The sequence below is a fragment of the Nelumbo nucifera genome, chromosome 2 (genome assembly GCF_055504915.1).
Source record: "Nelumbo nucifera cultivar China Antique chromosome 2, China Antique-T2T, whole genome shotgun sequence".
Lineage (NCBI taxonomy): Eukaryota > Viridiplantae > Streptophyta > Magnoliopsida > Proteales > Nelumbonaceae > Nelumbo > Nelumbo nucifera.
In genome coordinates, this window is record NC_142650.1 from 40,594,730 (window position 1) to 40,666,818 (window position 72,089).

Sequence of the window (72,089 nt, forward strand, 5' to 3'; positions counted from 1 at the left end):
CAGTGGTTCTGTAGTGTTGGTTGGGCTCCCTTTCCACGTGGAGGGCCCACTAAAAAAAAAAAAAGAAGTCAAAGAGGCTCATAAAAGCAGCCTCACGTGTCTTTGCATTAGCGAGACAGTTATGAGCAAATAACTTGCTCAGTAAGTGGGGGAATTCAAACAGTTCGGTGTGAAGCCTTCCACCGAAAACAGAAGAGAGAGAGAGAAAAGAAGAAGAGAGGTTTTTGGGTTTTCATGGGTGAAGAAGACAAAACTGTGTGGTGACCCTTTCTCCCATCGTCTTGGGATTTTAGTATGCAGTCGATGGTGCTTCAAACTGCATATATATTGGTTTGATTTGCTATTCCTCTTCTCTATTATCATTTTAGAGAGATTTAATTTTTTTCTGAGTTATTTGTGATATATAATGAAATTCACCTTTGGGTGAATAGTTGATGCTGATAGCCTCTAGATTTACTGTTAGAGAAGAACTTTAATGTATCCCATTGATTTATTAGTGGAAGTTTTTAAGTAATTAGTTGTTCGTGGTTTTTCCCTTCATTTTGGAGGGTTTTCCACGTTAAAATCCTATCTTCTATTTGTGGATTGTGTTCTTATTATTACATATAATTTTTCTACTTGATTGATATTGTTGACTTGCATGCCCTTTTAATTGCACAAAGAGGAAAACAAAATTATTTTGTTTCGTTCGGATATATATTTTATTATTTGGCTATTGTGAGATAGAAGGTTTTTTCTCAACATGTAGTTGGCTAAGGAATTCCAGAACTCAGAAAATCCTATTCATTGTTTTTCTACTTACTAATATATCAGCTCCTCGGAGAACACACCCTTTTTTATTTGACAAAGAGGAAGAAGAAACCCCTTAACCCTGCTTTTTATTTGTTTTAAAATTTAGTATAAATTTCAGTATATTAAAATTGGGATAGGAGGAGTGGAGAACGTTTGAAACATCTGTTAATCCCACTCGCACATGTGAAATTCATGCATGAGAGGGTGCTGACATGGCACCCTCTGTGTTGATGTACAAGAAGATCTGCAGAGATGAATGTGCAGGAGATTTAGACTCGATTTTTCACATTGCAGCAATGTGCCACATCATATTGCAGTTTAGTATATAGATACATATTTGGTGAAAAATGCGAAGAGCCCAAATCGGTTGTCAACCGGTCATTTTTTGGGTTGTCCGCTTCAGATAACTTATTCGGAGGCCTCGAAGTAGTATCATCTAAACCAGCTTTAGACTAGATTACGTTAGAATCTCAGGGGAGGGCTCTAGCTTAGACCTATTCATGGATTGGGTAGTCTGTTGGGTTGGACCGGTTTAATTCGTTCTAAATCAGGTTTGGACAATGTTTCAAGTCCATGGGCTCGGGCTCTAAACATCAGGCCTGGCTATTTTTCGTCTGAGCATGGGCTTTTTCAAATAAGCCTGACTGAGTCCGAGAGCCCGATAATATAATACATAATAAAAAAGGTAAATTACATGAACCCCCTGGGTTTGTAACAAAATCTCCCCTGTACTTTTTTTGCGACAAAGACCCCATGAACTTTGGTCGTTAGACAAAGACCCCTCCCCCAGTGTTATCTCAGCAGAAGAATCTGTTTTCGCTGTTGACGCCAAAGTATAACCTAAAACTACCCTTCCAATTTTTTTCGGACAATTATACCCTTATTTCCATTGTTCACCTGACGGCCAAAGGCCCATTTCAATTTCTACCGCAGTGGTTCTCTTGATGAATAAGGGAGCTTCTTCTTGGCACATTGGAACTTGAGTGGCAACCTGGGCAAGGGAGCGGCTATATCTACAACATCTCCTGCTATTTCAGTGAATGCTCCTCCATCTTCTCTTTAGTTTATGTTTAATAGGGTTTATTTAGGGCTTTCTAAGGGTTCTCTTATTTGGTGTTTGAGATGTGCATGTAAACAATAGTTGCATGAAATGTCTGAGCACTGAACGTTAAAAGGTGTCTTGTTTTTGGTGTTTAGTATTAATTTTCCAATAGTTGCATGAAAGTTTGCATTAACTTCCTAATTTATTCATGGATGTGTCTATTCATTTTTCAATATCTTCATTTTATGTTGTAGAAATGTTTGAGCACTTGACATTCACACTTCAATCACTAAGCAATCTTAAGTTGAAAACAAAGGTCTGAGACTATGGGAAGTGATGTAATCGTTTATGGTCACATATCAATTTTTTCCGTGATGTATCAATTTTTTGGCTAAGTACCTTGTCATTTGACCTGCTCCCAGGTGGCCTGTGACTCAGAGGATGGTGGAACTCCCTGGTGGCGAACTGCCTGGTGGTGAGCTACTTGGTGGCAAACTCCCTGGTGGTGAGCTACTTGGCGAGCTCCCTGGTAGTGAGCCACCTTGATGAGCTGCTAAGTGCGCTGCCTTGGTGGCGAGCTCCCTGGTGTAGTGCAACCCGATTGCCCTTTGCATGAGATGATCTGCTCCTCTTTGTAGACGGCGGGAGCCGAGTAACCTGCGAGAACTGAATCAGAGGACCCGGGGGTGTTTACTCGGCGGGCCCACTCTAATGGCTAAGTTAGCACTCTGATAGTAGAGAGCTTGAAGATGATATTAGAGAAATGAGAGAGCTAGAGATGTCCTAACAGATTTGGCATAACCGCCTCTGATTCTCTGCCGCAACCGTTATTTGCCAGGGCTGAGCTAGTGGGCATAGGTAACCATTACAGAGTACGGCTCTGCCAAACAAGGGACACATCTCAGGGCTGACAGGCACGACGCCGCTTGGCGAGAGACGTGGGCGCAGGTCTCCAGATTTGGCAGGTACGGTTGTTAGGTAGGAAATCTTCCTGCGATACGCCAATCTGCTCTGCAACGAGCTACCTTGCACCGAGCTACTTTTCATTGAGCTGCCGGTGATGTGCCGAGGTGCTTCTACTCGAGGCAGGTCTTCATAGCCTACTAGGAGGCAAGTTGTTTGTAAGACGCCAGGCTGCGTGTGGCGAGCTGCCTATGCCGAGATGCCTGTAAGTGGCGAGCTGCCTATAAGTGGCGAGCTGTCTGTAAGTGGCGAGCTGCCTATAAGTGGCAAGCTACCCATAGTGACGAGCTACCTGTAAGTGGCAAGCTGCCTGTAGGTGGCGAGCTACCTGTAGGTGGCAAGCTACCTGTAGATGGCGAGCTGCCTGTAGGTGGCAATCTGCCTGTAGGTGACGAGTTGCCTGTAGTTAGCTCGAGTTGTCTACTTGGCAAGAGGCCGCACTTAGTTGGCATGAGGTATCAGGTGTCATAATTTCACTGGAGGGCCAAATCTGCCATCATTAGGAAGAAATGTGTCATTAGGGTGTCCAAGACAATCTCCAACCCTCAAAAGTTCCTTTATACCTTCCCTCGAAAAGTTGTGTGCTTTGTTGGGATGATTGCAAATTGTTGGTAACTGTTTTGACGGTTATTGTATGCAAGGAAAACAACCAAATGTGAAACCATGTGATTTCTTCAAATGGATCATTCCAATCAATCATCCGTATGAAGTCACCTTACACATGTTCCACGACGATGGTCAAGGAGTTCGTTTAAGGGAGGTGGAGAGGTTTGTACCAATCTTTCTTCTTCAAAATTGAAAATAGAAAACAAAACATTCAAAAAACCAATCCTCTCAATCTCACTCACTCTATTTTGCCTATAGCCAAACTCACTTCGATGAGTTTCTGTGGCAAAATCAGAACCCAACCATGTTCGACAGTGAGGGGAATAATGGGCAACAAATCACAAACATCACCAAATGTAATTACACCTTACTGAAATTGAGTCTTCAAGTGAGAAGAAGAAGAAGAATCAATGTGTATCGAACTCCCTGTTTCAAAATTTAAGTTTTCTTTGCTATATTTTTCACAAAGATGATTGTTTTTCCTATCGACTTGATAGTTCAAACTATCTCCATTTATTTTTTTAGGTTTTTATTTTAAAATATAAAAAATAAGACAATCTCGACCCTTACACGCAGTTGACGTGTTATCAAATGAATGGAAGTGTATATACACCATTCCGAGTGCAGGGATATCTAGCCTCAGATTATTTAGGCTTTCTAGAGGAAATTTTATACTAATCAATGCTGACGCGGAAGGTCACACGCTAAGTGAATATAATGAAGATTTCTGAAAGTCATTATAACAAGAATGACGGTTCAGCATTAGGAGAATCAATGCTAATTCATGAGTGGGTATTGATGTATAAGGTGGAGGTATTTGATATTTTAAATTACACTTTTCCCTTATTTAATGTTCCCTGAATCATTGGAAAAGGCAATGATATCCTTTCATCTTCAACCTTGGTCACCTTCCACGGATAGGTAGCCACCTCCCGTGTGAATGGTGTTTTGGCACTATAGCTCAGGGAAATCCCAAGCTCTCTTCTCAACAACGAGACAAGGTAACATTCTAGTATCAAGTTGTTCCTTTGAAAGTCGGCATGAAAAGTTTAGAGGAGAGAGAATTAGTGAGATAGAAAAAAATTAACCAATAGAAAGTGAATGCCAAGCTATCGGAGATCCTCGATAGATTGAACACAACTACTCTGGCGGAGGAGGGTGTTCCGACATCTCTTATGGGCAGCGGTAGCTAGCCAGACGGGATCAAGCAGGCTTATCAGATGGCTCACAGACCAACTTCTAGAGGCGGCTTAAACTGCACCTACCCAGGTTCAGCGGGATGAATCCCAATGGATGGTTGATACTGGTCTGACAATATTTCCAACTGTGGGACATATCAGAAGAGCAATGAATTGATATAACCAGCCTTGGATTTTGAAGGAAAGGCTCAAGAGAGGTATTTTTTGAGTTTTCCCCCTAAATTCCTCGTGTGTTCTACCAAAATGGTGGAACTCCAAATCCCAAGAATTGGGACCTATAATACACCTTTTTTTCCCATCCCATAAATAAAAAATGGGAAGGGAGGAGTATTCCATACTTTTCCTTCCCATCCCACAAACCATTCACAGAGCCTGAATAAATAAATATAACAGACAAAAACTAGCTAGCCTAGATAAAAGGAAAAACAGGAAACAATAATGGAAAAAGTGGAAGAAATGTTTGGTTAGACGGAATTAGAATCTCATTCCCATTCCTATTGGAATGGCATTCCCCCATTTGAGGGAATGGCCATTCCCTGCCCCTCTCTTGAGAATGAAATTCCATTTCTGATGGATTCGAATTTTCATTCTCATTCCTGTTTGAACCAAACAGACTATAAGAATGGGTCATTCCAATTCTGACTGCCAAGCAGACCCTAAAAAAACCTAAACTTAAAGCTAAGATGAATCCAATCAAAGCAGCCGAGGAATATGATAACGATTTGGAAAAATTGAGCTGCGTACTTCATGCTCTCCTTGAAGTCTTGAAATAGGACAACCTAGCAGAAGATTAAACAATTAGCTCTATCCAGATTAACCGAGCCCACAAATCAATTTCCACTAAATAACCTGAATCAAAACCGAAGCCTTACTGAGATGGCTGGCTTTCACAGGAAAAACACCAGCAATCATTCAAGCACCACTCACTAATAGAAATATATCTTCCACGATTAACCTCCTTGATCAAGATTATCGAAATATCAACTTAATGAGTTGCACGTTGGATAACCAAGGTCCAATCCATCTAGTCCTTGTGGTTTAGTTAATTGACTAATTTTACCCTTACTGTTTATATATTTTCTTAAAATACCCCTAAGTTTTCTGACAATTGACATTTTTGTTAAGTATTAACAGAAAAAATAAAATGCCAAATTTACCCTCCACTATTCTTCAAATTTTCAAAATAAAACCCAACCAATTAAATTTTCAAAAACTGTAATTTGTTCCACACTTGCTGAACGACTACGGGAAGTTGCATTCGATGGTTGGACAAGAGGATTTGACCTAATTAAAAAGATCGTTGGGCATGAGGAAGGGATTCTCCCATGCTGGGATGGGGGTTTGCCACTGAGAAGTTCCAGCAAGAGAATCCCAAATGAATAGACATCAGATTTCGGGGTTTGCAATTTGTGTTCATTTTTTTTTATTTTCTAATTTTCTTTTTGGGTTATTCTACCCTTGTTTTTATTCAGATGAAAATTACCTGAGACAGCAATGAGGAAAATTAGGGAGGTTTATGGTTTTCTGTGTTTTTCTTGGGTTTGGAATTGGAGTAGTGAGAAGATTAGGAATAGGAGGTATCACAAGGAGTGAGCGAGAGATGGAACTTCGTCTTCATACCCCCGCTGTATACTATTCTTTCCTATGGTCACCTTGCTGAACCATAAAGCCAATGGAAGAAGCCTCTGAGAATGAGAGAGGGAGAGCTGAGAGATTTGTGCCGAAATGGAGAGAGAGATAAGCCTTTGCAATCAGGGGCATAACAATGAAACATGAACGGAGATAATATACCAGACAATACCATAAGCACCTCTTCCGACAGACCGTATCGGCGGAACATACTTAGTAGGAAACTCGAAAAGATTCCCATAGATATTGTACTGAATATATCGACCTCCATGATATTATTTTCTTCAGCTGAAGCAGCATCTACCTCTGCAGACATGACCGCACAGAATGAAGACTCTCAGGCAGATCAAAGAAGACGACTTTCCCTGATTTCTTCTCAGCTGAGATTCCGCTAAATTTGATTGGAGCAAATTACTTCAGGAGTTTATGGGAGAGCTATCGGTACTCTTTTATATGACGAAGAAATTTCTTGTGTTTTATCTTTTGACTTCTGAGCTTAAATGGAGGAACTTTCCATCTCACACGCCCTTGAAAATCCGTGAAAACTCCAGTTCAAATGCCACCCTTTCAATTTATTTTGCTCCTCTCCGTAGTCCTACTCTCTTCTTTCTATCGAACTCTGCATCTCGAAATCCTTGTGAACAGAGAAAGCAAGAAAAACTCCAGAAGTAGAAAGGGTATTAGTGTCATTTTGTCAAAATATAACAGTCACGTGGACGTGGTGTTACATGTGAGCGGATTGTAACGGAACTCTAACAACAGAGGAGTAATTAGTCAATTGTTAAGAAACTTAGGGGTTCTTTAAGAATATGTAAAGAGTATTACTGAATTAGCTTTAACCAACCTACCAGAGACCCCTATACAACCTCGACCCCACCTCTCTCTCTCTCTCTCTCTCTCATCAGGACCCCACCCGCTAGTGTGTGCTTACTATTACTAGTTACGAAGGAAGCTTCTTATTTTTATTTTTTTTTATGGCAGCCAAAAAGAGGGGAAAATGAAATCCATTGATTAGAACGCATGATGCATGGAAATGAAATTGGGGTAATGGGAAATGACATTTATTATTTTTTTCATCTTTAAATAACGACATTCTACAGCAGATGGCACATACAAACGTGGGCTCCCACCCCCCACCCAAAAAAGAGGAAAAAAAAAAGAACACAAGAAACAAAAAGATGGGTGGAATACTAAACCCAGTAAAAGAAGCGGAACAGATAGCTTTTCCCTCTGTGGAAGATATTTCTTCTTTTTTTTTTTTTGACAAATTAGGACATCTATGGTACACCCGCCACCTATGTGAAGATGGTGTTGGAAATTAGGAATAAAGAAAGATCAATCAAAGAATCGCATCATCGGAGCCTCAGGATGTATCAATATTCTGACTCCAACTATCAGAGGTTGGAGGAAAATGGTTAGCGACGAGAGCGACTCTGCCAAGTGAACTCCAATCCAATGCACATGCTCAATATGAAGATATACCAACCTCATGACTGCTATCAAGCAACGCGCTTCAAACTTCTGATAATTCCTCCCAAGCCTTTCCAGAAGATCTGCAAGCTTCACCCATATGAAAATGTTCAATTGCTTTTATGTCCAAACAGATTTCTCAGGCCTCGAAGGCAATATATCATCTCATTTTCGCTCTCAGAAGTTCCCCCCGGATGCCTAGTCATATGTACAGATGATTATCCCGTGTTCCCTGCAACCTCAGCAGCTCGCTGTCTCATCATCTCCATTACTGCAGCTCTCCGCCGTGAATCAGACTGCTGCTGCAATCTCCTTAAATGCTCTTTGAGATCCCTGGACAGCAACAAATAGGTCGTTGACATTTTCAAAAAGATCACAAAAGAAATTAAGCATTATTCACACAATTTCAATAGGGAAAAATTTGTAATACGCACTTGCAACGTGGTACATGGCATTCAGATTCTTTGCAAGCTCGTGCATGCAGTTGGAGTAGATACCACATTTTCTTACAGAGCAAACAACCTCCAGAAGCACGGGTTTTGCATTGTATACCGTGGCGGAAGAGTCCTTTAACCTTGCGGCAATTAGGATACTGACAATGTGCAGATCGACATTGAGAAGCATGTACAAGAAGATCAAGCATTTTCCTTAGCTGCAATAGCATACAACCACAAACGTAAGACCCACATAGAAGACAATATTTGCATGCATAATAAAGTTTTATTATATGTAAATCATGTGGTCCAATTAGAAGAAAGCAAGATGGTATATCAGCACTAGTAGATAAACTTTATGGGGTAGGGTGGGGGGTGAGAGGGACAACAACCACTTTTCGAGCAAGGCCTTCTAGGATTTTTTTGCTAGCAATCCAACCCTATTGTAACCACAGAAAGATGACCTGCCGGATCCAAAATGTGCACTTGAGAGGAATTTGGATATGCCACGTCTACCATTGTCATCCTTATATCGACCAATAAGAATTTAATTTTCCGCATGAGAGCCAACGAAAACAAAATTTTCTACCAAAAGAGAAGGCAAACAATTGTCACATTGAATATGTTTGAAAGTTGTGGATCAGCAGGGCAACAATAACAAGAGCACCTCAAGATGAACCATCACATCTCATCATCATCCAACCTTGTCCCAACTATATGGGCTTGGCTATGTAAATCTTGTTCAGCCATTCTGTGCTGTCCGGTACCATACCTATTGTTAAATATTGGGCCTTTAAAATCATTTCCCATTACCCCCCTCCCCCTCAGCTTGTCCCTAGGCCTAACTTTGAGCTTTTGTTAAATTGATGGGAGTTATTGAGCAAATTCCAATGGTCAGAGACCGGCAAAGATTGGTAGCCTCATCACTATTTCAACTGGGGCAGTCTTATGGGCTTATTACAATGGACCGATTGGTACTGCGAGTGCTGCAAAAGCTGAGGTGAGGACTTTATTCGTTGGGTTAAAACTGGTTGTCTGCATTCAGGCTACCGCTTTAGTAGTTGAGGGTGACTTGAGATTCAAGACGAGAAACTTATTTGGTGGGCCTCAAACCTGGATGCAGGGCCTTGGAGAATGGCCCATCTGGTGAATGAAATTCGAGATCTCTCAGGCTTCCTCTCTTGCTTATACAGATGTAATTCCAGGGAACTGAATGTAAAGGCTTATTCCTTCGCTAAATCGGGGGTGGATAAGATTTTTCTGTATACACTAACGCCATGTCTTCGAAATTGAGATCCATTTAGATATTTTTTATTTGTATATCCTCTCATGCATGCCTCTCTCCCTGCTGCATATTAATGGATGTTACCTTCTCTCAAAGAATAAAAAAAAAAACCTTCCTGCCCTTTTAACTTGCAACTTATCACTTCTTACCAATGCAGTAAATGGTCTCTGCACATGCCCAAACCATCTTTGAAGTTATTTTATCACCTATTGGAGCTACTCCTAAATTCTTTCAAATAAGTTCATTTTTTTATCCATCCTATATGGTTTTCTAACTCATCCATCTCAACATTAACATCTCTACCCTACTCGTTTTTTCTGGACATGTTTCTTGATTGCCCAACACTCCATCTGGTATTGTTCACCTTATACCCATTTAATAAGTTTTTCCTTTTAGACAAAGTGTTGTTCTCCCATCACATAAAACTCCAGGCGCACCTCCTCCATTTTTCCCAGCCTGTTCTAATTCTAGGGCAGCATCTTCCTTAATCCCTCCCTTGTTATGGATTAGCAAACTAAGGTTATGGAAGATGAACTATCATATCTATAACACCATAAACATGTAATAGTCACAGTTATCCCATAGAGATCATGGCATACAAAACTTGATCAAGATCAAGCAAGAGCTATAAGCACCATATATAGAAGGGGATTTATGAATTGAAGGCAGCAAAATCTCCATTGCCAAAAAACCAAAACAAACAACCATCTTTTTGGTAAAAGTGTGAGGAACTAAACCAGACAAAAATTTTTAAGAAAAAGAAAAATACCTGTAAAACACGTTTCTGCCGAGCTTCTTTGTTTTGTGCATCACGATCAGCCATTGATGGATGATTAGTCAACTTATGAGGATGGCTAATACCTCCATCTTTTTGGTAACAAGCATTGCATACATCATAATCAGGGCAGATTTCACAGCGCCATCCTTGACCAGCCTCAATGTCATGATGGCAGATGTTGCATGTAGTAACAAAAGCAGGAGCAGTTGGATTGTGAAGATGATATAGGACCATCATAGAGGAATGCTTGGCTCGGCGTAGAGTATCATACTGATAATGGTTTCCTTGACAAAGACTCAGGAATGCCTGCCTGGTATCAAAGAATTCACTCTCAAGAATTTCATCTTTATCTTTCGTATCTGCAGGTACATCATTCACTTCCACCTGCATAAATTTCTCAAATCAGAGATAATTCTAGCCAATGCCACAAGTTTCACCTTGTTTTGAATTAGGAACGAAAAAAAAATATTAGGAGTTCCTTGTATATTATCAACTTCAACCAAAGTATGATATTAGAAGTCCAGTGCAACTGAAATAGTAGGGTAGATCTTAACAATAAAATAGAAGTATTTATAGATTTTTAACATTTATCCAAGAATAAATTTTTCATCTAGAAACTCACAGGGTAAAGTGTGTGTTTCTCCCTACTATTACTAGGATGTCTATCCCTCTCTTCAAGTTTTTGTTCTGCATCATGACACCTACAATGAAGCGTAAGAAAAAAAAAAAAAAACATTAGATCCCACATTTAATCCACATGAAAACAAATCCAGGTAAATATGGCATCTTTTTCTCAATCTCTATAAAGATGATGGCAGAATACGACCTTGATGATCAAAAGGTAAACCAATAAGCATTTATCAAGCAACAAAAATATGCTTTACCAGTTAGCTCTGATAAAAAAAAAAGGAGAGAAACAGTCATTATTACTAGTGCACATATAAAATTATAAACTTAACAGGACTACTTGAAATAAAATGCTGGATGTATCACTTCAGTTAAAATCATTCCTGGATTGCTATGAGATGAAATGTGAAGAAAAGAGAAAATGCCTCTACTGTGACATAGAAATAAACTAGACAAAAAAAAATAGTAGTATTTAATATTGTATATTATTTATAGCAACAGGTTTGACATAGTGTCACCAGTATGGGAGTGGTGTTGAGATTTGTCCAGCATTTCATCATCATCATCATCATCATCAAAGCATTGCTCTGCCATTCTATTCCACCCAGTGTCATATCCATTGTTAAACTATGTGCCCCCAAACCATTTCTCACTACTATTTGTCTAACATCTCTACACCAAATATTTCCTAATTCCATAGAAAATGCATTGCTTCATCTCAAACCATCTATGTTGTTATAATCTGTATCTCCTCTTTTTTAAGCATATTGATTCCAGTCAAGTGGAGGACCAAAAAGGTTTCTTCCTTTGAAGATGGTCGCAAGTGTTAATTCTTCCCAAGACTATTTCCCAGCACAGCGACCCAACACTTGGCAGAACCGGTTCCCCCATACTTCCTTAACCGGGAAAGAAGTTCCAGGACTAGTAGTAGGTTGTAGGAGGGCTTTGAAGGAGGCACATGTAAAGGAACTAGAGGAGAGGGCCCATATCCGAGAATCCAACTTGGTTGAATCCAAGACAACTTTTTGAAGAATTTGATTCAAAGTCAAAACATTGTCCACATCTGATCCTCTGACTCCCCTTCTAAAACCCAAGTCCCAATCAAGTTCAGGCCCAAGACCAGGGGAAGATAGGAAAGTGGATATAGGCTTTCTTTTATGAATAATTTAAGTTTTATTAATAGACTCTATGTAATCTTTACAAGCATCCCTTTGAGAGGCACGAGCTGCTACCTCTCATACAAAAAGAAAAAACACATTACAATTGTGCCCTGAATAACATGGATCTATTCACCCCTTGCTTAGACTCAAGATACTTTAGCCATTCTACCACCACTTTCGAGTTCCCTTCAATCACCACATTTGTCAAGTTTAGCTCACTGACTATCTACACCCCTTGAATTGCAGAAAGCAGTTCCACTTTGAGGGAGTCACCCATACCAGCAGGGCCAGAAAAAAGTGTTATGGGTTTACCTTCTCCATCTCTCAAAACCCCTCCAATTGCATAAGTGCCTGGATTACCTCGGCTACTCCCATAAAAATTCAGTTTAACAAAACCTTCAATTGGTGGTACCCAGACCATCTCCACTTTGCCCTTACTCTTAAGAGCTCTTAGCAACTACTTCCCAATTCCTCCAGATATCATCAAAGAAGAACTGGAAAAACAGCTCCAAAGTCTTAATCCAGTGGATCACCCTAACCATCACACAAGTCCTGATTCCTTCCTTGCTTCTCTCCTTCTCTGAGAACATTCAAGCATTCTTCTCTTCCCGGATAGGCTTATTTTTGTATCTGGAGAGGGAAAATAATGATGAAATTTGATTTTTAAGTGGTAAGTCCCCTACCCACACATGTTCCCAAAACCTTTACCAAGCTCCCAGAGCACACGGTATACCTAACAAAGGGTAGAAAAAAAACAAAAGGATAGCATGAATAGGTTTCCAAGGTACCACACTAGTTGCACAATTTGAGACTCCCGCATCCCAGCCATCAGCTGCCAACCCATGGATGCTTAAGATCACTTTTGTCCACAGTTTATCCTTACCCCTTGGCAATCTCCATAACCATTTTCCTAACAACACCATATTCCTCCTTTGGATGTTCCCAATCCCTAAGCCACCATATTTCTTGCTTCTACTAACCACTTCCCAATGATCTAACGCTATGGTCCTTCCTCTCCTCTCTGAGTTCCCACAAGAAGTCCCTCATTAACTCTATAGACTTCTACAAATCCTAACAGGAATCTTAAAAACTAACAAAAAATAGATGGGCAAATTAGCCAAAGTTGACTTGATCAATGTTATTCTTCCCCCTAGTGAGAGATAGTTCCTTTCCAAGAGACTAAATCTTTTTGTAAACCTGTCCACCACCGGGTTCCAAAAAGCCACATTTCTCGGGTTCCCTCCCCCAATGTAATCTCAGATAATTCATTGGCCATTGGAAAACATCACAGCCCAAAATATCTTTGGTTCTTGCATTGCTAGTTTGAAGTGGTTTCAGGTTTGGAAGTCAATTTCTCTACAATTGAGATAATAGCAATTGGGGAAATTCCTAATTTACAGGTCTTAGCAGAAATTTTGGGATGCAAAACAGGTAGCTTCCCTTCAAAATATTTGGGATTACCTTTAGGAGTAAAGTGCAACTGAAGAAGCATATGGAATCCTATTCGTGGAAAGCTAGATATCTTTCCAAAAGGTGGAAAGATGATTTTAGTTAAGAGTGTGTTGGCCAGTCTTCCATCTTTTTACATGCCCCTCTTCTTAATGCTTTCAGAGGTGGCAATGAAAATAGAAAAGAAGATGAGGGATTTTTTGTGGCTAAGATGGAAGGATTCCTCTAAATACCATATGGTGAATTGGGATGAGATCTCTAAACCTATTTCTCAAGGTGGGCTGGGATAAAAAAGGTGAAAATGTTCAACAGCTCTTCTAGGGAGGCTGGTTCTGGAGATTTTCTAATGAACCACAGGAGTTAAGGAGAAGAATAATTGCTGAAAAATAGGGTTTCAGAAACAATGGATGGGATGCAGTGGTTCACTTTTGTCTTATGGGTGCAGCATTTGGAAAGGCATTTACAGGGCATATCCCCATTTCATCAAGGGTATTTCTTATAAAATTGGAATTGGAAGCAGGTTGAGGTTTTGGTTCAACCCATGCTGTGGTGACATTTTTTTATCAGTAAGAGAAAGATTTTATTAATATCAATATCAAGTATTACAAAGGTGGAAGTTCCACCCTAGAGACACTCTAGAAATTATAATTTTGCCCAAAACATTTGGTGTCTCACTGTCCCTTGTTTGGCCAGTACATCTGCCATCCCATTTGCCGATCTTCTCACCAATTGAAGACAACATTTAGCTCCCGTGATATGCTTACTATCAGTGTTTTAAAAGCGCAAGGCGCAAAAAAGGCGCAGGGGTCAATTTGCGCCTGAGGCGCAAGGTGAGGCGCACCTTTTTTAAGCAAGGCGCAAAACAATGCTAAAAAATAAAAAATAATCAAAAATGTCAAAAAATGCAAAAAATCAAAAAAAAATATTAAACATAATATTAATAAAAATGTAAAATTTAATTTTAAAAAACATATTATCTAATATTAAAATACATAAATATAACATGTAAAGCATATTCAAATGAGAATTTAAAAATAAAATCAAATATATATATATATATATAACATTTTCAAGCATATAAAACCCACAATCTCTTTTTTTTCTCAATTGCAATACTTCAAGTAGTTAATGTGATATAAAACATATTACATTCCTGATTCTACGAGCCGCCTTTGTACCACACCCCTTGAGCAAGGCGAGGTGCACGCCTTTTTTAAGCAAGGCGCAAAAAAATGCTAAAAAATAAAAAAAAAATAATCAAAAATCAAAAATGCAAAAAATCAAAAAAATATTAAACATAATATTAATAAAAATTTAAAATTAAATGTTTTAAAAAACATATTATCTAATATTAAAATACATAAATATAACATGTAAAGCATATTCAAATGAGAACTTAAAAATAAAATCAAATATATATAACATTTTCAAGCATATAAAACCCACAATCTCTTTTTTTCTCAATTGCATTACTTCAAGTAGCTAATGCGATATAAAACATATTACATTCCTGATTCTACGAGCCACCTTTGTACCACGCCCCTTGAGACAAGCCCAAACAAGTCCACATTAGGTCTTAAATTCTTAGTTCTCACACAAAAAATAATGATTTTATAGTTTTAATTGCTTTTTAAGAAGACATTTTGCTAGGATGAATGAATGAACAACATTACCAACATATTACATTCGAGAACTCCCTATTTGGTAATGTTGTTTATTCATTCATCCTAATAAAATGTCTTCTTAAAAAGCAATTAAAACTATAAAATCATTATTTTTTGTGTGAGAACTAAGAATTTAAGACCTAATGTGGACTTGTTTGGGCTTGCCTCGAGGGGTGTGGCACAGGGGTCCAAGGGTGGAGCCCCCGGCCCAGCCGCTAGACACAAAAAAAGCAAAAAAGCGTCAAAGTTTCAAAAGGCGCATGCCTGGGCTGAGGCGCAAGGCGCACCAGGTGCACTAGGTGTGCGCCTTTTGAAGGGGCCTAGGACCTGGGCGAGGCGCCTACCCTGAAATGCGCCTCGCCTAGGCGCGCCTTTTAAATCACTGCTTGCTATTTCCCAAAAAGTATCTCTATAAACCAATGGAACTTGGGAGCTACCTCTTGTCCAAGAAATGACCACCTGAGTCCCCTTCCACCTCCAAGTTGTGGAAACCGAATTGCTTTGCAAATTTTAGCCCATGGAGCAATCCAAACAACTCTGCTTTCAATGCATTACCATCTGTTAATGGTCCTGAGTACAAAGCTAGTACCTTTCATTCCGAGTCCCTGAAAACCCCTCCCATCCCTGCCACAACCTGACTGCCAATGTAACTCCCATCAAAATTGAGTTTGACAAAGCTGATTGTTGGTGGCTTGATCCACTCCATATTTACTCTTTCCTTGGCTTGGGCCGAAGAAGCCACTTCCTTCCAGGTTCTCAATATGTCATTTGTTGAGAAACCATGGAAATTCTCCATGGTTTTCACCCAGTGTACAACTTTAATTTTTACCACCTCCACGACTTCCATTTCTGACCTATTTTTTCCATGATGTGGTGACATTCCATTAAAGAAAGGTTTCCCTTATCTATTACGGCTGAAGATATTCAGGCTTCTGTTGCTGATTGCTTTGAACAGGAGGGCTGACTGGCTGAGGGCGACAAATAGTTTAGTCTCCTGTTTTCAGGAGAAATTTCAATGATAGGGAGTTGGACCAGGTGGTAGAACTCCTTTATTTGCTTCAAAACCAACACCTACACTTGAGGGCTGAGGACTCTAGATGCTGGAAGTGAGCAAATTCTGGTAGCTTCTCAGTTAGAACCTGCTATTTGGGTCTCCTTGGAGCTGTTCAGCAGCCATTCTCCTTCAAGACCATTTGGAGAGTACATCTCTTCTAAAAGTCAAGTTCTCTTGGGTGGTTGCTAAGGAGAAGTGTCTCACCAACAAAATGCTGCTGAGAAGAGGTTTTACCTTACTAGACTTGCTTTGTCCTTTGTGCAATCTGGAAATTGAATCTTCGAATTAGCTGTTCATTCATTGCAATTTCTTGGTCGAGGTTTGGCAGCATTTTCTCAAGGCAATTAATCTAAGCTGGTGCTGGCCAGAGACAGCCATGGAGTTGTAGTAGCATTGTTTTTTAGTCCTATTTGGTGTGGGACTTTACAAGAGCAGAGTTGTTAGCAGTCCTAAATGGAATCAGGATGGCAAAAGGTGATTCTCGTACAATAGCAAGCTGGCTTAGAAATGTAGGCAAAGGTACTTGGTAATAGACACACCTTGAGGGAAATCAAGAATAAGGCAATGGAGGTTGTTATCTCAATCACATGGATACCTACATCAGCAAATTCCTTGACTGATCCACTTGCAAAATAAGGGGCAAGAAGGGAGGAAATATATTGGGTATTACAAATGAAAATTAGTTTGTAGCAAGTATAAATAGTGATAGAGGGAGGGCAGATGAACCAGCCTTATAAAGGAAAAACATATTTGTACATAATAATTTTATATAGTACACTTTGATCATCAATAATGTAAATGTTATAAATAAAATAAATTTTAGCAAATTGAATGGAATGACTAATGGATTGACTAAACTATGAATTAACAGGGATCAACTTCTCTTGTTAAAACATAATGTATAGTAGTAAGGGATAGGAAGAGATCCATCCTTTAGATTGGATTTTTCAATCAGTGTACCATATTACTCTTTTTAACTAACAGCAATAAAGAATTAAGGTTACCTACAAAGGAAAAAAAAATAGTCCTGTGGGACAATAGGCCTAAGTTTTCCAAGATAAGGTGGACCAAGGCACAGGCTATCTTTGGGCTTTGGCTATTATCTTCTATATAGGACTGAAAAAAGCATGTATTATTTGAATAATATGTTCAATGTACATATACACACATATAATACAATTTTTTTAAACATGTCCAGAAATCCTCATTAGCCAAGCTTGTCAAGTCAGACTCCTGAACATGCATCAGATTCTGATTTTGCTGTCCAAGTCAATGCAGCACTAGTTGGCAACCAGGCAGCCAGAAGAATGCCATGGAATATAAATATGTAATTAATAACTATTATGAGGCAATTTCTATGATGCCAAAAACGTATGACACCAGAAGAACTTTGACAAGAAACTCCCTACTGATTTTTTATGAATACCAGTTGATATGAGTTTTGATTTGTAATGAGCTTTTCAAGTATCATGCCCTTTCAGTATCATAGTGAGATTCCTGTAATTAACATCAATAGATATCCCAAGAAATTGGAGCGTGGAAAAAAATATAGGTAAGATGAAAGAATGCTTACTTATCACAAAGCTGAAAATTTTTGCATTGACTGCAAACCCAACGATTTCCAGATACCATTAAATGACAACAACGAGTGCATGCATGCTGCAGATGAACCATTATAAAATCTTCCTTCATTGGACAGATTGTTTCCCCAAGCTGTGGAAATGACAAAATTGCATTAGTGAAACAGTAGTAAACTAGTACATCTGAACAAACAAAAGTTTGTAATTGTAATCAAGTAATGAAGTGAAGTCAATCCAGATCAAAAAGAAAATAACAATTACCAAACATAAACAACTTATTAATATAACATGAATGAAACTATATTAAAGGAGTTCCAAGAGAGAGAGAGAGAGAGAGCATGGATAACAAAATTACTTTTTGCATTAGTAAAAGATCCTTAGAGGCATTGGCTGAAAGATCAGATTGGCCAGCAGCTTTCAAAGCCCTCTTTGTTATAGTCTTTTTGGTTTTTCCTTTCTTCTGCTGCTTACCATCTTCTTCCTGACGGAGCTGATTGATCATATCCTCCGCAGCACCAGGCCAGTAGTCACCATCAAAATATGGCAGACGAGATGCAGTTACCTTAGCTTTACATTCACCCATTTGTACAAAGAAATGGTCATATAAATTAGTGAGGTCAACCACAATGTTTTCCTTCGCAGCTTTCCTCAACATTGCTAAATACCTGAGAAAAGGTAGCCATGAATCAGTTCAGGAAAACTAAATTAATAACACTCATAGTTTTGGATAATCAGATTTTGGGTTATCGAACATACCATTCCCTAAGTTTATCAGATTTTGGTGTTTTCTGAATTTCAGGATGGCAATATAAAATATAATCTTCACCCTTCAAAGGAGGGCAAGCCCAAATATAGCAGCTTGTGAAACCACGCTTCTTGCAATATTCAAGGTATCCTATCTGAAAGAGAAATACACAACATCAAAAAGAACCCAACAAAAACCAGCCATACGCAAACTAATTAAGCTACTAATATTCAGTAAAATTAATTGAAGGCCAAAGGGCCAGAACTTACAAGAATTTCATGGTAAACAAATGTTCGAAGAGCCTCCCCAGTAACTGTTTTAACTTCAGGCCGGAAGTATTTGACAGAATCTAGATAGGAAAGATAAACACGGCGCTGATTTGGCAACTGGCATTCTGAACCAAATTCCTGGACATACATTCCAAAAAGGCATACTTCTACACCTTCGATCTTCTGAAACAACAGAATTACCTGGAAGAAGAATTTGTAAGTTCGTAATCTTTAAAGATTTTCAATGATGGACAAAGTAGCTAGTGACATGATTGTTGATAAAGAAAAAAAAAAAAAAAAAAACAAAAGATGAATTAAAAAAAAAACAATTGAAGGGCAATGCCATGAGTTTCCAGATACCACCAATCAGGTCATTTTCTGCATTGGAGCAGAATTTGGTAAGTGCATATTTTAAACCTTCTATTTCTGCATTATTTTCTGAACTACAAAATTCCACAGGGGTTGGTCACTTAGAATACTGGAGAATGAGTTAGTGGTGTAACAAAATTCCCCATGATTATACGCAGCCATAGCAGAAAAAGTACAAATACTTAATCCACTATCAAAGCATAGGAGAGACCAAGAAACAAATAGTTGTCAGGCTTAATAGAACATTTCATGATATATAAGAGGGTGCAACAACATTTCATGATATATAAGAGGGTGTTATAACACCATAACACCATCAATGTTGTATGGACTAGAATGTGGAAACTCAAGTAACAACATGGACAAAAAATGATCGTGGAAGAATACAACTTCTTATTGTATTAAGTTTTAATGAAATTCTTTGAGTTGCTGATCCAAAAAAAAAAAAAAAAGATTGATGAGTGAAGGGAAAAAAATGGAAAGTACAGTGTAAAAAACGAAATCATTTGAAGGAACCTAGGAGTAGCTCTAATAAGTGATAAAATGAGAGAAAGTAGACTAAGATGGCTGGTCACGTCTACAGCTGTAAAACAGGCCGTGTTGGGTCGGCATGGCATGGCCCACGACCCGAGCCCGCGCGTGCCCGTGCTGTGCCATGGGCCGAGCCTTAGGCCATGTCGGGTCGTGGATCAGGCCAAAGCTATTATTTAAAATAATTGAAACAAATATTAAATTTTTTATTTTATATGAATTTTGATGTATACAATTGCTTATTTTATTAATATATTATATACTATATATTATTATATAATTATAATTTATATTAATATATAAATATATATATGGGTCGGGCCGGCTCAAAATCGTGTTGGGAGTGACACGGCCCGATTTACACCTCTAGTCACGTCCAGAGGTCATCTACAGTTCCTATAAAAAGTACTACTAACAAGGCTTAGATGATGATAATGGTAATGATGAGAAAGATAACAATGGAAATCCCCCCCCCACCCTTTTTGAGTAAACATGAAGTAAAATTTATTGATGGAAATGGGTAGCAATAAAACACCACTGACAGGAGCTCAAAGCAACAGAGCCCCCATATTGATACTGCAAAAAAGTGATTTCCTATGGTCTCCTCCAAGTAGGCCTTCTATCAAGGAGTTTGCTGATCTAGAGATGCAAAATAAGTTATGGTAAATTATTTACATCTAAATCTAAGAAAACTAGACAAATAATATTCCCTTACTTCATGACTAAAACCAATGTTAACCCAGAGGCCAAACCGTTTTTGCCTCATGGTCGCAGGTCACCAGTTTGACCATGACACATCAGCATGTGTATATAAAGGGCAGCCCAGGCCCCAATGCACAAGGCTCCTACCAATGCAAGGTCTGCAGAGGGACAGATTACACAGCCTTACCCTTGCACATACAAAGAGGTTGTTTCCAAGATCTGAACCCTGGTCACCCAAGTCGCAATGGATGTATGTGTATGCGTATAGGTCGCAAATCTTGGTCACCCTAGTCACCCAAGTCGCAAGCATGTGTATACAATATATATAATTACCTATATACATGTATTATGTATATGTATGAGTATATATAGGCATGTACTATATCAATAAGAACAACGTATAATTATATTCAATGTTTTAACACACAGAGGCGTGACGTGAGGCGTTTCACTACCTAGAGGTGTGAGGCATAGTTCAGAACGTAAGAGGCATAAGCCTCCTTAAGAGGAGGGGGATGAGGAGGAAGGGGAAGAGGAAGAGGAAGAAGAGGAAGGATGATCTCTTTTTTTTTATTTTTAATAAAAATCTTTTATATTAAAAAGAATGAAGATAAATAGCACTAGTAGAACCAAGAGATCCCCGGCCCACTTTCTTTCCCCATATCTATTCCTCCCTTCCCTTTCTTTTTCTTCTCTTTCTTTCTTTTTCTTCTCTTTCTTTCTTTTTCTTTCCCTTCCCTTACCTTCCCTTTTTTCTTTTTTCTTTTTTTGGGTCTTTTTTTATGAGGTCTACAACTGTGCATGAGGCATATGCCTCATGAAAAAAACGTTTGAGGTGTACGCCACCCACGCCTTTTAAAACACTGATTATATATTCTACACATAATAAATGTGTATATTAAGTACTATTTTATGTTTTCTCAATTCTGTTTTTAATTTTTTTTTATTTGTAAAAATGCTAAAAATTGCTATTTGAAGCCAAAAAAGGGTTTTCTAGCGAAAATAGCAAGGCAAGATGCCTTTGGTGCCTTGGATGCATAGATCTTGAAAAGCTACCCAAAATAAATTTAAAAAAAAAAAGATAACCCCAAATTCCCAATCGGACATCCGATCACAAAGTTATACATTTAATGTGCAACACTTGACCCAGTAATTGGGTCGATGGTTCAACCACCCGGGTCAGACGGTTTGTGGCCAAGTCAATGGTTTTGACCAAATTCTAGGTTATAGGGAAACCGGACCCAGAATCATGGCAGGGTGATGGTTTGACCGTCCACGCCAACAGCAAGTTGAAAACATTGACTAAAACAAGCAAACCCAAGTACCTTTGATTTGTATGGAAATTCAGTTGGATAATTATCTTCTTGGAAGATCTCTAGAAAGCGTGGCTTCACTTCCAATTTTTTGTCAACTGATGATACAACTCTGATAACAAGTGCTTCAGCTCCTGGAACCTGGCAATGCCAAACAACAATCACCTTAATACACTAAACAAGGAGAAATCAAAATGTAATACCTTAAAAAAATCACAGGAATCCTTCAAATGAACAAGAAAAGGGAACAAATCAACTGAAGAATCCAATTAAAAATTTCAACTAGAACAAGCTGTATACAAGAAAGAGGAATACCAATCTAAACCTCTTACCAGGAGAGAAAACAAAAGAAGAAACCCTTATAGCATTTACCCATATAACAAAAATACATATATAGACAAAAAGGCAGACCTCTCTCAACACAAGAAACCAGAAAACATGGCAACATGGCAAGCCTATTAGCCTACTTATTGAAGCAGCAAACATCAGTAAGAAGTATGCATGGCATTACCATTCTCCTCAGTAATACATCCCAAAAATACTCAACAAAAGCAAGACCAGGCACCAAGACTTGGCACAAGTTGTAAACAAGTGTCACACACATAACACACAACAACTATATGGGGTTGGCTACATGAATCCTGTTTCACCATTCTGTCCTGTTTAATGTCATATCTATTGTTAAATTATGAACGCTTTAATCATTTAATTACTACTTAAACCCATGTCCTTTTTGGTCTACCCTAGCCCTTCTAGTCCCTTCAACATGCAATAGATCACTTCTTACAGGTGTTGTCAATGGTCTTCTATGCACATGAATGAACCATCTTAGTCTACTTTCCTCATTTTATTACCTATTGGAGCCACTCCTATGTTCCTTCAAATGACTTCATTTCTGACCCTATCCTCCCTAGTTTTTTCCATTCATCCATCTCAGTATATGCATTTCTACCACACTAATTATTTTTTTGGAAATGATCCTTGACTTCCCAACATTGATCCTATCACTGACCTTAAAACTGTTTATATCATCATCATCATCATATAAGCCTTGTCAGAACTATATGGATCGCCCACAAGAATCCTGGTTCACCATTCCATTGTGTTCAGTGCCATATCCATCATTATACATACAAACACACATGCACCCACACAGATTTCCACTGTTGTGCATACTGAACCATCATCAAATTATTGTCTAAAAGCTTCATTCCCACTTCCACCTCTTATCAGGCTCCCCTTCTCATGAGTCATGACCAAGCAATCACTTAGGCTCAGTTTGGAAGGAGTACAAATGCAAATTTTTTGCACTCTACAAATTTGCATTTGTACTCCTTCCAAACTGAGCCTTGGTGGAAAAGGAATCGAACAAGCAATGACAACCAGGAGGTGGGCTTGGAAGCAACCATCTTTGAAGAAAGCATGACAGCTCACCGGTCTAGCTCCATGGCACTGAAAATGTATCAGAGCTCAAACCATAGGCAACAAACCTTGACCTCAATTCCAATACAACCACCCTAATCACTGTACCCCCTACCACTGCTTCTTCCATCCTTGTATATATTTTGATCAGTAAGTGTGAAATTTCATTAATATATAGATAGATATAGATAATAGATAATTAGATATATGCAGAGCATGCAAGATCTATGCAATAATAAACAGATTAAATTGGAACTTGAAATTGAACAAAACAGATACCATTGCAACCTTGAGGAAAAAGCATGCAAGATCTATGCAGAGAATCAGGGCCCAACAAAAAGTAAAAAGAAGCACACAAAAGTGGCAAACAAAAAAAAAATGGCCACATCTAACACCTCATACAATGGGAACTACCAACTATTACCAAAAAAACATGGAAAACTTCTTACTTTTTCTTCCCTTTTGGATAGAGATAAAAGACCCGATCATTAGTTACAAACTTAACAACTATAATACCAAAGAAGTCTTAACTAAGAAAACACCACAGAAGATTAATAATAATAAATCAAGCTGAGAAATAACCTCATCAAAATTCTTCCCCAAAAGCCTTGCTCTCTCTTGTCTCTCCTGCTTTAGTCGCCTGAAGAGTCGCTGTTCTATGTGGTCACTAAGGATTGTTCTAGGTAAATCTTTTGCACCAAGAACAGCACTTTGTGGTAAAGGTTTACGTTCTCCCTTTTCAATCTCTCCTATGTAGCAATTAGGACAGGTATATTCAGCCTGCCCTCCATCATTCCTTCGACCATTAAAAAGGGCACAGATTTGATGTTGCCAAGCTTCACACTTATCACATTGAACCCACTGCAGGTAAAGATAAAAGGTTATAAATCTGTGTAATAAATAAAAATCAAACAAGAGAATGTACAGGATTTAACCATTCTTCATTTCTTTTTTTGTTTTTTTTCTGTGAAAGAGTAACAAAAACATAGAGAAATAAAAAGGATTTACCCATTCTTCAGTTTCTTCATCGTTTCTCTTCTTCTCTAGCTTTGCCTTCAGAATAGGAGTCCCATCAACCTCAATAGTGTCACCACGGGCCTCATTATAGCATGGAATACAGAAGTAATGGCGTGTATCACCAGTTCCCACAGTATAATACATTGCATTCCGTTTGATGCGAGCACCACAGGGAGTGCAATATATAGGTGGAGGTTCAAAAGTAAGTTTCTCCACTGCACATAACTGGCAAGAATTCTCACTCATAGAATGTTCCATTGCCTGGTTTTTCTCAGCCTTTGCTTTACTCTGAGAAAGAGAATTTGAACGAGCATTAGCCATCATTACAGGGACATATACTAAAGCAGGCAAAAAACCTTTTTATCAATATGGTAGGAAAAACATACAAGTCAATATAAGTCTGGCAAAGTACCATATGCATGCCTAGCAAGTAGCAACTGATTAAAATATATAGTGAAGAACAAAGGCCGTCCTGTTAATATATATTATGGACTTGTGAGGGGTGGGGAAGGCAATATCTGCCAGGGAGTACCATAACTAGCTTTAGTGCATTTATTTGGGTGAGAAATACGATAAAACCATAAATGTCAGCATGCATACAAAGGTGAAGAAGCATCAAAAGAACTGGCTTGAGTCTTGCCCCTAATGACAGGAACAATGAATATAAACACAGAATTACGGAATAAGCATTCCAACAAAAAAGATAATAACACAGATCATAGGAACGAACCACTCTTAGGACCAGGGCAAGGCTTGCCTAAAGTGCCAATGCACTTTGCAATTGATTAAATTTGAAAGATAACAAGGTTGTGGAACAAATAAAGAGTGTATTTGGGAAATGCCTAGTTTTGGGGCTCTATTGTAATATACTTTTATAATTGTTATATTGTTAGTAGGTTGAGCTTGTGACTGGTTTGTAATGGCCCTGCTGTCTATCCTGGACAGTTTTGGGTTTTTCCATGGCACTCAAAAAATATATCGTTACTTATCAAAAAAGAAGAACAAGGTTGTGGAACTCCCTCCAATTGTAAGCTCGCTCACCATGTGAGATGTGACACACAACAAATAAATAATTTTTTATTAAAACAAACAATATGTGCCATGTCTAAGAAAGGTCACTACCCAATGCTGGTACTATTATAGACCTTGGGAGGGGCGGACTAAATAAAAACCTATCCTCTGACATTTTTAGCATGAAGTGACCACTCTTAGACTCAAACCTGCGTTATCATGTTTGTCAGCCTGAGATTTTACCACCACACCAAGCAATGGCCCCTGATCTGTGTCATGTATCTTCCTAAAAAAGTGTATGCATTAAACAAATGCCCCAAAAAGCTTCCTTCTTAAAAAAAAAAAATCAACAATGTATATCATGCATTTGCCTCACTAAATGTTGGCTATAAATGTAGCTAGAAAAAATGAGAGCAAATGATAGAAGCAACTTGGCATTAGGAGCCCATATGCTTACCTGGCCAACCCACTGTCTAAGACCTATAATATGCTCCCGGACCTGCTCCGGAGTAAAGAGTTCAGTCAATGATACCCCCTTTATTTTTGGTTTCCCTGACTTGGTTCCAGCCACATTTTCAGACGTTACTGTAGAAGATTCCTGCTTCTTTTCCTGCTTAACTTGATTGGTTTCTTTCTCAACATCCATGTTTTCTGTCTTAGTAAGACCAACGGGTTCATCAATAATGACAGGTCCAACATCTGACTTAATATTGTAGCAATCATCTGAATTATCTTTTTTTATCTCACACAAATTAGGAGAACATCCTTGTCCAGAACTTAGAGATGAATCCATCTTCATTTCTATGATCTCAGATTTAACAGGAATAGAATTGTCAACTTGTTGCCAAACTTGGGGTTGTGAATCCTGTGGAACAAGTAGTTGGCTCATTGGAGACACTGGCCGTGGGGAACCTTCACCCTTGGGTGCAACAGATGGAGAGTGATGCTCCATCTTCATTCGTTTAATTGATGACTGTAAATCTTCTGAAATTTCACCGGCCGATGAGCTAGTCTTTGCAGTCAATCCAGCAGCATCTCCATATGCTTTGCAAGAGCCATTTATCTGATTAGATAAACTAGTATCTGACAAAGGGCGAGATCGTGCCTTACGATATGATCGTAAATAATTGTTGACAGGAACACAAACAGGACAATCAGGTCCCTTGCAACTTTTGAAATGTTGAACCAATCCCTTGGTAGGATGGCAGCGAGGATATGAGCATTGATGTATATTGCACTTCACCATATGCCTCCACAACTTTTGTGCAGTTATGCAATGAACTTCTTGGCATTTTCCTTCAGGAGCTGAACATCCACGTGCATGCCACAAGAATAGCAACCACCTCTGTTGATTCCACCACTGTCGTTCAATGGTCGCATTCCCTGGTTTGCAGGAACCACCTAAAGCAGGGCGTATTGCCGTGCCCTTAGGAAAAATTGTTTGACCAGTAATACTTCCTTCTGTAGATGGATGAGGTCGCTGAGCTTCATCTTGTCCTATTAGACGTTGATGGAACTCCTCTTGGATATGCTGCTCATGTGAGGAGTTTTCAGTCATGTGGGACTTCTGTGACTGAGAATGCCACTGGCCCTGCAGTTGTGGTTCTACATGTGGTCCAGCAGAAAGACAACTAAAATCATTTTGTGTCTCTGCAACTTGCTGGTTTGGATGCAACATTCGTGGCATTAGCTGTGAACTATTTGACAAGGATGAGTAGCAATCTGTTGGTCCAGATGTATTGGGGAGAAACTGATCAGATCTGGAACTGTCTTCAGAAGCATTATGCTGAAATTGAATCTGTAGCTCACCAAGTTGCAAATGCTCAGTAACTTGTGAGCGAAGAACTTCATTGTGGATTTCCATTCCATTTTCAGTCATCACTTGACCACCCAAGTTGGATGCTAGTTGAGACTGCCTAAAAGCATCATTCTTTGGCAAAACCTGCTGGTGTTGCTGACTTTGCTGCTTTTGTTGATGTTGATGTTGAGTAAATTGTTGCGGTTGGAATTGAAGTGGTTGTTGCTGAAACTTCTGCAGCTGCTGATTAGATTGTAATAAATGATCTCGCATAGGATGGGAAGACTGGAAATTCATCCTTGGTGGATGATCAATATTTTGAGGTTTCACAAGTGCAGTTGATTGCATTGCCGACAAGTTAGATTGATTAGCTACCAAGGGAGAATTGACTTTTGATTTAGACTGCAAGTTAAGTGTGTTGATATTCTGGCTATTCATTGTAGATCCAACAGCTGATGTAGGAGCATAAAAATTTCCTGATCCAGTCAGATCAGCAGTGATCATTCCATATCCATCACCTCCTGAAGGATTCGTTGGCTGCGATAATGCTGTTGCAAGGGAGGAAAGAAAAGGACAAGAAAAGATACCTCTAAGATCCAATGAAAGAAATTGGGATAAGGTGCTCCCATGTGTGTATTGAGTATGTATGCATGAGCATATAAGTGGATATCTGTGTTTCAGTGTGACTGTGTGCACACTTGGGTGAGCTTAGGAATTTAGGGTTTAGGATGCATGTATATGTGTTTGAATGTGCATGCATATTCAAGTGTGTGTGTGTGTATGTGAGAGAGAGAGAGAGAGAGAGAGACCACTTTGCAACAATTGTTGCTGACGATGTGGATCAAAGTGCTGATGGAAATGCTTCGGTGAACTACCATAGGGTGAAGAAGTCAGATAGCCCTCAGATGTTGCAGGCCCATTTATCAATTGCATATTGCTCCCTATCACCCCTGTCCCACTATTTAGAGCTCCATTTGAGAAGGGATAAGACGAAGGCTTCTGCTGCAAGCTAGATCTCATGGCAATTCCTATTTGCCCTCCAAGATTTTGCAATATGCGACTGTTTTGGCCACCAATATATTGCTTTGACTGCTGCAGTTGTGGTACCAGTGTCGATTCAACACCAGAAAACCCAGAACCATTAATAGAAGATTCAGAATTCATCGACGACTGGGTCTTAATTAATCCAGGTGTAGGAATCATTTGACTTTGAATTCTTTGCACACCCATTGATGACATCATATTATTTCCACCAGATCCAATGGAGACACTTGCAGGTGAATGCTGATATCCATTGAGTAGGGATCCTGCACAAGCAGAAAATGTTACTGGGGAAAAAACGCAAACTGCATTTTAATCTATGGAATCATAGAACTGTAAGTACCATCAGATGCATTGAAGGAACCGCCATGTATGCCAACAGCTGATCCATTGGCTATTGGAAGCATGCTCCCTGTGTTGACAGTATTGGTTGTGATGCTACTACAAGCACTGACAGAAATCAAGGAATTGTCCACAGAAGATGCAACCATCAAGTTTGAACTTCCACTTTGCGGCATACCAGGGGTTGGTATCATTGTACCAACAGAGGAGGAGGAAGAAGTGTGCTTTAACTGTTGATCATGGTTACCAGTAGGTGTACGTTTAATCACAGTTTGCAAGCGGTGTTCTAATGTATCCATGTTCATATATTCCTCCTGATGTTACAAAGAAACATACCAGTCAGGCAAGATATACATAGAGACAGTGGCTGGTGGCTACTGACTCCTAAGGAACCACAATGCCCCCCCCCCAAAAAAAAAAAAAAATCAAAAAAGGGGAAAAAGGAAAAGAAATACGTGAACCTAAAATCCTAATGGTTTTGATCCAGAAGTCAGCTCTACCATATGACCAAAAACTGAAACCCATGTGCCCTCCGCTAAGCTTTTATGTTCCTCAATAAATCAACTCCAAGAAGCTATTAGAAAAACGACAATGCAATCGTAATTGAAAAGCTCAATCCTCCTAAACCAAGAAATTTGAACATAGTACAGCAAACCTTTGAGGTAGCATTTTTCAATAGAAGCTCTTCCAAGCGCTTTGCAATACCCGGCATCCTTGTCTGCATTTCATGATTTGTTGGCCGCTGCAGGAGAATTTGACAACTGGGAAAAGCATAAGGAATAATTAAGCAAGTAAGCTTCATTATATAACATTATTGTCTTGTTGTTACTGTATTTCCAGTTCTGCTTTATGCTCTTTAGATTGAAAAAAGTAAAATAGACACAAGAAATATTTGTGAAAAGAATCAAAAAGCAAAACATCGTGTTCTTTTAAAGAATACAATTTGGTGTGGGCTACCTGGTTAACCATGTATAGCAAGTGTCATTGTGTATGTCAGCCCATACCACACTATATATCCCCAAAAACAATAGCTAATGAGTTATTTTGATTTCTCAAATGGATAAGGGTAAAAAATGAAGGCCTTTTGGTACATGATGCATTTCCTGTTGACACTCCAGTGAGCAAAAAATCCCCCCCCCTCCATTTTTTTGTAATGGGCTACACAACAGGGGGTAGCCCTCCCCCAAACCCCTAGACCTCCCCAACCCAGGTGAAGGCAGGACTATTTCCCAGGTCTCCACTAAAACCAGCTAGAGACTTTACCAGCAGGCTAGGCTGACACCTTCAACAAAAAATTTTTTGGTAATCAATAAAAAGAAAAATTTATTCACCAAATACCAAAAAAAAATACAAAGAAAATTTTATTAATATAAATAAAAAACAGTACATCTGGAAGTGATGAGATATCACTGGAGTACAGCCTTCCAAGAAAGAGCAAAAGAGGAAAAAAATACAAGGGAGAACAGCAACAAAGATGCATAGGCCAAAAACAAAGAAACAAAGAAAAACAAAAAAACATATCAAGCCAGCTGCAATGTATTCCAAAATCCATATATAGAAGAAGTTTTATGCTATAATCATAATCTAAAAGTAGCTACTATTCTCAATTTCTTATGGCAAATTTCTCAAAAGAAGTAAACTGTTCAATTACTAGCAAACTGAGACCACTTACATTCTATCTTGCACAAGTTTCCGTTCCCTCTCAAGATCAGGATCCACATTGCAAGTACCATGAAAACCAGCTAGATTTTGTATTGGAGAAGATAGAGAATTTCCGTTTTGCTGTGATATGCCAGACAACTGAGAACCACCTTGACTGGGTATCTGCCCCGAGATCATTCCCGAAATACGAGCCTGTACATTCATCTTTTCTCTGTATACTTCTAAATATGAAGTACATCAACACTTAGATTTTCACATCTCCCCTTGGGATATCCAACACCTTGCAAAGCTAGTAATGATATCAGAACAGTGTAATCCAAAACAAAAGGATAGAGACCAAACTAACAGCACCATTAAACCCACTTCAGATAACCAATAACCTTCACTGCTTCATCATCAACCAATGTTCAAGAGTACATACGGCTCCTTGAATTTGCAAATAATGAACCCTGTGAGGAATACAAGGCAATAATCAAGTAAATATTTAGCCTGGAGCAGAAGATACTATCATCTTGCTGTCCTTGCTTGCTCTCATCCTTCTTTTTGGATTTTCTTTTTTTGTCATGTTTCCAAACTTCTGTAGAATTGCATTTTTCAATGAAGATACAATTATTGTTATTGAAATATGCAACTCTACAGCTGTTTGGAAACATGACAAGAAAATAAAAAAAAAAAAGGATTATAGCAAGCAAAGACCGCAAGAAGATAAACAATATGAGCAAGTTGCTAATGCAATATAAGGAGGAAATAAGATGATCAAACATAGGATTACATGTTCAACCAATCACATAACACAAATCACATGTATTTCAATTTTCACGATTGTGATCCAATCTGTATTATTAAAATTCCACTCCAGAAGAAAATAGTCAGTCAACTCTAAACTCTGGATTTCAGAATTATAAAACCAAAAGTTTCAGAGTTAATCTTTTTTTTTTCTTTTGGGAAAGTAAACAACAATACTACCACAAGTTAATATCAGTACTATAAAGTCCAAATGAATTTAAGTGTTTTTACTGAAGCTTTTTACCTTTCCCATTGAGCTAACCATCTATCAAGAGTCATTCAATTATGTGGATATTCAACATCCATGGATGTTTAACCAGGATCCACCTAAAATATATGATTTATAAGTTAGAATCTTCTTATGGGTCATTTGACAACAACAAAGTGGTTGAACTGGATAAGTTATTGCTTTGCCTTTTGTGGATGAAATGATTGAATAATCCTAATCAAACATATAGTTATCAACCCAACTTCAGTTTCAGCAAGTTAGGAGCTCACAACCTCCTTAACAACTTATTCGATAAACGACAGAGCAATAACCCATTCAATTCAGCAAATTCAGATGTTATCAAATTTTAGTTCTCAGTTAAAGTTCTGTTAGTAGTTTGGGTTAAAAAATCTAAGAAATAATAGTTCTAGTGAATTATATGTTACCAAATGAATTTCAACTGCAATAAATAAAAATCTAATTTACAACAAATGAATGATCCAAAGCAATGAAACAACTACAACTTATAACATCAAAGAGAAAAGTTAAATCCAACAATAGAGTGGAATGCAGAATAGGATTCTTCTAGTGACCCCTTTCTTGTGTCAAATATTAACAAAGGGCCATTCAGGGGAAATTTTGGTAGTCCATGGTCAACAGCCTTAGGCTGTCAATAAGGCTCTCCATGCATGGCATGTTAGTTCACACAGACTACTTGCAACGGTATCAGTGCTAGATGCATTGTTGGGCAAACTAATGTGTCATGCAGGGAGAGCCCTGTTAACAGCCCAGGCTGTCAACCATAGACAGCCAAAGTTTTCTCCATTACCCAATGTTGGTCCAAGCTCTCCAGGGTATTAGGAAGGGTGGATTACCTACCCTTTGACATTCTTTGCACAAAGGGGCCACTCTCAGACTTGAAGCAATGTTCTCATGATTTTGGAACCATTGAGGTTGTTTATTCAAAGTCATCCAATTTTAGTGCAAATGAATCTGTTTCCCTTCAGGCCTCAAACAGCCTGGCATGAAGCCACTAGCAACGATGTCCTACTATTGGCTAGCCCATTCTAGTTAAATCAACCCAAGGTTCAGAAACCTGAATCATAACATAGCTTCCACTAGTTAGCACTTCCTATGTAACAAAACGACCCTACCTGCTACCTTCCTATCAACTCCTCCATCTTCTCCCTCAAATCTACTCCAGAACATATATTTAGAAAATGAGCAACTTTTTTAACTAAGGCAGTTTAAAACACATAAACGGTAAAATTTTCATAAACAGCGAGTTAAGATGACCATATCTTCATGATTACAATGTAACAGCCACATTTTCATGCTAACCCTGCATCCAAAATCTACATCCACCACCAATGGATGAGACAGATCCCAAAAAACAGCATCGCGTCAATAGCATGAAGAGGAAAGAATAGTAACATTGTTTCACAAATCAAACTGCAACCGAACTGAATTCTCCATATTCACAACCAAACATAGAAGCCATAAACTCGTAAGTTACGAATTAGTAACACAAAATACCTGTGCCACTCGCCGTTCAAGGAAGCAATTGACTTACGTTACTGCACTTCGACTCCGGCAACACTAACACTACAATTGGCCACAAAAATCAGTGCAAGTCAAAAAAGCCGAACAAAGTCCAACAACGTCAATTAAATTCATTAAGATCACAATTGAAACTCTGCAGCAATTGGAACCTTTTTAGTGAAGGCATTAAAGCACGCAACCAGGCCGAATCCACGAGAAGCTCCGGATAGTAGGCTAGAGTTCAAGAAGAAGAAAGAAGCCCCAATTAAAGAATACCAAATTGACAGGAGAATCGAAACCCTAAGAGACCCTAGGTTATGATCGCAATGAATCAGAAACCCTAGGGTGCGAGAAAGGCACGAACCTGGTACGGCCGGAGAGACGAGAGCGTAACGGAGATTCGGTTGAGCTCGATGGCCGCGATCGAAGCTGGGGTAAGAAGAATTCAATACAAATCAGATAGGGGTGACCACTGCCCACCGCCCACCGCCACGAGCGAATTCGCGCGCACGGAATCGGAACGACGGAATCGATCGGAGGATATAGGAATCTGGGCCCTGTTAATTGTAATTACGAAAAGGGGGAAATTTTGAGTTCGAGCTCTGAAGTTGCAATTTTGAATCGAAAAAATAAACAGAATTGGGTCTGTAGCGGGTGGGTCGGGGGGAGGGGGGACGAGCCACCGCCGTTGGAAAAACACGTTAAAAAAAAAAAAAAGGATAAAAATATGAAATTTTCTATTTTCTAATTATTTGTGTATTTTTTTATTTATCCATGTCCCATATCTCTCTTGGCTTTGGCTTTGGGTTTTTCGGGTAAGAGAATGGATTTCTTGGAGACGAGGACGACGGATGTGTAGTTGCACCACAAAATTTCTCACGAATTTACTAAATTACCCTTTCTTTAAGTCTAATTTTGCATATTCTGATATCAATATTCAATGGTATATCTATGTATATACATCAAAGAAAAAGAGGTATCAAACTATCAATAGGTAAGTCCGCTCCGCTATAACTATTACGCCGGGAGCTAACTTCCTCAAAGTCAGAATCACCTCACTTTGGACCTATTGGTGGTTGGTCACTTGGTGCCCCGACCGGCTGTTGGCTCTTTTCGTCCATTTTAGCTTTTGTACATGGTAAAAATGAACTTTTGGGTATGAAAACCCTTGAACTTTATAACAAAAATCATTTTGGCTGCTTGGTTGCACCGAAATCATAATGCAAATGCATGGGATGGGAGTGTAAATCTCAACCGGGCAAATCTGGTTTAGTTTTGCATTGACATTTGTACTTGTCTTCTACGATTGAGGGTGGTCAATTAATAAAACAATTTTGCACTTGTTTGTTTGAGTTGTAAAAAAATAAGTCAGCAAATAAAATGAAGAGCGTTGGTTCTTATTAACCTTTTTCTTCTGTTTTTTATCCTGCCAAGATATAGGTTGATATATGCATATGTACCACATGTGGGACCAAAATCCACGTCAAAATGCATAGCCATCAATACATTTTATATGTGGACCCCGCTTATAACACACATTTATTTAGTTTATAAAAACCGGTCTTGCAATCCTAACTTTATCCCTATAGGATCTCTTGTGCATATGTACCATGTTTAGAACCTACATATGCATCAAAGCACGGGGCCATGATAACATTTCAGTGTAGACCCCACCTATAAACCCAATGAACTTATAGACAACATGGTTTTTATGTGGAAAATCAGTCATTTTGATGGATTTATACATCTGTTGGTTGAAATGCAAAACTGTTGAATTGGGGACCAAAGATGATCCCCTCCATATCTATTGGAGATGTACATAACGAATTCGTATGAGGTGGGATTGATATGACAAATGGTTTCTTAGCCATTATGAATGCATTGGATGAACATTCATGAACTGATGGTTTGTAAGACGAGTATGTTGGTTGAAATGGTGACCTAGTGTTTTGTGGGTGTAGGTGTGGATGTTATGAGGGCTGGCAAGGTATGTGACATGAGTTTGCCCCGGCTTGAGATAATAGTCGATCCATCTTGAAACCCAAAGCAACCATCATTTGTTTTAACTCTTCAAACTCTTGACGGGTTACAAACCGATCGTTAGCAGGAGTATACATTTTTCTAAACAAAACACCAGGCCAAAGAAGTTGAACTTATGATGCAAGATGGATGGAAAAGGAGATTGTGAAAAAATTATTTCATAACAAATGATTTTTTTAGCACAATTGAGTAATCTAATAAATGGTCACTTCTGTTATTTTCATTAGAGAGCATTGGCAGCATGTCCATAACCTTTGGCTTAACCTCATTTGGTTCTTTTCTTTCTTACATTCCCCTTTTTTTATGTTTCATCCTAAGGAGCATAGAACCTCGAAGAATAGATACCACATGCATGAAACAATATGAAATGAAAACCTATGTATGTGTGTACTATTTATGGAGTGAATGAAATCCAATAAAACATACTATGAATGACATGACTGATGTAGGGTAAGACCTATCAGGGAGACAACCTAGGGTTGTTTAGCAGGCACGAAGAAGTATAGAATTAAAAGGTGAGATCAATGAAAGGATGATTATTTCACTTTATTAAGATACCTTTTTTTTTATTTTATTATCATAGTCGAACCCAAGCACCACTGCCCAGGTTGCCTACGTACCCCATTGTGAAGGATCAAACTGAGCGTAATTTGGGTTATTTACAACTTCAAATATAAGCAAGAGGAAAATGAACACAAAAAACAAATGATCAAAACTCGCAGTATGCCGTTAAGGCTAAAAGATTCCACTGTCGATAAGATTCTTGATTGCAAGTCAGAGATGAACACACTTATCGGTAGGATGTCCTGGCATTTGATAAAAATCGTAGAAGTAACTGAGAAAGTGGCATCGGGAGAGGAGTAAGCTTTATCTTAACCCTTTAATCTGATTGAGAAGGAGAAGTAGGACGCTTACGACCTGAATGTTCAACTTGTTGATAATTACCAATGGCAGCTTGTACTTCATTCATTTCCTAATACAGTGGAGGGTTTATAGTCAGACCACAGCTTCTTGATCAAAAGTCATGCTCAATTTTCTTCCCAATAGTAACTATGCCCTTAAAATCATTGAAATCTTGATATTTCATGAATGTAAAGAAAGGTGGCTCTAAGGTGAGCAGTAACGAATTTTCATCGATGTGCATATTCTACAAAACTTTATTCGAGTGTCTTTTGCATGCCTTATATTGTCTCACTCGTCGAAGCCAGATCTATGCCATAATCAAACCACTCCAAAAAAGTTGTAGCCACTTGGTTCCAAGTCTTCTTATTATCTAATTAAAGCGGTGCAAACCATGTTGTAGGTACAAGTTGATCACCACAACTGTAGTAACTCAAAAGGTACTAAACCAACACCACAAAGGTACTTGTGACGATTTCAGGACTTGTCATAAACATGCGATGAGCTTTAAGTCTGCACAAGCTTGTAATGAACTCATAGTCTAAAACGAACATGCGATAAGCACAAAGCCGTCACGAGGCTGCGATGAGCTTAGATTCATCACACATACGCGATGAGCATGAGCCACCGCGAGGCTACGATGAATATAAAGCCCTCACAAACCTACAATGAGTTTAACTTCATTGTAGGTTAGAAATGAGTAAAGAAACATGTGCTTCATTAATAACACGCATGACAAATTGCTTAGTGGATTAGAAAATACGCATGATATAAGTATTGACGTCACTTTCGCCATGTTAGTCTAAAAGACTCGCAAAAGGAAGTAGCACACATGTATTATGAGAATCCTTGGACGAAAGGAAACATCATCCTTGAGATATCTCATAAGACACGTGGTCCCTAACAAATAAACCGAATCCAAGATTCCCTTCTCTAGTGGGAATCAAACACTTTTAGCTCATTCCTTTCGGGACCTCGGGATCTCTCCCTATAAATAAATGTCTAGTTCATAACGAGAACATCATTATATCATTCTATTCACCATAGCCATTAGCCTATCATTTGCTCTCGACTTTCCTTTGTCCTTTAAGAAGACCCATGTACGTTGCCTTACCACCCTACTCACACATGCTAATGCTTCACCCTCCAAACTCCATTAGAAAAGTTGAACGAGGACTCTCTCATCTGCCCCAAGCTGAAACATGTATCCACAATATGTGCTTAGATGCATTATCGGACAATCCCTTCCATTTTATTTCGCAACATTTGGGATTCTAATACCTTTTGGTATCTCTAACATCAGGTGGCATAGGAGGGGACTGAATATGCTTTAATTTCTCTAGATCTTGCTTTAATTTGACTATATCTTCACAAATGGGAACTACACTTAGTGACAATGCTGTGCTTGCTGAATGCTGGTGTTGATCACCTGCTTCAATGTAAGATTCTATGGGATTATCTGATTTCGATAACATGATATCCATTGTATTGGATGTCTTAACACTCTTGGAATTGGATGCTATGGTCATAAAGAAACTCTTTTGGTTCAACAATGATGGTTTGCAATTTCTTTTTTTATTTTTATCATTTGTTTTTTGCTCTTTTTGGTTTTTATTAAAAACTAGACAACTAAAGGGAATGAGAAAACTGCTAAGTGCTATGTAGTGGGAGGTTTTGCCTAATACCACTAAGGTGGGATATGAAAAATGCTAAATGTATGTGAAAACCATGCAATGACAACAAAATATTGAGAAAATAACGGTAAAAATGGCTTGTCCCTAGTTCGAAACCAAATGGAGTGAACACTTGAGTAGATAAAGAAATATGCATAAAGATGGGAGTGGTCCAGCTACCTATGAAGATGGTAGGCTGCTATGAATTGGCTATCTAATAAAAGAGTCTAGGGGTATTAATGGAAAGGTGGGTGTTAAGGAGTTGAGTGTGATGGATGTAGTTTACTAGGTTCCGTTTGCGTTAGAACGAGAATGAGCAAAATAGGGATGGTAAGGAGAAACAGTTTAGGACGGTGTTTCAAGATTGCTCTATGGCTGGAAAAGCCACTAATGCCTCTATAGCCGACTAGGTTGAAGGAAATGCAAAATGTAGTACAATGCAAACAAAGTGGACCTCTATTGTGAGAAGCACAAAAAATAAGGAAATATTTTCAAAACATACTAGAAAAACTAAGGAAAAACCTGATTCATATTAAAATACTTGCATTAAGAAATCTATTTCGATTACCACTAGTTTGAGAGGAAAAACTCATATTATTATTTCAATTCCGACTTTAAGGAAGAACACAGTCATTCAACAATAACTAGCACACATATTTTTTTTAACAACCCATAACAACATATTTGCATTATTTTATCTATATTCACTTCACACATCATACTACCTTTCATTGTCATTATTTTTTTTCTTTCTTCTCTTTCATCTTCAGTATTTTTCATTATTTATTTCTTTATCATCTTTTTATTTGATTTTTTTTTATTTTTTCCCTTTTTTATATTTATCTTTGCTATTTATTATTTTAAATCTCCCTTACTCCTTCCCTCTTTCTTTTCTTTCTCTCTCTCTCTCTCTCTCTCTCTCTTTTTGTTTTTTTTTTTTATAATTTTATCCTTTTCTTTTCTTCTCTTCTTTTTTTATTTCTTTTCATTGATTTTTTTTTATTTATTTTCTTAACTTTGTTATTTTGCTTTATTTATTTATTTATTATTTAACTTTTCATTATATTTTATTTTTGTTTTTATTTCTATTTGCTTTTGAGATTTTGACCTTTTATAATAACACACAATGTGGGTCCCACATCTTATATGTATTTTTAAACTTTCTCTCTTCTTCTTTCTCCTTTTTCTTTTTTTCTTTCTCTTTATCATTCACTATTTTTTTGGTATTTTATATATATTTTTTGATTTATTCTTTTTGGCCTTCTATTTTTTTTTTTAATTTAGATTGATTTGATAAAGTTTTTTTTTAGCTTTTCTCATCTCATAATTAATTATCCAAGAGAAATATGGTTAATTTTTCCTATTCAAATAATTTGGTTTTTTTCCCTCAATTTCCTTTGTTTTTTTGTTCATTTTCTTTTCTCTCTTTTTTTCTTTATTAATTTTGGATTATTATTATTATTTATTTGTTTTAAGTTTGTACCAAAGGTTAATAATTTTTAAAATTTTTGAACTTTGATGATTATTTTTTATTTTTCCTTTTTTATTTGATTTTTTATCTCATATTTGGGATATGACTAATTTTTCTTGATTATTCAAATGAAAGGTACACAAATTTTCTTAAATGATTTTGTTTCTTTCTTGTTATTTTTCTCTTTTTTGTTCTTTCTTTTCTTGTTCTCTATTTTTTTTATATTTCTATTTATTTTGTTGATTTTTTATTTTTTATTTTTATCATGTTCTTTTTTGTTTTGATTTTTCATATATTTGTTTTTTTATATTTTTGCCTTTATTTTATTTTTTCTATTTTTAAAACTTTATTTTACTTTTGGATTTTTAGAAATTTATTATTTTATATATTTATTTTTTGTTTGCCTTTTGTTTTCCTTTTATACATTTTTTCCTTTTCTTTATTCTATTTTTGTTCTTCTTCATCTTCAAAAAAATCATATTTAATTAACATTTTTAATTATTTTCAATTTTTGATTTGATTTTTAATTATTCTCTTTTTTTTGTAACTTTCATTATTGTATATATTTTTTACCCTTTTTATATTTTTCTTTTTTCTTTTTATTCTTTTTTTGGATTTTTAGTTTTTTTAAGTTTTTTTTTATTTTGTGTATAATTGTGCTTGATTACCCTTTTCTAGCCCTCTTTATTTTAATTTTTTACCTCTTTCGTTTTTACCTCTTTTTTCCACTATATTTTTTTTGTTTTTTACTTTAAATATATTTTTAACTTTTTTTGTTTTTTGATTTTTAATTTATTTTTCTAGACTCTTGATTTTCCTTTTACTTATTTTTTGACTTTTCATCTTTTATATATTTTTTACTTTTTTATTTTTGGTTATTATTTGATGTGGGCCTCACAAGGGCATGCAAGCAAGGCTGAGAGGTGGCTCCCTAACTGCATAGGTTGACACATGGAGTGTGATGCATGAGGTTAGAGTGCGACACCTAAATCAATGGTTGAGGTCACCAGTCTACAAACCTCTACCCATATGGGTTTCTTAGGTTGATGACTAGCTGAGAGCTTTCCATTGGCCTCACCGGGTTGCTAGTCCCGATGGCCCAAGCTGAACTCTCTCCTAATAGGACGATGGGATGCTAAATCTAAATGTAAGATGGTGTGCAAAGTGTGCATAAACAGATAAGGAATAGCATAAATAAAGCAATAAACAATTATCTACTAATCACCAAGAAATAAGCAATAATCTTATATATATATATATATATATATATATATATATATATATATATATATATAAGATTCTTCATTACAACATAAGGTTCGATCGTCCAGTTTTCAAATCGATGGTTTAACCGTCCAATTCGAATGGACAACCCGTTTTGACAATAAAAATTACAAGAAAAAAATTATAGAACCATTATGGCCACCGGTTTTCAGGTCGACGGTTCGATCGCTCAGTTTGAATGGACGGCCCATTCTGACAACAAAAATTACAGGCAAAAAATTGAGTGTGTGAGGTCCATTAAACAGTATCATACGTGTTATATCATTTGAGCAAATGACTCATATGACCCGAAAATGGAACCGTATTGGCCACCGGTTTTTGGATTGACGGTTTGACCGTCCGGTTCGAATGGATGTCCGTTCTGACAACAAAAATTAAAAAAATAAAAAAACAACAAATAACCATTGAACGGGTCAATGGGTAGACGATTTGACCAATCGGGTCAATGGATCGTTGACTGATTCAATAGTTTTTGGCTAGGGACCGGGATTGGGGTAAAACGAAATCGGTTGCCTAGATGGTTCCCAATTAAAAAAAATGGCTCGACTATTTGATTCGAACGAATGACCCGTTCTAACAACAAAAATTATAGGCAAAAAATTGAGTGTGTGAAGTCCATTAAGCAGTATCATACGTGTTATGTCATTTGAGCATATGACTCATATAACCCGAAAATGGAACCGTACTGGCCACCGGTTTTTGGATTGACGGTTTGACTGTCCGGTTCGAATGGATGTCCGTTCTGACAACAAAAATTAAAAAAAAAATAAAAAACAACAAAAAACCATTGAACGGGTCAACGGGTAGACGGTTTGACCGATTGGGTCAATGGATTGTTGACTGATTCAATGGTTTTTGGCAAGGGACCGAGATTGGGGTAAAATGGAACCGGTTGCCTAGATGGTTCCCAATTAAAAAAAAAAAGACGGCTTGACTATCTGATTCGAATGAACGACCCGTTCTAACAACAAAAATTACAGGCAAAAAATTGAGTGTGTGAGGTCCATTAAGCAATATCATACGTGTTATGTCACTCAAAAGACCTGAAAACGGAACCGTTCTAGCCACCAATTTTTGGGTTGATTGTTCGACCATTTGGTTTAAATGGACGACCTGTTCTGACAACAAAAATTAAAAAAAAAATAAAAAAACAACCAAAAACCATTGAACGGGTCAACGGGTCGACAATTCGACTGCTTGGGTTAATGGGTCATTGACCAATTTCAACGTTTTTTTGGCAAGAGACCGGGATTAGAATAAAACGGAACCGGTTTCCTGGATGGTTCCCAATTAAAAAAAATTAAAAAAATGGCCAAAAGCCATTGAACGGGTCAACGGGTTGACGATTCGACTGCCCGGGTCAATGGGTCATTGACTGATTCAATGGTTTTTGGCTAGGGACCGGGATTGGGGTAAAATGGAACCGGTTGCCCGTGTTTAAGGTCACTTTGGATTTATCTTTCAAGGTTTAGGAATCTCTTGCAATGTCCACCCTTCCCATGACTATGACTACAAAATTACTTCGTCTAATTATTGACATATAGAAAAAATGACCCAAAAACATAACCGTTATGGCCACTAGTTTCTAGGTGGATGGTTCAGTCGTCTGGTTCGAACGAATGGCACGTTCCAACAACAAAAATTAAAAAAGTAATAAAATAATTAAAAATAAAATGGCCAAAAATCGTTGAATGGGTTGACGGTTCAACCGCCCAGATCAACGGGTCTTTGACTGATTCAACGATTTTTGGCTTGGGACTAGGTTTGGGGTAAAATAGAACCGGTTGCCTGGACGGTTCCCGACCGCACGGTCCTACCGTCTAGGTCAACTAGGAGTTATTGATGTGAAGCAAATGACAACTATGAAGTAGAACTTAGAACTATCACTGTATGATCATGTTCTTTTATATGACATGCTTTGCTGAAGTAATATTTAAAACACGAGCACATGATGATCTCTTTTAAGTCTTTACTAGTGAATGACCCCCGTACTTAGTACGGGGAAGTTAATTATATATATATACTATCACTGTATGATCATGTTCTTTTATATGACATTCTTTGCTGAAGCAATATTTAAAACACGAGCACATGATGATCTCTTTTAAGTCTTTACTAGTGAATGACCATGTTGATGTGTCAAATTCAAGTCAATTAGAATACTCATAGATTTTTAGTTCATTCATTTAGTGGTAATTGAATATATTATTTATTCGAAGACTTTATTGAGTAATATAGATTAATAATATATTAATAATAATTATTATTATTATTACGAAGTAGTTAATTTTTTTATAATTATGATTTTTAATTAATTAATGAAATAATAATTGCTTTTATAATTCGTTTAGTTTAACAATAATGAGCAATTGAAAGTTTTATAATTTAACTTTCACTAAATGAAATATTTATTGGAGAATAATGTTAGTATTAATTATAATTACTTATAATAATAACATAAATAATTAACACTAATTATATATTTATAAAATAATTATTATGAATATAAAATGATTATATCCCAATTAATAAATAACATTATTAAAATACTTATTAATTATCATTAATTAATTAACATTTTTAAGTAATAATCATCATTATTATAATTAAGGAATTAATTATCAGTAAGTATTTATAATCAGTAATTAATTTTTATCAGAAATCATTATTATTAGTAATAATTAATTATAATTATTGACAATAATAATATAATTATATTAATTAATATAAGTATTAATTACAATTACTGATAATAATAATATAAGTAATTATTTCATATAAATGTATGAATTATAATTTATAATAATAATTATAATATAAATAATTAAAATTAAATATTTATTTTCAAAATAATTAATATGAGTTAATATAAATAGAAAATGATTATTTTTGAATTATTAATTACCACTATGAAAATCGTTATTAATTATCATTCCGAATTAATAATGAAAAATATTGTCAGTAATAAATTATTAGTAATTAATTAATATAAGTAATTAAGTATCAGTAGTAATTATTATAAGAAATTATTATCAGTGAGTTATTATTAATAATAATTAATAGTGAAAATTAATTAATTAGAGGTCATTAATTATTATTAGTACCCCTCTCTTTGAAAAAGTTGACTCATCATTATCGCCATCATCAATGACAACAACATCATAAATACATAATTTGATAAAAATAGGTAAATATTATTAATTTATTTATTTTATCTTTTGGAAAACTGAATAAGAGAAACATAAAATGGTTAGCATTGCAAATGAAATTATTTGGATTTTTTCAAAAAAAATATTGAACATAAGAAACCAATTATTGAAAAATAAGGTCGTTAACCAAAGAGTAATTAAAATTATTCAGTAAATAATAATTTTAAGAAATTAAAATTAATAATAATTATCTATCCAAATTAAAATCGGTAATTTCAGTAAATATTTTTAAGTAATTAAATTTTTTAATAGTAATCTGTATTATTAATAGATTAATAATTATGAAATCAGTAATAATAATATGTATATTGTAATTATTATTATTAACTAGTAATATATTCTTATTATGTGTGTATTGATTTTTTTTAAGTAATTAATTTGTTATAATTATGATTTTTATAATTCTTTATGTTTAGCAATATTGAATAATTGAAAGTTTAGTTTAACATTCACTAAATGAAATATTTATTGGAGAATAATAATAGTATTAATTATAATTACTTATAATAATAATGTAAATAAGTAACACTAATTATATACTTATAAAATAATTAATATGAATTAATATAAATATAAAATTATTATATCCAAATTAATAATTAATATTATTAAAATACTTATTAATTATCATTAATTAATTAGCATTCTAGAGTAATAATTATCATCATTAGTATTAGTAATAATTAATTATAATTATTGATAATAATATTAATATAATTTATTATTTCATATAAATGTATGAATTGTAATTTTTGATAATAATTATAATATAAATATTTAACATTAAGTATTTATTTTCAAAATAATTAATATGAGTTAATATAAATATAAAATGATTACTTCCGAATTATTAATTACCATTATGAAAATATTTATTAATTATCATTTTGAATTAATAATGAGAAATATTGTCAGTAATATATTATTAGTAATTAAGTATTAGCAGTAATTATTACAATAAATTATTTTTCCGAATCAATAATGAGCAATATTATTAGTAATAAATTATCAGTAATTAATTATTTCCAGTAATTAAGTAATAGCATAATTATTATAAGAAATTATTTTCAGTAATTAATTATTATCAGTGAGTAATTATTATTAGTTATTAATAGCAGGAATTAATTAATTAGAAGTAGTTAACAGTAATTATTGTTAGTAATTAATAGCTATAATTAATTAATTACAAGTAGTTAACGGTAATTATTATTAGTAATCAATAGCTTTAATTAATTAATTAGTTTAGTAGTTAACAATAATTAATAGCTTGTCGAATTAATAACTACCTATTTAATGAAATTGGTTTGATTTGAAATGCATTAATCACAGTTTCCTTTTTTTTAGGAAATGATTGAAAGTGGTAGCTCCCCACTTCTCACAACTCTGCATGGTGATGGGCTCCATTCTGCATACTAGTGGACTGTTCTTGAACTACCACTAATCAGAATTTGACACTTGTCTATTTTGTTTAAATCTTTGGAAGGATAGGTGTCTAAATGTAGATGGGTCACATTTCTGATTATAGGGGTCTTTGGCCTGAAATCCTTCCTTTAATATATATATATAATTGCAAGTTTCTTACTAAGAAATCATTGTCTTTTTTAATGTAGCAAATAGTAATGTTACAATTCCATTCTAGTCCCAATGAATCTGGGGCCCCTCTGATAGTTATTCTAAATAAAGAAAAGCAACACAAAAACAAGCATATATACAATAAAAGACTATCAAGCCAAAAGGGCTCCATGTGGGCCCCACCTATGGTCCAAGATATCCCTAATGGAGTCGCTAGTCTGTGAGTGTCGAAAAGTGTTTTTGGTTTATTAGTGACTCCAAAGTCCGAGGCACCGGCTAACCAGTCCGGGTAAGACTCGGATAGGAGCGGGAAGGGGTTAGGCAACCCTCTCCCGAGTCCAATAGGTGGGGCCCACAATGGTGTCTTAAGCGAGCATAATCACAAATACATAATTAATAAAAAGCAGCAATGATAAAGAAAATAAAAAACTAAAAAAAAAGCTAACAAAGAATCTACCAGACCAATTTTATTTATTGCATTTTTTATTTTTCCCTATTTTATCTTTTTTTAATACAAATCAGAGACACATCCTCCATAAGCTCGAAAGGATATTCCCTTCTATACTCACAAACCAATCCCCTTTTGAATGTAGGGGCCTTAGCAAAAGGGCGAAAAATTGCTCTATCACCCCTTTTCTATCAAAGCCCCCACCTCTGAACTCGGTGGAATGGTTTGATGAGAGAGGAAGTTCAAACCTCTCAGATTGTTAGAGAATGCTTAGACTTATGTTCAAATTGGAAGACCAACTTTGAAAACAGTCATTCATTCTCTGGAAAAACAAGCATTTCATATAGTCACAGATCTTATCCCTTCCCTCTTCTTTTCTATTTTTTATTATTATTATTATTATTATTATTTTTTTATTTTACTTCGGCGAATAGCTAACAACACTAGAAAGTGCATAGATCAACAGACAAAGATATCATGCCATGACTCAAAGCCAATAAATTTTTCATACAGTCCGAACTTCACTTTCAACGCATAAGAAATGTCTTAAAGCATGAGCAATAAGCAACTGGCATCAATAATATCATCGACAACTTCATCAGAGGCGAGGAAATCAAAATGTAATAGACTAGAAGAAGAAGACGATAATAATAAAAAAATAATAATAATAATAAAATAAGATTTCCTTTGAAAACCATCAATAGGGAAATTGAAAAAGAGCTTGCCTGATTTGGATTTTGGCCTGGGTTTGCTGGTTTGTTGTAACAGGGGACTGGATCTGGCTGGAGGAGGTTTAAGGCAATTACCGTCGCTAATCTAGTGTCGACAAAGGCAACAGTGGATCTCGGTCTGTTGGTGATTTTCGCCCTTGTTGGTTCGTCAGTAGAGAGGAGGAAGATGATGAACCATTTTACCTTCTCAGGTTCGGTGGTGATAGAAATGCTAGGTCGAAGAAGTAGAAGAAGGATAAGAAAAAGGAAAAAGGAGAGAGATGGAGGAGAATGGCTGAGAAGGGGTGTTGCTGCCACCTCTGGTTTCGGTTCGAAGGAGGAGACAACAAACAACGATTTTGGTGGATCTGAAATGAGAAGAAGAAGAAGAAGAAGAAGAAAATGGGAGAGGGACATTTGGGCTGGAGGTAGGGATGCGCCGCCGATGCCGCCTCTCTTTTTTGTTCGAACTAGGAAGAAGAGTAATAGTCCACTTCTTTAAATTGAAAACTTAGGTTTACTTTTATAATGGGGTAGGGGTAGTTTTATAATTTTTGGGAATTTATGGGGTATTTTGGTGATTTTGAGAAAATGGGTCAAACCGGGTCTAGGAGGGTCAAACCGGGCCTTCTGATTCATTGGTGGGGATTTTAGGAATGGAGGGTTGACATGGGTTTAAACGCAGAGTGGGATTGTGCATGTGCAGGCTAGTGAAATTGTCTGAAATGAAACCTTTTTAGATGGAAGGGTAAATGAGGGTATTCTTGGCTGAAATTTCACAAGATGAGGTTTTTGGACACTTTGAGTTGGTTGGCAGGGTTGGATTAGCCCAACTAGGTTCGGATTGGGCAGATCTTGAAAGGGCTTGATTTGGCTAATCTGAAGCCTTCAGAACGAAATTTGTGTGATTGAGGGGAAAACAAAGACAATTTTGGGTGAAATTTCACAAGGTAGGGTTTTTGGGCAGTCTGGGGTGATAAGTGAGGTTAGATTGGGCCAACTGGGCCCGGATTGGGCGGACTTGGAATCCAATCAACTTAGAGTCTTGAAATGAAATATTGGTACGATTGAGGGTAAATAGAGGTGTTTTGGGAGGTAATCGACAATGTTTGATTGGTTTAGATGTGTCTGTATCACATGGATATGGGTTGTGGGTATGAAAGGGGTTGAAATGGAACCTTTGTTTGATGAGAGGGTAAATAGGGTATTTTTGGGTTGAAATTTAATGGGCAAGTATTTTGGTTCATTCAGAGTCTAATGATGGTGTCTGGTCGGTTTAGGGGGGTAAAGATCATAAAAATTTGGGTTAACGGAATGTCCCAGAATGAAATCTTAGTTTGATGGAAGGGCAAATGGGGGAATATGTGGTTGAAACTTTATGGACAAGTATTTTGATGTATTTGGGGTTCAATGATGTGGTTTGATCGGTTCAGATGTCTCGAGATCAAGGGAATCTAGGTTCTGAGTGCTTAGACTAATGAGAGGGATCGAAATGGAATCTTCGCTTGATGAAAGGGTGAATGGAGGAATCTTGAGTTGAATTTTTATGAGTAGTTGTTTTGGGAGGTCTTGGGGTCTAATGGTTGTGTTTGATCTGAGGGTAAAAGTGTAGGCAGGGGTTGATCGGGGCCATTGGATCAGTATCAGAGAGGTTTAATGGTGAATTTATGGGCTTTAGGGTTAAAAGTTGGGATTTTGGGGTTTTTAGGTGCTTTGGAAGGATAATAAGGGTCTGATCGAGAATTTGGGGTGAATTGGAGTTCAAGCGACAAATTGAGCAAAAATCGGGTGCTAACAGATGGGTTTATACATCTGCTGGTTGAAATGCAAAACTATTGAATTGGGGACCAAAGATGATCCCCTCCGTATCTTTAGGCTTTAGACAAAAAAGAATCAAATGTCTTTTACTAGAAACTCTTGGCAAAAAACATAGGTGGACCTAATCAGAAACCTCTTGTCATAACCAATAAAAGAAAATTAGTAATAGAAAAGGCAATAAATCGAAAAGAAAAAAAAACAACCATTTAAACCATCCAATTATGGTTTCAAGATTTAACCGTATATATTGATGGGCATGAGTAGGTATGATATTCTTTTTGCTATTCCCATATTAATTGTCAATAGAGCAAAGGACATGGAGCAAACCTAACTTGATTTTTTCATGAATATCGTATACAAGTCCATGGAGATTTTTAAATCTTATGGCTGAATATGAGCTTAGTAATGATCAGATACTCATAAGCTTTCATATGAATTACAATAACAAAACAAAACAAAATAAAATGAGAAAGACTAGTATTCAAAACAAATGCAACTAGCAAACTAATCAATGAGATAAGAGCCTTGGATAGGGAATTAGAAGTTAACTCCCCATTACACAGATCAACAAACAATTTGGTGGATGCACTATCTAAACAAAGGCTAAATGGGATAAACTATTCAGGCCTTTTGGGGACTAGTGAGACATGAGATGTAGTTGGAAAAAAGCATGGGTTTAGTGGCAAATGCCATCCTAAAAGAGATACTTGGCATGCTTTTGCATATACCATTTTTCTAGTATCTAATTAAACTTAACAGTTATCAATCAAGCTAGGAACTATTCATTGTGCATTGAACTTACTCAACTGTGGGTCACATACTTACAGTTTTACCAGTTAATTGAGCAATTAGCCTATTTAAACCAATGAAGACCATCATTTAACCAATACCCAAAAAGGTGACTAGGCTACCAAGTCAGTGGTCAAACCATCCGATCCAAATCTCATAACATAAGACAAAGTCTTGCCACCTAGAATTAATTGTTGCTTGTTCACATGGACACTTGGTTTACCAACAACTTAGTTGACTCTCTTGAAAAGGCAGGGGTAAATAGAGAGGAGCTGATTTGGAGGACACCAAGACTTTGACTGGATTTATAACTGCATTTTTTGTGGTGTCCTTTTATTTATAATAAACACAATGACTGTGTTTCCCCTCTTTTATTGCTAGTTTTGAGTAGGTATGTAACTCAAATATGTTAAGCAATATATGGGTTTTGCAACTTGGTAACTCAAAATTCTGTTAGATTGTCCATTATTAATAGATATAGGTTTGGTATTGGCATTTCGAAGTTACCACTTAATTATCCTAAAAAATTAGAACTCTTATTTACTTGAGAGACAAGAATCCCATATTAAAACAACTGCCAAGTTGTTACGGTTCAGCACAGGCTTAGCCTTGCCTACGCTTGGCAGGCTTACGTTAGGGACATGCCCGTCATTTTCGCCTGTAAGATTTTTGGGAGAACTGATGTCATCTTCAGGCAGACCACCAGAAGCTTAACGTACTCTTTGAGGAGGGGTGGTCGACCTCCTTGGGTGCCTAACCTTGGCACTCCTAGACCTTCATCCCCTTGCGGGGCGGCCCTGGTTAACGGCTAGCATGGCTACCAGGGTTCCTGATGGGCGCACACTTGCTCATGGGGACAGTGTTGGACCGGCACTGCGCTACCGATACTCAAGGGAGGCTTGGCATGCGGGCCTGGCTCAAGCATGTCCCTTCACTTCGCCAGCCCCTTGCCCAAGCTGAGTGAGCTACCCCGTTGCCCTTAGCGCACGGGTGTGTTCCGGCCCAAGCGGTTGCCTATCATCATGGCACACAGGTGCCTGTCATCATCGGCATACAGGAGACCCTTCACATCGGTGCCAAGTCACCTTATCGGCGCATGGTCGCCTTCCATGATGGTTGTCCCCCTTTAGCACGTAAGCGGCGCCTCCCATGGACCGGTCTGAGCCAGGAGAGTGCCCCGGCCATTGGACTTGAGGTCATGATCCAGTGCTACTGACGTTGGTGGAGCCATCCCATCGGGCAACTCCTAGCCTCTACGCGCAGAAAGGCTTGTCCTGGCCGGCCTTGGCCAGGATGCCGCACGGGTTTCTTCCGCTGCAGAACTACCCCCGTGACAAAGTGGTTTTGGAGATTCAGTCCTCATCTTCAGCTTCTTTGGATATAGATAATTGCAGAAAAATTTTGAGTTAGGAATTCCAGCTAACAGAGAATAGAGAAACAAGAGGCATTGATTCTTATGATTTTTTTGTTTAATTTGCTCAACATGTCTCTCCGAAGGCCTAATCTAGAGGATTCAAAGAACTAGAAGTGAGAACATTCTGGAATATTCTTCGTCAAGTCCCTATACAAGCAATTGACTCATAGCAACAACTTTGTTTTCCATCATAAAGAGGTCTGACTCCCCCACATCCCTTCCAAGTTGGCTTTCTTATTGTGGGTGGTTGTGCTGGATAGGTGCTTAACTAGAGACAGTTTGTACAATTTGTTTAGAAGAGGCGTGACAGTTTAATCTGATGCTTGTGTGTTCTGTGGAAATAATAAAGAAACTTTAAAGCATTTATTCTTGCACTGCATAGAAGTGTCCAAGATTTATTATTATTTTTTGTGGTTTGCTGAATATCTCTTGGTACATGCCAGAGAGTTTATTAAGACATTTATTCTCATGGAAAGTGAAAGGTTTAAATGAGAAGGGTAGAAAATTGTGGAGTAATATTCCAATTGTAGTGTCTTGATGTATTTGGAAGGAGAAGAATCAAAGAATATTTCAAAATTGGAGCAGCTCACTTCATGATGTTGAAGTATTTCTCAAGCAATACTTCAAACTATAACTCAGGGAACATCATGATGTTGATTTTCTCATAAATACCAAAGATAAATAGTTAGCAACATCATGCATTTCATAAGTGTGATGCAAAACCAACATGGACAAGAAAAATAGTATAGTAAGCATGTGATGTACTATTGATGTGTAGTTTGGAGATGATCACATTTACCATATCAGCTCTAAATTTCCTATTTCTAATAGGGAAAATTTTTGTCCCTATATCATTCTGCTCCAAATATCCAAAGACAACATTAAGAGCATCGTTTGTAAATCTTTCCACTATCATCACCCACAATAGTTAAGAAAGTCTTCTTCATTTTCTATGGTTAGAGTAGAAGCAATATTCATCATGTCCAATCTTCTTTGTCCCATGAACTTGCTTTTTAGTAGTAGATGTTAATGTTGACTGTGTGTGCATGTTACTTCCATCACCTTCATCATCCTCACACTCATCATCATCTTCTTCAATCATTTCCAATCTAGTTTGTGCCATATTGCTTGTGGCTTGGTCATTTCCCAAAACCACTTGCATCAAGTCATGCACTTCCATTACTCACCCCTTAACAGCAAAAACACTTGGATTTTCCTATATAAAAGCAAAAAAATGGCAATTTTAATAACATGAACTAGAGAAAAATCACAAAGTATTCTAGTTACATGAATAAGACAAAACCCACTTATGCCTTGATGAGTTAACTAGTCCATTGGATCAGCTCGCATTATATGGTTATGTAGAATGTAACATGCTACAACAATCTTTGTTTATGTAGGGAAGTCAAAATGTCGGGTGGAGTTAAGGATTGCCCAACGCTTCTTAAACACCCCAAAGGCACACTCAACTACATTCCTTAGGGATGAATGTCTATGATTGAAGATCTCCCTTGGTGATTCTGGTAAATGCCCGTGTATTTCATTAAGATGATACCTTGTGCTACGATATGAGTATAAGAACCCTGACATGTTTCTATATCCGACATCTACAAGATAATACTTTCCTACAAATAGATAAATCCAGACAAAATGATTTTAATATATTAACATGCATGTGTTCAAACATATAAACATAAGTACCTTGCATGGTATGCGAGTCCCATCCAACCAAAACATAAGTGAACTTTAAGTCAAATGTGAAATCAACCATCACATTTTGGGTTGGCTTGCCCTTCCTTCCACGAAACCTGCCTTGGTCCTTAATAGGTACTTTGCATGATATGTGAGTTCCATCAATTGCTCCAATGCAATCCTATGCCACCATTACATAGTTGGTGACTCACTAAAGTTTTAAGTCCTTAAAATATGGCATAAAATGATGATCAATTTGAATCCCATGAAGGATTTGTCAACCAATAGGTTGCACAACAATGAGGGGGTAAAGTCAAAGCTTATATTTGACCTAACAATTTACAAAATTTAAAGTAAAATACTATAATAAGAAGTCTGTTTTTCACATCACAACAACCATTGCAGAAAATGACTATAACTATACTAAGAGAAGCTTATATTGCTTTCTCCCTTTGATCTTTAATAATTAAAAAAATAGGCATGTATACCTTATTTTTTCTTCATATTTTTTTTCTTTTATCATTCTTTGTAGCATGTAACCAATCACAAGAGTCCCCCTCTCTTCTGACCTATTTCAATTCCATGAACTCACACTTTTTCTTTTTCACTTTGTTTCTCCTTGAAAATTGTCTCCTATTCTCTTCTTCCCAAAATCTAGTCTCTTATGTTGGATATATCATTTTACTTATTTTACTACTTATGAAATTATGTACATCCATGCAGATGCATGAAATTTGGGGAATAAAAAACAACTATGAAGGGATGTGTAAGTGCAGATCCAATATATGCAAGTATAGATCTAAGCTTAACAAACCTCAACAGCGATGTTAAAGACCTCAACAACGATGTTAAAGCTATGTATTTCACGACATGATGAACAAAAAGTGAAAAAATAATTGTTGTATCACACAAAGGGTAAAAATCCATGGAAAATGACAAAAACTAGAAAAAATGATGAGAACTGACCTAATCTTTACCTTTTTGTAGTTGGAAAGTTGATTATTGCCTAAAACTTCGACCTCTGGAATATTGCTACAAGTTTGATTCCCACCGAGATCAAAAGGAGACAGGATGCACTTACATGTCTTATTTTCGCTCCCCTTTTATTGATGCAAATTTTATATCCGCACGAAATGCAAAAGCCGATGGAAATTCAATTTTGCTATTCCAAGGATGACAAATTAAATATTTAAATAGACGACTTCAAACTTGAACCAGGTACAAATTATGCATTAAGTGAAGATTTGCAATGCAACCAAACACAACATTTAGATTTATTTTTTTAAATTAAAAAGGCCATTTTTACCCTCAAAGTAGGATGAAAAGGGCACTTAAAAGCATAAACAAAAAATGTTAGAGATGTCATTGATAAATTCGTTAAACAATGAGTCAAATAATAATGCACGCTTATGTGGCACTGTTCAAGTTTGAAAAAAGCCAAGTTAATAAGTTAAATAAGTAAATTACTTTTAGGGTTTATGATGGTATAAAGTTAGTTAAGAAAATTAAATAAATTATGCTAATTAAGATCATTAGGTAAATTAAACCAACTATGTAAGTTAAACAATTGAAAAAGTAAATTAAATTAATCAAAGAAACTAAGTTAGTTAAGTAAATTAAATAAATAAAGCTAATAGATCTAATAAGAAAATTAAGTCAATTAAACAAGGTTTTAAAATAATAAAAAATGGAACCATTTTAGCCATTGGTTTTTGGGTCAATGGTTTGATCATTTGGTTTAAACAGGTCAACTTATGACATTATGAAAAATAAAAAAATAATTCAAATAAAAATGAGCAAAAAAAAAGTCACTGGGTTCAACAATTTAATGATTTAATAATTAAGGTCAACGGTTTACTGACAAAGTCAACATTTTGTCTTTAAAAAATTACGAGCCAAGTATCAAGTAGTTGACTTATTCCTAGGTCAAATAGTTTGACCACTTAAGTCAACGACAATTTTAAAACCATGCAATTAAGTGAATTAACTAATCGATTAAGTAAACTAATTAAATTAAGCTAAGTAAATAGAGCAATTAAACAAAATAAGCTAATTAAAATAAATAAATAAATCAAGTCAATTAAGTGAATTAACTATTTGATTAAGTATATTAAGTGAGTTAAGTTAAGTAAATAGAGTAATTAAATTAAATGACCACTTAAGTATAAAATGGAATCAAATAGTTGACTTATTTTATTTTTTTGTTATTTTTTCTATTTTTCTTAAAAAAACATGTTGGCTCATGGCTTGACTTACAACCCAGATCGTTAGGCCCAAGCCTTGGGTTGTGCTAGGCTTCCCTCTCGAGGAATTCATGCTAGGCAGCCACAACCCGCTCTAATGTGGGCTGTCTGTAAAAGTGGGCCATTCCGACCTATCCCAACCCACATTACACCCCTATCTCCACATGACCACATGGATGGCATAGAAGCTAATAAGCTATGTTTGGTGAAAAGCTACTAAAATTAATAGAGTTGCTTTCATCGAGTGACATTGAAGAAGCTAATAAATTTAGCTTAATTCGAAAGCCAAATCTTGGATTGAATGAAAGCATGTCATGACTTTCTAGGGTTTTTAGTAAATACGACTTTTAGGCTCTTCATGTAGGGCTCATATGTTAGGATAATAGATTTTGGATCAATGAGAAAAGTTCATGTGATAAAGCAAGAAAAAGCCAATAGCCAATCAAAAAACCATTTGGTGAAAATTTTCAAAACAAGCTTTTTGCATAAAAAAATCCTGTTTAAAAAAGCAAGGAAAAAAGCTCAATTTAACTCTTTACATTTACAATAAGCTATTTTGAACAAAAGTTGACAATTAGCCAAACACTTAAAAAGTGATTTTGCAAAAAAAAAAAAGGACCATTTCAGAAAGTGGCTATTTTAAAAGTCTGTTTAGGCCAAAAAGCATCCCAAATGTATGTTTTTGGCACTAATGTATTTGACAAGCGTTCTATTTCATCATGAATTAAAAGAGCACGACCTCATTTTTTCAAAAAATACATATAAAAAATTTATTGAGGAAAGATGTACGCTGATTGTGTGTTTAAATTGCTTTGATTTTATTTTTATAATATTTTCATTATGACAACTGTATGACCAATTTGGATCTACTCCCAACACCTGGTTCTAATAGTTATTGTAGCCATCAAGAACATCTCGCCATGAAAAACAAAGGAGATGTTCTCAATGCATGATTGCAATGGCTGTTGGGACTAGATCCAAATTTATATGTGACATGTGAGTACGGCTATCATTTTCAAATCTCAATGTGCCACATCACCTTATAAAGGTGATTCAAGAAAATGCCATTTTGATGGTTTAAGAAACCCCCTGTGATGAATCCAAGATGCAATCATTGCATCAAAATTTTTTAGAGAAAACTTGCCAAATGTGATTAAATAGAAATTTTCATTTTTTTTACATGATAAGCTAGTGAAATGAAACATTTGTGAAACACATTTGTGTCAAGCACCCACTATAACGTGGTGGACCCGTTAACTAAGACATTCACACAAAAAGTGTTTGAGAAACATGTGGATAGTATGAGATGACGGCTTAATACTTAATTGGACATGAGTACAAGTGGAAGCTATTAAACAATATATGCCATCAACTCTAAACAAACTAATGTAATAAATCTTTATTACTCAATGAAATCAAATCATTGTTATTTCATGTGTATTTTGGTATGTTTATGTGAATTGCCCCTTAAACTGGACATTTTATGAGACTTTTATGTTAGTTTAAAATTTTCTCAGCCATTTGATAAACTTTGAAAGTTTATGTCAATGTTTCACCATTGTATTACCAAATTGATAGGGTATTTGTTTCTTTTTTTATTTTTTGAATAAAACCCAAAAGCACTACACACAACTGTGGGGTGGGGGGTAATGCATCCCAAAAAATCAATAAAACAAATAATGAGAAGAGAAGAGGGAAGGGAAGACAAGTTAAAAGATAAAAGGTCCGAAGAAGAAATCTGAGCTTCGCGATCTATCCAATCCACAACTTGGTTTGCCTCTTGATAGATATGGTGAAAGGTAAGTCTTCTAGTAAAGGAGTTCATCATCCTAGTGCAGCTCTCAATTGTGGTTCTCAGCTTCCATGGAGGCTTCAACTTGTGGTTGGGACACGAGATCACCAACTTCGAGTCACCTTCAATAATGATTGGAAATTGACGAAAATTGAGTGCCATCTTAATGGCTTCCCTCTTCTAGTGCAATTTGTTTCAACTGTTAGGATTATACCTAAGGTACAATGAGTGGGTGTTTGGTAAAATACTAAATAGTGACCATTTCTAGTTATGCGTTGGACCTTCGATAAATGGGCAAAACTGAAAAGTTGCACTTAATCTTTAACTTAATAATGATATTGCACTAGTATTGGACTAGACAATTTTTGATATGCCAATTGGTGAGATTCACTAAGGGTCAAATACCTATGTATAATTGAACAGTCTAAAATATCACTTTGTTAGATAAAGAGAATATCCTAGTTTACACTCTTTTTGATGAAAACCAAAAACTGTTAGTAGTGGATTTCAACTTGTTTTTTGAGATTAATTTGCAAAATGTATTTATACCCACAAATAGTTTATTTTATAAAAGGATTTGCAAAAGGTTATCCTGGGATCCATCTAAGTAGAGGGTATGGCACTACATCTTGTTATTAGGGAATGTCCTTCCCTACATGCAATGTCCTATTATTATTGGTTGAGAGGTTGAGAGTAGATGTCTATTTAGGTTGAAATCTGATGGGCTTTTTCTTAAGTTAAACAATTGGATTTCAGTTCATAGGATGGCTTAAACCTAAATCCCACTTGTAATAAAGTGTTGGGGGTCAAATTTAATTCAATTGATTTTCGGGGCAATTTACTAAGGTGGTGTTTGATAGCACTTTTCAAACATCTGAAGTTTGAAAATGTTGCTTTTTAGATGCCACATACGTTTGGGTTTGGGTTTGATTAGCATATCTAAAACCCAATTTTAAATCTAAATAGAAAAGAGTTAGACTAGGTGCTTAATGCGCTAAGAGGCATTTCAGACCTAGGTGAAAGACAAAAAAATGCCATCATACAATTTTTAAATGACCTGTAATCCCTTTTTATATGCCAAAAAATTAGGCCATTCAATTCCTTCCTTGGTTCGAGAAAAGAGATCTACCGTAGTGGGTTCTACTCACAAGTATGTTCTTTGACTCATTAGGTCCCGTTTTTCTTATATTTTTTCTAGGGTTTGTAGCATTCCAAGATTTTATGCTTATTTGTTTTTTTCTCCATTTCCGCTATGGTTTCAGGTAGCATTCCGACTAGTGAACTCTAACCAATGTTGAAGCAGTGGCAAAGTTGAGTATTTTGGCTTTGTCTTTTTTTTTTCATATAGCATTTGTTATCTAGGGTTTTGACTTGTAATTTGTCTCTTTTTTTCCTTTGTTGTTTCATGTAGCATTTGTTATCTAAGGTTTCAACTTGGTAATATGTCTCTTTTTTTTTCTCTATTGTTTCATATAGCATTCATTATCTAGGGTTTTGATTTGTAATCTATCTCTTTTTTTTTCTCTATTGTTTCATATAGTATTTATTTTACTTTGGTTTGTTCTTTTTTTTTCAATGGTAATATGTCTCTTTGTTTTTCAATGGGATGCAAGGCAAGGTCTCCATACAGATTTTTCTGCATAGCTCTGGCAATCCGTCTCAATCAAATCACCAACTAGCTCTATCCTTTTGTTCCTAAAGTCTTCCCCGTTCTCACATTTTCTTATCCAAGTATAGGATAATAAAAGACACTACCATATATCCAAAAAACAAAGCTTTTTCTCTATAGCTACTAAGAGCAGAAAATAGGGAATTATTCAAGATGTCTTCTATACTATTTGTTGGTGGAAATTTTGTGTTTTTAATTAGTTCATTTATATGTTTGAGAGCTTTTCCTTCTTTACGGAAACCCTCACACTTCTCATCAGCATCACATATGGTAAAGAGCAACAAATTTACAAAGGTGGCATCACTAATATCAAGATCAATCATTTCAACAATCTCCTTATTTGATGAAGCACCACGTGCAAAAAACAAAATCCAAAGGGGGATTGTAGAAGACAAGAAATACACGTTAAGGACATTCCCTACTTGAAGATATTCAAGTTTAGGTGTTTCTATGAGTTTTATATATACTCTTTTCTTATGGTAAAATAGTGCAAATTGAACTGAAAATTATCAATTAATCTGTTCTACGGGTAAAATAATAAAATCAGGAAATTTTAGATGCTAAAGGATTGACCAAACACAAACAATCTTAACTATTTGAAGCTTTTAAAAAGTAGACTTTCAGATTTTAAACACAAATAATATCTTTTTAACTTTTCAGATTTCTCAAACACCACCTAATCACTTAGTGAATTCGGCTCATGTGTTTCAACATATAGGCCGAACCCATGTGGTACAACTTAGAAGCTTAGTGGGTCTCACGCCATACAAGGAAGAGGCCAAGGAAGCTGATTGACCATGAGACAATAAATAACCACTTGAGATTCTTGGTAATATTCCAACAATGCAAGTTTGATTAGTAATTTACCTAGTTAGACTAGGAGGTTAAGTTGTTAGGATTCTTGGGCTGAATTAGGAAACAACTTTATTCTCTCTAAATCCTGATTAAATTAAGATCTTATCCTAGTTAGAAACTCTCCAAAACAGTTGGAAATCATTGGGAAATTCCTTTAGGACTTCAGGAATCCAGCTCTATATAAGATAGTGTAGGAAAGTTTGGAGATAACAATGTGCCTGTTTGGCAAGTCTTTTCTAGAAGATCTGTTATAAGATCTGATAGTTAAAAGACAGGGTAAGCTTTTGCAAATAGATATTGGAAAACCAAAGACTATTTGGCTGAAATATTTTTCATAGATCTCATGAAAGACCATAAAAGCTAGAAGACCGTTTGGTAATGTGATGAAAATATGTGTGTTATGCATATATGAATGTCTTGTGTGTGGGCCAACGAACCTTTCATTTAACATGTGTGACCCATATACATCTTCTAAGGTGAACCCTACATACCATTGGTAGACATGTGTGTGGGCCCCACATACCATTGGTGGACATGCATATGGGGTCCATGTGGAAATGTATGTGGGGCCTACATACATTTTTCAAGGTGGGCCCCACATACCATTGGTGGACATGCATATGGGGTCCATGTATGGACATGTATGTGGGGCCCACATACATTTTACAAGGTGGGCCCCATATACCATTAGCAGGCATGCATGTGGGGTTCATGTGTGGACATGTATGTGGGGCCCACATACATTTTACAAGGTGGGCCCTACATACTATTGGTTAACATGCATGTGGGGTCCGTGTGTGGATATGTATGTGGGGCCCACATACATTTTTCAAGGTGGGCCCCACATACTATTTGTGGACATGTATGTGGGGCCCATATACATTTTACAAGGTGGTCCCAATATACCATTGGTGGACATGCATGTAGGGTCCATGTGTGGACATGTATGTGGGGTCCATTTGTGGACATGCATGTGGGGCCACATGCATTTTTTAATGTGGATCCCACACAATACCTAATGCAGGCCCCATATACATTTTTCAAAGTGGGCCTCACATACCATTGGTAGGCCCTACTTACACATTCAAATAGTTTTTTGTGAAAAGATAACCCATTTTCTCCCAAGCATGTGCATCGTGCCACACGTTCGAAAAAGACGGGAGGCGTTAAAAGATTATAAAAACTTCATTTGAAGCTTCCTGAAAAAGCCCAAATTCGGGTGTTGGCGTCTTTTATGGGCTGGAGCTTTTCTCATTAGATTTTTCTTTTGTCAAACGGGACAAGCCTAGAATTTAGGCTTCCGAGCTTCTATACAATCCGGAACCCGCACAAGAAGACATGCCAAATGCGGCCAATATTATCAAGAATAATTCTCCCTAAACCCTAGTTCGAACAAGGCTGAAAGGAGAAGATTCATTTTTTTTCCAGCAAAAACCTTAGTCTCTCAAGTGGTTAAATAAAAGCTCTAAACCATTAGAGATTTGATTAGTCCATTGGAGTGTAAATCAGTAAGGTTTGACTCCTAGAACGTTTGACCTACATCTAGTTATTGAATTGTGTTGCACCATCTTTATCTTGGAGCTCAAGTTTGCTTGATTTCTTGGGCGTGTCACACTTTCTTGGGAGTTGCGTATATCAGGTAGACAGGTAACATTCTTCTAATGTTTTGGAAATCAAATTAGTTAATTATCCTAGATCGATCCATAGAGGAAATTGTTTTCTCCTTGAAATTCAATTTTATCTTGATTAGGCTAAAATAATTTTTGAAATTACACGCTTTTCACTGTGAGCATCAGAAAACGGCTCATTTGTCACTTGAACTAGATTTAGAATCGTCACTCATCAAAACTACGAAGACAAGAAACAAACTAGTCTGTTCTTAACATAATAAAATCGATGCATTCTAGGGGGGGTGGGGGGGAGGCTCCTAAAAGAACATAGGAGAACACAACCAAACGAATTGAAATCATGTCTATACCTGGGTATGTTTCGGCCTGGACTTGATCGATGTGCAGGGGGAGATCTGAGTTTTCAACTAACACTCTTCTTCAAACGAAAATGACGAGATGAATCTCTCTAGGAGGATTTTCTAGAATAAAAATGGTCTCCGTGGCGCTAGTCTCGCCGAGAGGGACGTCACACTTAAGCTAGAATCGATGACAGAGTAACGCATCACCGTTGCCGTATCTCAGTCTCATCGGCGACAATGGTGGTAAGACGGCCAACATTTGGAGAGGAAGATGAAGATGGAAGAGAGAAAGAAGGAAAGGGAGATGCGGGCGACTGTTTACAGTGTCTTTTAAATGGCGCCAGGGGGTGTTTTTGTATGCTCTGGAAAATTAGAGGGGTATTTTGTAACTTTACGAATTCAGATCTAAAATGGTTAAGGGGGTGGTCAAACCGGGGTTTTGGTTCAAAGATGGGGTTTGGGTCAGCTGACTAAGGGCTAAAGTGGACCATAAATAAGGATTTTGTAAGTGTGGGCGAGTGAGATTGGCTGAAATGAAATCTTTTCGGATAAAAGGGTAAATGAGGGTATTTTTGACTGAAATTTGGCAGGATGGGGTTTTCAAACATTTTGAGTTGGTTGGTAGGGTTGGATTGGCCTAATTGGGCCCGGATCGAGTAGATCATGAAAGGGTCTGATTCAGCTAATTTGGAGCCTCATAATAGAATCTATGTGTGACCCAGGGGTAAACAAGGTCAGTTTTGGGTGAAATTTCATAGAGTAGGGTTTCTAGGAAGTTTGAGGTGATTGGTAAGGTTAGATTAGGCCAATTGGGCCTAGATCGGGCAGACTTAGAATTCGTTCAATTTGGGACCTCGAAACATAATCTAGGTGTGATGGATGGGTAGACGAAGGTGTTTTGGGATGAAAGTTCAAAGGTGGGTGTTTGGGGTGTCCGGGATCTGCTGATGAGATCCACTTAGTCTTAGAGGGTCAAGATTCATAGGAATTTGGGTTAATGAGATGTTTCAGAACAAAATCTTGGCTTAATGGAAGGGCAAATGAGGGAATCTAGGGTTAAAACTTTATAGGGAGGTGTTTTGATGTATCTAAAATTTAATGGTGTGGTTTGATCAGTTCGTATGTGTTAAGATCAAGAGAATCTGGGTCCCGAGTGTTTAGGCAAACGAGAGGCGTCAGAATGGAATTTCAGTTTGACGAACGGGTGAACGAATAAATCTTGAGTTCAAATTTCATGGGTAGGTGTTTTGGGATGTACTAGGTCTGATGGCTATGTCTGATCTGAGGGTCAAAGCGCATATCGGGGTTGATTAGGACCATCGGATAGGTATCGGCCAGGTTTAATAGTGGACCTGAGGGATTTTAGGTTGAAAGTTGGGTTTTGGAGGGGTTTCGGATGGATCATAAGGGTTTGATTGGGGATTTGGGGCGAATTGGAGGTTCAGGCGATGGACCGAGCAAAAATCAAGTGCTAACATCCACCATCAAGGTTTGACTTATAAAGATATGTTACTTCAATTCAATAAGGAGATAGAAAGCACAAAGTTCCATGAGTTTTAGTGTTTTATTTGGTTCTTGATGTAATCATTTTCTTGAGTGCACAACACATCTCAACGCAACAATACCAAATTCAGTTGAACCAATCTTATAGACCAATGGTTAGAATAGATTTGGTTCATAGGCTTTCCTAAACTTAGAAAACAATATTTAAAATGTTAAAAATCATTATTAAAGGTTAAAGGAAAGATCTCCAAACCTTTGGACTAAAGTTTCCAAAGTTTCTATGTGTTGAAGCTGTCATTAGTCAACTACTAGAAAGCCTATGGTCGACTACCCTTGACAACCGAGGGCAATGCCAACCTGTAGTCAACTACCCAATTTAGCATAGTCAATACTCTTAATAACTGAGGCACAAACATGACTAATTAGCACTATTTAGTAGTCAACTAGCCATTTTGATATAGTTAACTTCCCTTCATAATCGAAACAATTAACTTGAACCAATTGACTACCAGGAGGATGTAGTCAACGAAAGGAGAAAAAATGTTCCATCCCTTCATTATGTGGTTGAGCTATTCTAGTTAATTACTTCTATTAAAATTTAATCGTTAGAGGGCATATACTTCTTCTAGTTGACTACCTTTTATCTTGTTGAGAACATGTTTGAACAACGTGCATTTGTATGTGAAAAATTTTTCTTCATATTAATTACTTGAATTTTATATATATCATAGTTAAGATAGAAATTAAAAATTTACAAAAGTAACAATATGATTAAAAATAAACTTAAATGTTTGTAGTAAATGTCCACGTGCATTACATGTGGAAATTTTAAATTATAATAACAAATTATTATTATTATTATAATTAAATTTTGTATTTCATTTCTGTCATAAATAAAAATAATTTTTATTTAATATGATGAATATCTAACATTAGAAATGTCCTCAAATGTTTTTTGACAAAATTTTGTATTTTTCATTTTTTGTGTTTCAGAATTTTTAAATATTTTTTATTCAACTATGGCTTCATGAGTCTTTTGAAAAGTTGGATCATTGACCCGCCATCTAGATAAGAAAATAGTTTTGCTTTTGAATCAGTTGTAAATTATATATTTTATGTACATTATATAAATAAATTTTAATTATCACACTTAATTTTTGTTTGACATATTAATATATAATTTTTTTATATATTCTTTTGATTATTTATACTTTTTTATTTTTTAATGGTTTAGTATTTAACCATCATATCATTGATTAATCCGTTTGACCCAAACCACTAACCCGCCACTCAAAAAGGAAAATATTTTGATTTTTAGGCTGACATTAAACTCTATATTACATTTTCATCATTGATAAAATGATTTCTTATGTATAAAACTTATTTTTGTTCAATATAATGAATTTATAATATTAGAGATGTACCCAATATTTTATTTTTATAAACATATAGCATTAGATATGTGTCGAAATTCTTCTCGATTTTTTATTTAATTTTGTGATTCTTTGTATTTTCTATTTTTAAAATTTTATTATTTGATTGACATCATTTTATTTTTATGTTGATTTTAAATTTAACATTCCATATTTCCATTTTCATGGTTAATAAAAATACTTCTTACATTACATACTTATTGTTGTTTAGTAATGAATATACAGCATTAGAGATATCCCAATTCTTTTTTGTATTATATATTTTATTTTTTTATTATTTAATTATAGCATTGTTTATTAACCCATTTGACCCCAAATGGTTGAATTGCTCACCCACCATTGGGAGGGAAGAAAATGGTTTTGTTTTTAAAGTACTTTTCAAAATATTTATTTTTATACTATTAAAATTAATGTTATGGATTTAATTAATAGAATTTAATGATGAGAAAAGTATATCTTAAATATAGGATTTAATGAAAGAATATACCTTAGATATAAGATTTAATGAGAAAGAATAAGAAAATAGTTTTATTTCCAATTGGTTTTAATTTTATATTCCATTTTCATCATTAATAAAAACATTTCTTATTTATCATACTTATTATTGTTTAATATGTCAAACATACGATGTTAAAAATATTCCTATTTTTTAATTTCTAATTTTTTTTTGCATTTTATCTATTTTAATTTTGAATTTTATTATTTAATTGTGGCAACATGGATTGACGTATTTGTCCCAAAATGGTTTAATTTCTTACCACCACCTAGATGAAAACACTATTTTTTCTAGGTAGATTTTGAAATATAAATTTTTATGTTATTAAAATTATTAATTTATTATGTATGGATTTAATTAATAGAATTTGATGATGAGAAGAAACAAAAATATTTTAAATATATGATTTAATGAAGGTGAATGCAAGTTAATACCTTAAATGTTGAATTTAATGAGAGGGAATTGAATGCATTTAATAACTTAGAATTACCTCTTTTTAACTTATTTAATATCAATAACTGTTTACCCTATTTGCCCTCATTTTTTATCAATAAATTTAAATATAGAGGGGTAAATTTTGTCCTCAAAAAATTGCAGAAATATTCTAGAGGCTATTCATGCTTTTTAAAATAGTATAGATAGATTCAAGTTTTCCTAATGGATAAAAAATGGTCACTTGCTCTCAACCTCTATAAGTAAGAGGTTTTGGTTTGAAACCAAACAACAAGAACAAAAGCTTTGATTGTATATACTGCATACCTTTTGAGAACAAGTTTTTTGCAAGAGTTATTTCTTTCTTGAAGTGAGTTAAGTATATAGGTTGAGATATTTCTTGCATTTGTACTTGATTGATATATTGAAAAATGAAAGATGAAAACACTCCCTTGGAGTAAGAATATAAGCAAGGCAAGGCAAGGCAAGGCAACTCGCAAGCTACTTGAGCTTAACTTGCTTAATACTCAACCTTAGCTCAAAGGTTATCGACTTGAGTCGAGCTTGACTCGAGTTAAGTTGTTAGTCTAGCTGAATTTAAGCTTTGTAATACTTGGTTTGAATATCTTGTAAGCCTAATTGATCTTTTAATAAAATATTAGTTTTCAATAAGTTTTTATTTATAACATAAATGAATATTATTTTTTGATATAATCAAGTTTCATAAAATATTTTTATTTATATTATTTCGTAATATTGATTTATTTATAATTTTAATACATATTCAAGTTTTCTAATATATTTTTTATTAATAAAATTTTAATTGTTAATTTATTTATAATTGGTTCAAGCCAAGTCAAGCTTGAGTTGCTCGTGAGTATCAACTTGAGTTGAGTTTGAGTAAGAAGCTCAAAACTCAATCGAGCTTGAACTCTAAGTTTTTGAGAGTTTGAGCTCAAACCACCCAAAACTTGATTTGACTCGGCTCGATTACACCCTACCTTGGAGAAACAAGCACATACAATTACCTAAATGGATTCCACCAAACAAAAAATCGACATTTTATGTAAATGTCCCTAAAACACCCCTTGGTTTATGTTTCTAGTAGAAACATTTTATGAGCATTTGTGCTGATGTGGCAATGTTTCAAGTAGAAACAGCCATGGTACCAAAAATTACCTAAATCCAATTAACGTTGGGGATGTTTGGTACCATTTGGTATCATGGTTGTTTCTACTTGAAATGCTACCATATCAGCACCACCTATGCATTTTGAGTTTAATAGTAAATTTTCTATTTGGTTGAGACTATTTTGAGTGAGAACAGTCCTGAAATGTTTCTACTTGAAAGATAAATTACGGAATGTTTCAAGAAAAATCAATTTGACGTTTCTTGTTTTGGGAGGTAAAGTCTTAACACTCTACACTCTGATGTGGTGATGACATGGTGCTGAGATGAATGAAAAACACATATTTCTCACCAAACAAGATTCAAGTACAAACCGTGGTATTTGTGTTTTAGATATAAATGAAATTTCAGCTGAAAACAGGGTTGGACGAAACACCAATGGCACCAGACAACCTTAGGTTGTGTTTGGTACCATTAGTGTTTCCTCATGAAATATTTGGGGTTGATCAGTAGAAATTGATGTTAAAATATGTGTTGTTATGTTAGATAATCAGAAATGTTTTGAGTTGATCAATGCAAATTACTTCTGTTACTTTTGTAAAACAAGCGTGCCGAGTAACTCCAAACTTAGCTAGTAAACACACAGCCCATTACACAAATGTGGATCATGTTGTCAAAGGCAAGCAATGAAAGATCACAAGCCCAAGCCCAACATAAATTTATGGGTCTGCTTGGGAGGGTTGAGCTGAAGATTCAGCTAAGCTGGAATAGATGATTTGAAGCAATTCAGGTCTCCTATCCACAAGAATCTTACTCACACCTACCCACATGATACTACAGCTGTATACTGGGAACATCTCTCCATGAATAGTAATATGCAAATATAGGAGATATTCTCAATATACAACTGTAGTGAGACATGGATAAGAGATCCAAACTGAATTTGAATCACTCCGGATAAGCCACCTAAAGAGGTTAAAGTGGACAGCCTTTCAGACGACTGACTGACAATGGATTATGGATCTCTAGAATTTCATTAAACGTAACTTATAATGTACACTCCAAATCTCCTACCCACACATTTTCTATACCTTTACTCATGAGATACTGCTGCCGACTGCCGTGTATTGGAAACATCTTTCCATGAGTGACAAGGGAGATATTCCCAATGTGCACCTGTAGTGTCCTGTGGGTAGAAATGTTTGTAAGAGTTTGTGGGAAAGAGATCCAAACTCAACATATAAGCTGTCCATGTGGAGCCCCTCTTGAAAAGGTTGGACTGGCTGGCTCAGGCTTCTGGTGGCATAAACCCAAGCTCAACATGATCCAAAATAGGCAAGATATTTCAAACTGAAGTAAGTAACTCAAGTCCTAGAACCCAAGCCCACTCTGCAAAAGGAATAGGTAGAAAGGTGCCCAACCTGAGTTGGCTCCCACCCAAATTGCAGCCTATACTATGTAACATAACCAATTTTCAATCACAGTAGAAGTGGCTTAACTGAATGGCTTATTGCTTATTGTCTTAAGGAGGTTGTGAACTGTATATCCTCAAATATTTTGATTATTTAATTATTTAATTTATTAAAAGACAAACCAATAGGTCGATCATTCAATTCAGCCGCTTGTGCTTTATTATCAAAAGGAGTCAGGTCAATACAGCAACCATCCCAAAATGTTAATGAACATTTTATGTTATATGGCATGAATAATTAAGGGTCGGTTTGGTTTGTAGACAGAATCAGAATTGGAACTAGACTTGTCTATTCCCATAGTCTGTTTAGTTCAGAAAAGAATTGGAATGAGATTTTATTTCCAGGATAGGGAGAGGGAATAGCCATTCTCTCAATTCAAATGGGGGAATGCCATTTCACCAGGAATAGAAATAAGATTTCAATCCTGCTCAATCAAACAATTAGAATTGGAATGGCCTTCAGTTCCAAATCCACACCCTTATTCCTGCAAAACTAAACGGGACCTAAATAATCCGTCTAAAGATTATGCATGAATTATGAGACATATCAACATTCAAGGTCAAGAATGAAAATTCAAGGCTTGTGAATAGGCATCCTAGATTTTTTTTTCTCCATGATACAAGGGAGTAATGGAGCAATTGAGCAGCTAACGGGCATGAGCACAAGATATTACATGTTTAGCTAAAACATAGACAACACCGTTACGCAAGATTTTTCTGATTCCACAATAATAATGAAGGATCAACAAGGTGAATCAATGGAGTCAAGTAATGGAAGGTTAACAAGTTGTGCATTAGGGGTACAACCTCGATGGGCTCGGGTTGGCCTTTTGTCAAATTTTGAATGGATCCAGATTGAAGGCTTGAGCTCAAAACAGTGTAAAATGTTAATTTAAGCCAATTCAAGTTGTACCCCTATTGTGCATCTCTTTCAAATGTCAAATAGAAACCCATATCAACTTAAAACTGTTAATGGGTCGGATCTATTTGATAGAACCAAGCTAATTGAACCAACTATGTTGGTTTTGGTTCTATGGTTTTGTCATGATTAAGAACTAGGTCGGAACTAGTTCTTGTTCCAAACCGATTCAGACTTGAACCGGTTATATGGTTAAGAGTTAAGACTTAATAAACAATTTTGATTTATTTTATGCCTAAAAGGGTAAATTTCAGCATATAAACAATTTTGTACTTTATTGTCAGCTTTATTAATATTTTATTATCAAAACGAGGTTCTAAGTTTCCATTGTGATTGTTAATTTTAGATACCAAGAAATCTGATTGTCCATGGTGTTTGGTATCAATGACATTATTCGGAGCAATGATGGCAGTTCAACACAGTTTAGATGTTTAATAGAAAAATGCCGGATTTATTGTTTGGTCGATCCACTTATCAGATAAATGTTTCTCTTAATTTTCATTTTGAGGGGTGATTTTTAGACTCAATTTGGAAGGATTACAAATACAAATATATAGAGTACAAAACTCTTGTATTTTTGAATTATTTTGTATGTATTGCACTGTATATATTTGTATTTTTTGGCTCAGTTTTTGCTTTTTTGTTTTTCTTTGTAGCTGGCCCTCCACTTAGAGTAAATTTGGAGCTAAAAAGTGCTTTTTATAAATTCTTCAAGTGTTAAATCAATTGATAGAAAACATGATATTGTATTTCGTTAGATTATTGGTTTAGCTATCAAACCTAGGTGTGATTTTGATCCAGACCAAGCTGCCCTGTTGGGCCAACAAATTTTGGGCCTGAGCTTGGACTGTTATATATGGTCCTGCTTCAAGTCCTAGCTAAGGTGGGCTTAGATAGAAAATGTAAACCTAGGCCAATGATGCAATACAAGAGGAAGCTAACAACTTCTATGAAAGATGAAATCACTTGGAAATCTTATAAAATGGTTGGAATTATAGGCCTACACAGTCTACCTCACTTCTACTTAAAACCTTTAAATTCTAGTTCGTTGCTCTATTATTATTTGGATTATTTGGAAGGCCCGTTGTAAAGTGGTAATGGAAAATGCTGATTTTGACCCAATCCTGAATTCTATTGAAGCCCACTTATTTGACTCGCATAAGATAGATAATTCTACCATTGCATTCAAGCCAAGTTTAATTAGCTGAGAGTGCAATCTTTAAGGCTATGTTTAGTTGAAAGGGAAATGCAGGAAAAGGAAAGGAAAGGTAGGGAAACCTTTACAAACATCATATAGGTTTTCCTGTCTTTCCTTTCCTTTCCCTACCTTTTCCTTCAAACCAAACATAACCTAATAGTAAGATTGGTATAGATATTGTAATTAGGGATCATGGTGGGTTCTTGGTGGTAGCTAGGGTTGTTCCCCTTCCCATTTGATCTTGGGTGGAAAGTGAGGCTAGGGCTCTACTTGAATCCCTTGAGTTAATCGTGGAATTAAATCTAAACTACATTCTTTTTCAAGGAGATGCATTGCAAGTGATATCTTCTTTATTGGTGGAAATTCTTTTCCCCTTGGTGGATTTCTACTATCCTTGCCGATTGCAAATAACTGATAAGATCTGTCTCCCACTGCCCAACTGCTCATATTAGAAGGAATTATAATATTGGGGCTCAAAAAATGGTTCGTCACTATCTTTCCATTTCTAGACCTCATAGTGGCCTTGCCACCTCCTTTCATTTCTTTTGATTTACTTGATGATTGTAATGGTTCCTAAGCAGTTCTAAAAAAAACGAAACCACTTTAAAGTAAGGTTTAAAGTATTGACATGTATCGGGAGCTTTCTGATATGTTCTTACAGAGGATGTATTGAGGTTTTGACTGATTCAGGGGGTGGACGGAGGACCTTAAACAAATCCCTGTGAATCAGATTTAAAAAAAATATATTGATACTGTCCAATACGCCTCTAAAGGCGTATCAATATTTTTAACCTTGCTCCAAAGATATATAAATAGCAAAAATGATGCTATTGATATTGACCCATTTGAGCATGCATTTAGTAAATTGGTTCCAAAGACCCATCTTAGTACTCACATACCATTTTAGCGATGTAGCGAGATTTTTAAATTTGACTTTAAATAGGACTTTCTTGTTTTATTTTATTTTGTAGAGACTTGATTGATTTATAATAAAGAGTAACAAGTTGAACTATGGATATTTTCTTATAGGAGGCAAAAGACCGAAAGAGTGTAGACATAGGTTATATGAGAGTAAATAGCAATTGATTTGAATTTATTTACATAATTAGTATTTTGTTCTTATTTTGGCTTAAGCTTTTTTCTTCATGGATTTTTTTTGAACGACGTGAACTGAGTTGTTTTTTAACTGCTCCAACCAAGAAATTTGCTAGCCATATATGGGCAGGCTTTCCAATCTTGGCTAAAAATTGCCACCCCTGCTCAGAGGGATAAGAGTTTATGACACCCCAAAGAGAAGGAAAAAATATTAAAATATTATATCTAAACCAAATTCATTAGGTTTTATACAAAAAGATCTAATTTTATCATATGGAATTTGACAAAAAAGAATAAGGCCAAGTTTGAGAGTGTTTATTTGAAAAACAAGTGATTAAAAACAAGTATTTATTTTAATAAGTACTTATGAGTGTTTGGTGAAAAAAATACTTATTTTAAATATGGGTATTATAGACATTTTAAAAATGACGTGGTGGATCAACATAGTCCAAAACGAAAAATAAACACTTATTAAATAAGCACTTAAAAATAAGCCCAAAATTTAAACTTCTCAAATAATGCTTATTGTCAAAATAAACACTTATTTTGGGTTTATTTCCCAAATGCAAATAAGTACTATGGTCCCGGCCCAAAATAAGTGCTTAAGCACTCCCAAATTTAACCTACAAAAATGAAAAAAAAAGACGAGCAGAATATACTTCGCATAAAGAAGGTTCAAGCTCAAATGTTGCAAATTGAGAACACATAAATTATTGGTTGCAAAGGAATCAAATTGAGTTGTATATACCTGAGACTAAACTAAGGTGGCATTCGATAGTGTGTAAATATCATGGACGGGAATGTTTTGGTCCTGTCCATGGCAAGATATGGTGTTCTACTATGTATGGACGGTCCCCGTCCACAAAATAGCGTGGACAAGGACGAACCACACCCCAATTTATTGTCCATAGTATTTTCTCATGAATGATTCACACTATGGTGTTGACAATTTGTGAGAAGGTTTTAGTGTAATGCACCTATGTTACATTGGTCAAATTACTCTTATTTTATTTAATATTTTAATAATTTTTAAATTTTTAATATTTTATCAATAAAATAATATTTTCTAATTTTAATTCTAGCACAAGTCCGATGGTTCTCCTTCTCCACTATTTTTTCATTATTTAAATATTAAATATTTATTTTTTTTATCAATATAATAATATTTAAAATATATATTTTTTAATTTTTTAATATTTAAAATAATATTTTTTAATTATTTAAAAATGCAATTGTTGCCTACATATTAGTTTATTGATGCCTTTTTTTTAATTTACTTACCATATAAAATGCATAAATTAGATATATGTAGATCTCCCATTAAATATATATAAGATACATGGAATCAAAAAGTGTAGTGTGGAGTAGCATACTTACAGAACACCACCCTGAGTGTGGACTGGTCTGGTCCATACAATTTATCCACAGTTCAGAACAGCTGTGGGCTATGATGTGGTGTGAATAGGTATTTGCCACAAGGTGTGGTATAGACCAATTCATACCCACCAATTTTTCATCCACACTCACCCTCTAAATTTGATGATTTAAATGAAACCTTATTCGTTTGGTTCAGGTTCAGATAGATTTGGATATTAAATAATATTAATGAATTAAATTAGCAATAGTTAAATATTCTGTATTATATAAATTAAATTAAAAAGAACTTTTATAAAGTTCGAGCTTATAAATGTTTTCTCACCAAAATAAATAGATGGGCCGATTGGCGAATGCCCTTTAACAGTTAGAATTAGGTTGAGCCGTCTGTCGTTTTACATGTAATTTTGGACCCTTACTCCGGTTCTTGTTCCCGTTGGTTGGTTGGGCCCACTCTGAATCTACAATCCTGTGAAACTTACAAAACAGAAATTTAAAATATCAGATGAGTCCCATCGAAAAGAGTTTTGTCCCTTTTCCTCTCGAGGTAAACGACTACAAAAAGTCTATCAGATTTCCTTTTTGTCCCGACCCTTGATTCAAGTTAGACTGAACCCTGCAAAACAGACTTTTGACCGTTGATTTATCATAGCTGAACGCTGGGGGGAGTGATATCGAAGCTCGAGGCCACCCATTGGGTCCCACTTGAGGGCTTCCACGTCAATACACATGGCAAAATGAAAACACTTTATTTTTTTTAATACACTAAAAACTTGGCCTCGTCAAATTTCTTTATCTACCACCATTGCCATCGGCCAGTGCCCAGTGGCCACCCCACCCATTTGCTTGAAGTTGAAGACGTCGCCGATTTCTTCCATCGCCGCCGTCGCTTTGGTGTCGATAATCTGGTACAACGGATCGACTTCTGCGAATGCTGTCATCGTTTTTACGTCGCCAGCCTGGTACTGTGGCACACGTAATGCAACAATCTCTCAGTCTTAG

At 36.0% G+C, this 72,089-nt stretch overlaps 2 protein-coding genes across 3 annotated transcripts in view; one reads left to right on the forward strand and one right to left on the reverse strand.

Annotated features, from left to right (window-relative positions):
- Nucleotides 1–7,270: 7,270 nt before the first annotated feature.
- Nucleotides 7,271–33,479, reverse strand: LOC104599204 (histone acetyltransferase HAC1-like). Its single transcript, XM_010261644.3, has 19 exons — nt 32,855–33,479; nt 32,661–32,724; nt 32,485–32,553; nt 29,965–30,403; nt 28,948–29,053; nt 28,294–28,606; nt 27,719–28,216; nt 25,569–27,457; nt 24,092–24,388; nt 23,666–23,944; nt 21,674–21,802; nt 18,747–18,947; nt 18,489–18,631; nt 18,088–18,397; nt 17,726–17,865; nt 10,821–10,899; nt 10,190–10,582; nt 8,136–8,353; nt 7,271–8,034 (listed from the first exon to the last, which is right to left on the reverse strand). The coding sequence occupies exons 4-19, from the start codon at nt 30,156–30,158 to the stop codon at nt 7,920–7,922; spliced, it is 5,304 nt and encodes a 1,767-aa protein (XP_010259946.1). The 5' UTR covers nt 30,159–30,403; nt 32,485–32,553; nt 32,661–32,724; nt 32,855–33,479; the 3' UTR covers nt 7,271–7,919.
- A 38,448-nt stretch (nt 33,480–71,927) lies between these two features.
- LOC104599372 (WUSCHEL-related homeobox 5) overlaps nt 71,928–72,089 on the forward strand; it is a 3,580-nt gene continuing 3,418 nt past the window's right edge. The window contains exon 1 of one of the 2 annotated variants that reach the window (XM_010261880.2): nt 71,928–72,089. This exon is cut by the window's right edge and continues 1,523 nt beyond it. Coding sequence is in view for 1 of the 2 variants with exons in the window: in XM_088899034.1 (XP_088755160.1) it covers nt 72,019–72,049 (31 nt within the window). In the remaining variant the exon portion in view is untranslated. The other variant, XM_088899034.1, reaches the window with a different exon arrangement.

What these genes read in the sequence shown, in the direction of transcription:
- LOC104599204 (XM_010261644.3), bottom strand. Translation starts at nt 30,158, where the DNA reads ATGAATGTACAGGCTCGTATTTCGGGAATGATCTCGGGGCAGATACCC. An exon ending in AAACTTGTGCAAGATAGAAT is followed by an intron (nt 29,054 to 29,964) that starts GTAAGTGGTCTC and finishes TGCTTTTCCCAG; the next exon opens with TTGTCAAATTCTCCTGCAGC. An exon ending in TCTGATAAACTTAGGGAATG is followed by an intron (nt 18,398 to 18,488) that starts GTATGTTCGATA and finishes ACCTTTTCTCAG; the next exon opens with GTATTTAGCAATGTTGAGGA.